Source organism: Helianthus annuus, chromosome 13, assembly GCF_002127325.2.
Source record: "Helianthus annuus cultivar XRQ/B chromosome 13, HanXRQr2.0-SUNRISE, whole genome shotgun sequence".
In the NCBI taxonomy this organism is placed as follows: domain Eukaryota; kingdom Viridiplantae; phylum Streptophyta; class Magnoliopsida; order Asterales; family Asteraceae; genus Helianthus; species Helianthus annuus.
This window is the reverse complement of record NC_035445.2, coordinates 53405565-53470716: the sequence shown is the minus strand read 5'-3', so window position 1 is coordinate 53470716 and position 65152 is coordinate 53405565. Positions and strand designations below refer to the sequence as shown.

The window sequence follows — 65152 nt, the reverse complement described above, 5'->3', positions numbered from 1 at the left end:
CTTAAAGCCCAGAATGCTTTGGCGAGTGCCTTATTTAGTAGAAATGTCCAGAGTTTAGGAGAGAAGTTTAGTCATCCCCTCGTCAGAAAGCCGTGTTTGATTGTCGCCGGGCTCCTCATGCTCAGGATTTTCTGACAGTCATCCCCATTGAAGGACTAGGCCAACACATGTCGACAGTGGAATACCGGGCAATTCTTAAGTACCGGCTAATGATCCCCTGTTTCCGGTTGATGAGCCCTGCCCAGTTTGCCGCAAGGTTTGTTTAGATACTTTTGACAAGCATGCGGTCCATTGTAATGAGTTACCTGGTTTTAAATACAGACATAATTTGATAAGGGATATTTTGTTTGATGTTCTAAAGCGGGCAAGGATTTCGGCAAAAAGGATTCTCCGGTGAACTTTCTGACGGATCCGCTCTATAGGAGGTCTACTCTTCGATTAGCTGACATTTTTGTGTTTGAGTGTGCCAGGGGAAAACACGCTTGTGTGGACCTTACAGGAGTGTCCCCTCTTGTTGGGCTCAGGGATAATGAGTTTGTTACTGGCCAGACCGCGTTGAAGGCGGAATCAGGCAAGGTCGCTAAACATGAGAAGGTTTGTTTAGAGAATCAACACGTGTTTTATCCCATTTGTTTTTGATACTTTGGTTCCCTAGCCCCACAGGCCGTGGAATTCCTAAATAGGGTCCAACGAGTTGCGGTGCAGCTTGTTGCCCGTTTACCTGACACTTGTTTGTAATTTATTATTTTGCCATTTTAATGAAATTAACTGTTTTTAAAACTAAAAAAAAATAACTAGATATATTTACTTAGAAAAGAAAAATAAAATGCGATTCTCTGCCTATTTCTCATTTTTTTTTTTAATATTCAGCATTTTAATTTATTGAGATGACACATTTCGACCCACCAAATCTTTTAGCAGCCTTATTTGATAAATAGAAAAATTTAGTAAAAGTTGATAATTATTCGTTCCGACGTTTTAACTTGTAACAAATGCAATTTTGAGTTCCTCTTTAATTATCTTTAAGGTTCATTGTATCTTGGCCCCTTTGTGGTTAGTGCCAAAAAAAGGGAAGATTTTCATGCCATAAAAACAAATCAATACTTCAATTTCAATTATAAAGCAAGAGGACAAGGGGGACGTTTCGAAAAATGTTTTTGAATGGTGTAAATGGATGCCCCTTAAATGTAATTTTAGTTAGTAGACGGGTGACAATTTGGGTAATTTTTTGGTTAAGTCGGTCAAGAATATGAAGGAAGAGGACTGGGGGACATTTCGACAAATGTTTTTGAATGGTGTAAGGGGATGCCCAATAAATGTAATATCATGGTTTGGAGGGCAAACCTTGATAGACTAGCTACTATGGTATACTCGAGGAGGAGAAACATGAACATAACAATGGTTTTGTGTGGTTTTGTGAAGAACATGAGGAAACACCAGAACATCTTTTCACGGCTTGCATATTCTCGAACCAAGCGTTTGGTGTGATATACCATCGCTATTCAGCTTCTCAGTTAGAGATCTTCTGGAAGTGTATAGATTTTTAAACAAAGGGAAGAAAGCTAAGAAGATCATTCATGGTCTAACTATAATAATGTGTTGGTATATTTGAAAAGGAAGAAATAATATGATTGTTCAAGATATTAAAAACAGGCCGCAGGATGTCTTGGAAGAAGTTAAATTTATTTTTGTTTGGTTAAGAAATAAGTCTTCTTACATGGACATTCGATGGGAATTGTAATTTTTGGCATTTTTGAGTTGAAGGCATGCTTTGTATGTATTTGTCTCTTGCCTTTGAAGATGTGTCTAATGAAGTTTAATTTAAAAAAAAAAGAAGAAAAATTATAAATTTAAGTTTTTCATGTTGCAATACATTATTAGTATATATTACTAAACGAATTGAAATGAATAGTGATTTTAATATTATAATAATATATAGTTTTTTTAATAATTTTATTATTTTAATACTATAATAATAGTTATTTTCTTTACTTTTTAACTTTAATCGTTTTTTTATATCAGAGGTTGGGATAAGCTTGGTGTCAACCGGTATCGAACTAGTACCGGTATCGACCGGTACGGTCCTGTTCGGTATCAGTACATGAAGGTAAAAACCATCACTAATACAGAAAACACCAAAAGTTGGTGCCGAATTGATATTGGAAATCTTTTGGTTCGGGAAATTCAGTGCTGCGACCCGGTATCGTTTGCTCATCCCTGATCAAGGTTATCGTACGAACAACGGTATCGTACAACATTTTTTTGTTGATTTTCTTCAACTTTTAATTTTTTTCTTTTTTTTAGTTTCAGGCGTAGGGATGAGCTCGGTGCCAACCGATACAGAATCCGTACTGATACAGAAAATACCGGTTACGATACAGGTATATGAATGTAAAAAACAGTAGTGAACCGGTACCAGTAACGCCAAAAGTCGGTACCGAATTGGCACTTAAGATCTTTCGGTTCGGCAAATTTGGTACCGGTACCCAGAACAATTTGCTCATCTCTGACCACGGGTTTCATACGAACAACATCGTTACCATACAACTTTTTTGTCTGATTTTCTTTCGGTTATCTTTTAGTGTTTTTTTTCTACATTTTCTTTTTATTCTTGTCAGCAGTTCCGTTTGCAACACGCTCGTAGTGATTTTAAAACACATTGTAAACACAGACTAAATAACAAAAAAAATTCGTCGCAACGCAACGAACTTCTTTAAACCTAGTTTTCTTAAATTACATATTTTCAAGGGCTATGAATAGTGTTGTATTTTAATTATTACATTTGGATAACTAACATATTTTAGCTTTTTAGCTTTGCTTTTTTAAATATTTCTTTTTTGTAGTGCATTGTTAAAATGGAGTAAATCAAACCTTTTTTGTTTTTTATAATTATTTTTTAATATAATTACTATAATTTTTTGTTGTTATAATTTCTTTTGAATAGATTTCGTTTCTCGCTTACGACTTAAAAATACGATGTTTTATAAAATTCTGAATTGTATCCAATGATATAAAGTGATGTCGTTTACCTTTTATCTATACCTTTTGACATAAATTTTATTTGAAATTGAGTTGTACACAACAATATAAATTGTTGTCATTTACCCTTTTCCTTATTTAAGCAATATAATATGACATTTTATAAGTCATTTACCCTTTTCGTTATTTGAGTAATATAGTATCACATTTACTAAACTTTTGAGTATAAATTTGCAACGTGTTTATATTTATCTACGATTCGATGAGATTTTTTATTCTAGCGAACATCGACACCAGTGTTGTATTTGGATTTATGGTTTTCTTGATATGGTAATACAATATTCGTTGAGTTTTTTTATATGTTACGTCACCGTTTACCTTTTTATTATTTGGTTAACATAATATAAAGCTTTCAATAAACCATTGCAACATTCTTATTTTAATCTACAATTCGATAAAATTTTTAATCCAATGAGTAAATGTAGTTGATTTTTTTTTGTTCTTTACCATGAAGAACCGAATCATTATGGTTCAAACTATATGGGTACTTGTACTGTATTTGTTTCTTTTATGATTTTCTCAACGTAACGACGTAAAATTGATTAAAAATCTCGACGTAACGACATAAAATTGATTTAAATAAACTTGTATTGTCAATATAGTATTTTAAGTACCGTATGCTATAGCTAGTGCTAGTAACCGAACCGATGCCTCACCTGAACAAAATTGGTACCGGTATCAGTATATTGTTTCTATAGTTTTTGATCGATATAAAACATGTCTCCATATCTTTTTGGGCTTACCTCTTATAACGAGCCGATCGCATCTCTTTTAACGAGCCGATAACGTTCGTAAGCCTGCCGCGGAACGCGAGAATCTCACTAGTTATCAACAAAAGGATAGCATAATGTATGAAGCATGTTAAAATTTTTCGAAGCATTGAAAAATCTTGTTAAGAGCTCAATGATGCGTCCAAATATATGACACATAAGGGGGGACAATGTGATATCAGGGAGTGGATGGGGGAGTGGGGTTACCGTAGGGGGGAATGACACCGGGTGTTTGAATGGGGAGAGGAGAGAGGGTCTTTTTCGGTGAGTATACACCGAAGGTGAAGAAGAACAAAGGGAGGGGAGAGAGAGGAGAGAGGAGAGAGAGAGCCAATGAAATTTTTTATTTTTTTAATTGAGTGGGTGTTTGAATCACTCCTAGTGTTTGAGTAGAAAATGGGGAGTGAAAAGAGGGAGGGGGGTTGACATGACTTTATATCATTGGGTAGAGAAAACTCAAACACCCTAAAGTGTTTGAATCATACCCTCCACCCTAAAGGTTAACAAAAAAATAATTTATAAAAATATAGGTATTAACGTTACGATATAAATTTTATTGAAAATGCTATATCGAGCATCGATATCATACTGAATCAAACTAATACCGATCAAATAACATCGATATCGATATTTTTTATGGTTTTTGATTGATGTAAAAGACATGTTAATATAATTTTGGGCATGTCACGGTTTGTGTAATTATACATAATACCATTGTAAATAAGTTCTTTTATTTTAGGAATATTGGAATTAAATAACCCTAACTTTTACTATTTGGCTAATAGCGCTCCCAACTTATGAATTATACCACGTCACTCCCAACTTTCAACTTATTTTTCTTTGCTACTCCCGAACTAACTGAACACTAACTCAGTTAGCTGACTTCAGATGCCACGTCAGATGTCATGTCACTAAATAAGTGCTACATCACTACATAAGTTAAAAGTTGAGAGTGATGTGGTACAATATTAATAAGACATAAATATTATCATCTAAATGATGAAAATTGAGGTTATTTAAATCTAATATTCTTTTCTTGTATAATACATATATTGCATAGGGAATTTTCACTAGTTTGGATTCAAATATATAAGAACTCTTTTTAGAACTAACCTCATAAGACCAACTTGTTTAAGGTATTTACAAAATATGATGTGTTGATTCTTATATGAATGGTTATGTTTTGGGGTGGTTAGTGTAAATGGTAAAAATTTAGATTATTTAAATCCAATCCTTTTTTTATTTTATAATACATACATTAGTTACATGAAGGAACTTTCACTAGTTTGGATTCAAATACATAAGACCTCATTTTAGAACTAACCTCCTAAGACCGACTTGTTTAGTAAATATGATGTGTCGATTCTTAATATAATAGTTATGTTTGGGATAGCTAGTCTAACGTGTTTGACAAATATGTTATGTGTTGAGTTGATATGTTAAACTTGTATTTGTATTTGGTTATGAGTTTAACCCGACAACTTGATTACAACATGCCAGCCTTTTTGTCAACTCATTTGACTTGTTTAGATAAATGGATTATATAGGTCGCGTTCTCGTTGCATGGCTTTAGTGTGTTATGGCTGAAGCGATATCTTTGACACTAACAAATATATATTGTGTTTGCGTTCATCATCTCAACTCAACCACTAAAACCCCTCAACCATATTCCACATCTTTTTTAAACAGCCATAACCCAAATATATCTATTTAGCATTTATATTTATATGTACGCATACATAAAAATAATGTATTGCTGAATGAAAAATGGACCGGTTGATATTTAATACTGTTGCTTGATTTTGGTGCAGTTAAATCAGATTTATGAAAATGTAAAAAATAAAACACTACATATTAAAGAAAAGTAGGCAACTTTAGCGATCTACCACTCATAAGTTATTCAAAATCACAAAAATATTTTACATTATCACGTGTTTATAATATTATTATTGTAATAATACTTTTTTTTAAATAGAGGCAAATTGTCTACATAAAATATACTTTGATTTAAGTAGATTGTATTTTGAAAATAATATTAGAAGTGTCACACCACATACTTTAGGGTTTAAGAAGCATAAAAACTTGTTTATGCTTACATGGATTTAGAATATGATTTGAAAAGAGAATTATTAGTTGACTAATTAAACATGGATTTAAACTAAATGATGTTGCTACGGCATCATGTAACGCATCTATCTAAGCATAAACTTATCCTTTTTGGATGATGCGTATTTTAGCGTTATACTTATAATACCTTTCATAGAACGTGACGTGACTTTCGATTTTCGCTTTAGAAAACAACAAAATATATAGATTAAAATGTCAATTAATCCAAGACATGTTGTTCAACAAGCTTAGAGATGATTTGTGAAGGGTGTCGGTACAAATTTCTTGAAAATAAAAGGTTGCAAGGGTAATTCATGAAACCTAAATTCCCCACTTGGTTAATTCAGTAGGAATTATATTAGGTGTAAACTTTAATTATGGCTCTTTGAAAACATTTAAATAATTAAAAATCATAAGATATTAAATAATTAAAATAAATCATAAGATATTAAATAATTAAAAATATTAAAAGACAAGTAAAAGGGAATCTTTGACTCTCGCTCAAGTAAGATCCCAAGTTAATCAAACTTGGTATCTCTCGTCTAAAGACTAACGGCATCAAATATTAAAATTGAGTACCTAGTGAACTTTTTAAGTGTTATATTATAGAGTTAAATGCCATTTCAGTCCTTATGATTTGGGATATTTTATTATTTTAGTTCAAAGGTTTTATTTTTTGTTTGTGAGTCTAAAAAGGTTTTACTGTTACCACTTTAGACCACTGGGTTAACTTCATCCTTTTTTTGTTAATAATAAGGGCAATTCGGTCATTTTATATGTAATTCTGTTAACTAGAAGGGCAATTCAGCCATATAAAATGACCGAATTGCCCTTCTTGTTAACATAAATAATGGATGAAGTTAACCCAGTAGACTAAAATGGCAACCATGAAACCTTTTTGGATCCACAGACGAAAAATAAAACCTTTGGACTAAACTGGCAAAATGATCCAAACCATAGGGACTAAAATGACATTTAGCTCTCTCTCTCTCTCTCTCTCTATATATATATATATATATATATATATATATGGTGGGGTTCTAAAGTGAACACTAGTGTATTTGCGAACTGAGTGAACAAATCATGGCCATTGATCTACACACGTGTCTGGCCAGGATCTCATCATCAAATCGTAAAATACACTAGTGTATTTCAACATCAAATCCTGGCCATTGATCTACACACGTGTATGGCCAGGATTAGTTCACTCAGTTCGCAAGCTACACTATATATATATATATATATATATATATATATATATATATATATATATATATATATATATATATATATGAAAGTTATTACAATTTAACTAATATTTACTCTCCACATACCAAAATCCTGAATAAATATAGGAATTAAAGTTTTTGACCATAGAAGGCACTACAATGACATTTTTTTGTAGTTAAAAAGTAATTTAACCATAAAGTAAGGCAAAAATGAGGTAATAAAAAAGTAGGGAAAATAATTACCAAAAATGTTGATATATATATATATATATATTTTGCAAAAAAGTAAAATAGCACAAGAATAAAGTGAAGTAATAAAATAGTAGGGAAAATAATTACCAAAAATGTTGAATTTTTTTTTTTTTTTTTTTTTTTTTTTGCAAATAATAAACATGGCGAAGAATATAACCTAAAAGTAGCACAAAACACTTTGGTGTCTATTATCTTCAACCAAAAGCCACAACTTAAAAGGCTCAAGTCAAAGGAATTCCAAAGCTATAGGCTATAGCCTAGGAGCATGATGTTTTAATTAAGATAATATATTGTTTACTCACTCAATTGTGCTTCTAAACCTTTTCAAATGCATGCATTAAGATGCTTCATACCCATACTTAATATTAAGTTCTAGAGGGCACAATCATTTAATTATACCTCTTATATATTGTTACAGTTAAAAACAAAAAAGCTCCAACCAATGGCATCACCTTGCTATGAAGCATATATTCAGCCATCTTCTATGATAGTAGATTCAAATGATAAACAGCAATATTTTATAACTATTTTAGGAAAACGATAACCACTTTTTGACCAATACATATAACATATGCTTGATGATTTCTTAAGCGGTGATATATCCATAATTAACTGTATTCACTGGTAAATACAAGTAAAAATCAGTGTTTATGTAACATCACAATTATTCAGAAGTTGTCAAATAACCCTTTAGAAAAAATTAACTTTTTATTTGATCATACCCATATATATATGTATATATATATATATATATATATATAAACTAAAAATAAAAAGGTTGAAAAAATATCAAAAGCTAACAGGGAAGATTAGAACACACGACTTGCATTGTATGAGGTACAACATCGGGTTTTAGCTTTGAAGTTTTTTACTTATGTGTTGTAATCTTTCTACCAAACATGATAAGAATATCTGGTTGCAGCCCGTGAACATAGTATTCACATCGAATCCGAACCACGTAAAATTATCATGTTCTTCTTGCCTTTATTTTCTTTTATACATGTTAATTCATTTATGCTTAGTGTGTCAGTTCCACTGCGTCGTTTGATACGTAACAAGTGGTATCGAAGCTTCAGACTCAAAAGTTTTGTTCGATCTTCCCACTATTTTCCGAGTTTCACAGATTGTGGATTAGGGTTTCTTTGGAGGATCTTGGATAAGTACTAGCAACACATGAAGACGACTAGGTTTTGGTCGAAACGCTTGGAGCCGTCGGTTGTAGGTCCTGTTTCAGATTTGAGGGTCAGTGATTTATGCATTGGTTGTTGATTTTTTTTTTTTTTTTTTTTTTTTTGTGGCTAAAGTCGATTGGAGCCTGAATTCTTTGAAGATTGATAGGAAATTTCAAATCCGCCACCAAGTTATTTTTTTACTCTTGATCATTGTTTTCTTTTCTAGATGGTGTTGTGCGAATATGGTTTGGGTCAGAATAATCAACTGTAATTATGTGGGACAGAGTTTAGTGTTGTGGGAGATTGTTTGGTTTGAAGTTGTTTTACTTATTATTGGGCTTAGTGGATGCTTAGAAGACTTTGGGCCTATTTTGATCCATAATTGTTTTCTTGGGGCCAAAGTTACAAACCATATTTGTATCTCTATTATATAATATTTGTACCAAGCATAATAAGAATATCTAGTTGTAGCGGTGGATGTAGGATTCACGTCGAATCCAAACCATATAAAATTGTTGTGTTCTTCTTGTCTTTATTTTCTTTTGAGTAAACTGCCATTTTGGTCCCTGAGGTTTGGTTACTTTTGTCACTTTAGTCCAAAACTCAAACCTTTTGCATCTGGGTCCCTGTGGTTTCAGTTTTATTGCCATTTTGGTCCAAAAATGAAATCAGGTCATACTTGTCTTATAAAATCCTGCAATTTTGTCATTTTCCTCAGGGGCAAATCAGGTCATATTTGTCTTATAAAATATGGTATTTATTTATAAAAGAGAAATGATCATTTTGCCCCTGCAGAAAATGACAAAATAACAGGATTTTATAAGACAAATATGACCTGATTTCATTTTTGTACCAAAATGGCAATGAAACTGAAACCACAGGGACCCAGATGCAAAAAGTTTGAGTTTTGGACTAAAGTGGCAAAATTGACCAAACCACAAGGACCAAGATGGCAGTTTACTCTTTTCTTTTTTTATTTGTTAATTCGTTTGTGCTTAATGTGTCAGTTTCAGTGCACCACTTGAAACCCAAAACATACGACCAACAATCTTTTTTATGTGCTAATTCATTTGTGCTTAATGTGTCAATTTCACTGCACCACTTGAGTTGTTTGATTTTTGTCATTATTTTGAAATATATATATATATATATATATATATATATATATAGAAGGAAGGTTCAATTGAAAACCACTAGTTAACGCGAAAACTCGAAAACTAACTAAAAAAGCCAAAAAACATACCATTTTTTTTGCATACCAATTTTCGCTACTTTTAGTATATAAAAAAATTAAAAAAAAAATTTATAGTGCACATGTGTAATACTACACATGTGTAGTACACATACACATGTGTAATACAATTTTTTTTTAATTTTTTTATATAAAAAACCTGCGATTTTTTATAAAAAATTGAAAAAAAACAATTTTTGATGTTTTTTAGGCTTTTTTTAGTTAGTTTTCGAGTTTTCGCGATAAAAGTGATTTTCATTTGAACCATCCCCTATAAATATATATAGGGTGGGGTTCATACGAGAACCACCTTTATTGCGAGAACCGTGAGAACCAATGTAAACAAGGGGCATTACTGTAAATACATAATAAAATTCAAATCAGCTGCCACTCCTCCTCTTTATGGACTTCAAACAACAATTAAATCCTTTTTTTATTCAGTTCATGTCCAGATCCATCAATTTCTACACAATTCATCATCTCAGTTCACGTCACACTCCAAATCCCCCAAAATTCGTCATATCGATCTTATAATTCACACTCCAAATCCCCCAAAATTCGTCATATCGATCGTATAATTCATCATGTATCCATCATATATTCAAATTAGGGCTATAAGAAAAGAATCATCCATCATATACTCATCATATCCGAAATTAGGGCGATAATAACAAAATCATTGAAGATTTCGGCACAAATAAGGAGAAACTGAAGAACAAACGTCAAATGGATTCATCGTAACATGATGCTACACAGTTCTGTGAATGTGTAAGTTTATACAATTTGTTTTTGCACTTTCATATGTTAACATGATGATTAATTGTCGATTCAGATCCTTTATATGTTAATATGACGATTAAATGGTAGTTTCATATCTGCATTAGCGAAAATGGTTTGATGTATATGATGTTTGAGGGATTCGGGGTAATTGTTGTGATACACCGACTTGTAATGTGGTAGGTATGTTTTTTTTGTATTTAGATTTTGTTACTGAATAATTTTAAATATATTTGGTTGTAATATAGAAGTTGAGTTGGCAATGGTTAGGTTATTCTATTGAAGCAAACATTACCTGTTGATAATGTCGGTCATGTTAATGCACATGTGCACATAGGTATGCACATGTGCATAGTTAATATGGTGATGATAAAGTTGATGCATAGATTGTTAACAAGGTCGTTTATGTTGATGCACATGTGCATAGTTAATGTAGTGATGATAAAGTTGATGCATATGTTGTTAACAAGGTCGTTTATGTTTATGCACTTGTGCATAGTGTATATGGTGATGATAAAGTTAACGTTAATGCACATATATATTGATAACTAGGCTATCACCCGGGAACATCCCGGGCTAGGAAAATTTAGTTTTCAATAATAAAAAGTACATAAACAACATTTTCAAAGTCATTAGTATCTTCTTTCCCTCCCCACAATAATTTATTTGTTCCGTTTCATCAGTATCCTAACTTTGTCTCCATGTGTATTCATAGTTTTCGTGTAAAGCTAATAACCTTTTAAGTGTGTCTTTGAATCAAATAAAAAGACATGTTTTCAAACGTCATATTTTTTATTAGCTTAGTTATTTATGTTATAAGGGTATGTTTGGCTAAGCTTTTTGAAACAACTTATTGACTTATTGGATTTTTGGAAAAATTTAACAATAGAATTTGCTTGTTGCGGACCATGCCTTTGACCTTTGTCAGCGGGAAATTCTCCAATCACAAGATCTCATAGCCAAGGCTAGACGAAGAGCGTAAAGAAACACGTCAAAAGCTAAGAAAGTGCTCAATTGGTCTCCCAACGTTTTACTCTTTTATTTTCATATAAAAAAGGTATTACCAAACTGGCATGCCCCATACATCTAATCATTGATCACCAATTCACCATCATATCAAGTATCCATCACAAGTTGAATAAAATTTGAGGTAATAACAAACCTGCGAATCCTTATTAGAATATTGCCAAATCGGTTTACCCCCTCCCAACTCATTCTATAATCTCACTCACCTGTTGTCTTTCCAATATGAGTGATGGTCCAACTCAGGAATGAATAAGGTAGGATTTAGAATCCGTTGCACGACTACAGCATCAGTAATATTTCAATATAAAAAATATCTTAATATTTCAATATAAACGTTCATGCTAGAGGTAGCAGGATGGTTATGATGGGTAACAGATTAAGACATGCTAGGGTCGAAACGGGCATGTCGGGTTGACCCATTTGAAAACTTATTTCATCTGATAAGCCATACCTTTGAAATCATTTTAAATTATATAAATCTAAAGTGTATAAATAAAAAATGCAAAGTTATATTAATGAATGAAATGGGTTGTGCTTTATAACAAACGGGCACAATTTAACGTTAGATGAGTTGAAAGCGGCCCTCCATTCTTGTAGCATACTTCATCACTACAACATCAACCGGGAACCGATGCAAACTACAAAAAATAAATAAATAAATAAATAAATAATAATAATAATAAAAATAATAACCCATAATCTAGATAACAAATGCGTAATTGTAAGTGAACCCGAGATTCATAGAATTCTCTGCATTGTAAATTTACTTACGGATAAATTAAGAAATTCAATAAATTAAGGAATAACTTTAATTTCAAAATACACACAAGTGTATAATTAAAATAAACTTAAATAATGTGATGTATTAGATAAGTTAATGACAAAGTGCATACTTTGTTTTGGAGCATTCTATAAGCATAGAAGTGTCTCGGACTCGTGTCGTGATAATTAAAAACACATGATACTTGCCCCCAATTTACTTAACGATGCATATTGCAAGTTCAATGACATGAGCAAATGATGTTGGTCCTGTAACAACATGATGAGCAACTTTCACATTTTCATCATAAACCACACGGTCTAGATACCTTTGCGGTTTTCGCATTCGCCAGCATACGCGAGTGCCACCTAGGATGCTGATTATCATGAGTGAGACATGTTCTACGCTGATTATCCCATGAGCAGATTCGACATTTCCATATTCCTTCGGTCATAAAACACGAAAAAAATTGCAATTTCTCAATTACCTATACTTCAAGTCCAGATATAGCAATTCATTCCAAGTATCCTAAGATTTATGTTAGATAAATTGTAAAAATAGTAGACATTTATAATTGTTTTGATATTAGTTTCCACCCTTTGACTTTAAAAGTCAAACTTGTATTTACCATATCTTAAATTACTGTCTATTTGATTACATTTTCTTCACCAAATATAGAACTTCTTAATGAACTCACCTATATATCATCAGATATTAAAAACCCACACATCAATATTAAAATCAAAAGTAACTTCTTTGATACATAAGGTCAACTGTATAAATCCTAATAAAGAGGGTAATAAATATAACAAATAAGTTGGATCAAATGCCCTAATATTTAGGGTTTTTAGCAACCCCACATATTAGATGACACTAAATATGTACAACTTCATCAACAATTCCAATTAATTAACAAAAAAGATTGAAACTTTATATTCCTTAACATGATCTAGGACCCTATCTATATTGCAGAAAGAGGGAAAACATAGTTAACAGTTAGCTTGTTACATGTAGCATGAAACATTGGTTAACAGATAAGGTTTGCTCACCCTTACACATGGCCCATAAACCAAGTAATTCAACTTCCCTCCTTTTCACTTTATAAATTGGCCATGAACCAGTATCAACAATGTCATATTTTGCTTTTTTAATTGTTTAAGTCCGAGTGTAATGTTCCATCAATGTCATATTTAATTTTGGTTTAGTAGATTAATCTAATAATCAATATAATCACAATCATTATTTAGTTAAAATAGAAAAACAAAGAAAGCATGAAAAGAAAACTAACCGAAATGGGATTCAAACTATGAGAATCGATGTTGTGTAAAATGCCATTGTTGGTTAAAATGTTCTCCTTTAGCCATTGCCACTGATATCAAGGGCCATGTTGTTCAAAATCACCATCTTCCCCTTGTGTCTGCGGATGCTATTCATATCTTTCTTTTTCTAGACGTGAAGAACTGCAGGAATTGGTTCAATGCACCAGCAGACAACTGTGTGCACTCAAATCAATTAAAACAAATTACAAATTACTTCAAGAATAGAAAAAAATGTGTGATACAAATAAATTACTATATATAATCAATATGATATATCGATTCCTCTGCAGATTGGCACAAACAGCATCCATTCGGACCCCAGCAAATTCTTCTTTTAATGAGTTCATCCGTCGTAGGAAGCCTGCGCAAACTTAGTCTCCAGCCGAACAGACTTAACTTGATGGGCGCCGAACAATTCCAATCCAACGTCTTTATCGGATTGACATTACGGGCCTTATAAATAGCACGCTTGACCAAAGCCACCGAAACTCACCTGCAGCATCCTCCACCCACACCCATGTATCAGTTGACCCGCTGAACTGCGCATTACTGATCGAAATCATTAAGCTCAGCAAGTTATCCGCATCCATATAATGCCCATCTTCATGCCCCTATAATACCCATAAGGGATGGTGTAGGGGTGTTATCAAAACCTTTCACGCACTTATAAAGCCCCATTACGTATTACCTTATCTAATACTTGAAAAAACTGAAGTGATTGTTGAATTATAAAAGGAATATATTTATCAACATCGTGGATCACTGACTTTCTTTATGGAAAATAACAATGGTCAACATTGAATTAAATATAATTCCAAATGAGTAATTAAGAAAAGGAATGATATTTTAAAATTAAAAAAAAACTTACATCATCAGACCAAAGATTTAATCAAATTAGAAAAAAGTAAGGGTGCAATCATTAATGCCTGTGCTGTATTTTTTTATGGCAAATAATATTAAACACACCAAAAATATGTATAATGATAATCTAGCCAGCACCTAGATGACATACCGTAGCAGCCCCATAGTTACACTTCCCTATCCCATCTACACGTCAGAGTGTTTATACATCTTAGAAATTGAATTTCACCAAAAATGTTGTCCACTATCACTCTCTTCCCAGATAACACCAATTGAATTCTACTCTTGCATATTGCCCAACAACCCATAACACTCACCTGAAATGTAGACAAAGGTTAAAACAACTTGAACAATGGTAGAAACTTCAAGTAATGTTGCCAAAATAGACATCACTTTTGGACTTTTGAAAACTACGTAAACCAAACTAATGATCTCCAAACACATTTTTATTAAATAACATTTTAAATTAAACACGTTTGGAGACACATACCACATCATGATCATCCACAGGCTCAGAGTCTAGAGAAGAAGGATACCATCATGGCTGCATGGAAGGTTGCAGGTAATGAACTGCCACCCTTCAACCCTACCATATTTGAGTAATTCAACGTCACATTATTTAAGTTTATTTTAATTATACACTTGTAAGTGGTTATTTGGGCTACGTGGTATAATCAAAATGGCATAAAATAACGTTATTGAAATTGAAAACTAATGAATCGAAAAAAATCGGTCGAATGGAAAAAAAAAGAAGAAACCTGAGAGTCGAACTGCTTTAAAATTTTCTTATTTCAATTCCTTGTATACCCATAACAAAAATCGAGTTTCTTTGACCTTCAATGAAAGACAACAAATTCACACATATCATTAAATATCAAACCCTAATAATAACATATCAAAATAAACAATATACCTGGGACAGAAGCCGATTCTTTAGAAATTCCTTCACAACTTGATGAGGAAGAACAACATGGCTATGAATCACAAATCAAAAGCAATTATCACAAATTATTCAGAATCTTAATAACTAAACTAACCGATTATAGACAAAACAACCATAATATTAAGCAAAATAAAAAGTGAAAAACCATCACCTGTGCTCAAACGTATCATCAAAATACTTCTTGGTGAACTGGGTCTGGCCAATAGTTGATTTAGATTCCCAAAGTTGAAGATTCCAAGATTTGAAGCAAAATCTTTTCAGATAAATGAAACAAATAGTAAAACAAATAGAATAGAATCTGAAGATTATAGAAGAACACTGGATTGAATGTAAACCCTAGCCTTGTGTTATGAAAAACTTACATTATATTAAAGATCCAAAAACAACTTACCAGGTTTCTTTCTCAATCGTAGAGTAAACATATCTAGGGTTCTTTCAAGTAGAAAGAGATAAAACGACGGAAGATGCAGAGATGAAACAGTGGATTTGAATGGTTAGGGTTTGGGAGACACAATCGATTGAGGGAAAATGCTTGAAGCAGAAGGCGATGCTAGGGTTTACACAAGAAAAGAAACATTTATATCTCGGGTTATAACATCATCAAATGGAGCAACACGTGGTATCCAACCTTTAATCGATTAAGAGGTTTATGAATCAAGAAGGCATGATCTACACAGGAAATCTTGGTTTTGGGGATGGCGGTGTGAAAAATGAGTGATTAGAAGATTTAGGGTTTTCTCATTCATTATATACTCTGGTCAAATACGGGTATGGATACCCAGTGCGGGATCCAAATGGCAAAATAAGTGTTTTCCCTCATTTTCCCGCCAAAACATCAAAATGGTTGCACCAGGAGAGGACACGTGTCCCACATCTAATTTATTTATTATATATATAGATTTATGTTTATTGACCTTATTTTTTATTATTTTATTATTATTTTTTTGTATATTATTGTATATCAACAATAGGAAAAAAATCGAAGAAAGTAACTTTTGTTTTGAAGTCAATGGGTGAAGGGTCAAAAAAATGTCGGATGCAATGGAAGATGATTATGCGACATGCAATGGAAGATGGTTACGTGACAGTTAAACAAAGAGGTAAAAATCGAAGAAAGTAACTTTTGTTTTGTCTATTATTTTTTATCGAAGCAAACCTGTTGATAAGCCCAGTCATGTTAATGCACGTGCATAGTTATGCACACATGCATATTTTGCCAAATTATTTCAATTTGGTCAGTCATATGGATGCAAATGTGCAGTTAGGCACATGTGCATAATTTTCCAGAATATGTTAATAAGGTCATTCATGTTGTTGTACATGTGCATAGTTATGCACATGTGCATAGTTTGCCAGAATTTTGCTAGAATATGCTAACAATGTAATTTATGTTGATGCACATGTGCATAGTGTATATAGTAATGATAAAGTTAATGTTAATGCACATATTCATTGAGATTGTATGTTTGTTAATCATATGTTTTTTTTTGTTTTGTTTATTATCGTAGATCGATAACGGAAAAAAAAAATCAAAGAAGGTAACTTACGTTTTGAAATCAAGGGATGAAGGGTCAAAAAAATGCCGGATGCAATGGAAGATGATTATGCAACGGTTAAACAAAGAGGTAAAAAAAGGTTGACTAATATTCGATCATGCAGTTGAGAGTTTATGCACATGTGCGTCCCTTTATTACTTTCACTTTAATTGATATCATTTATGTAAACACATTAAATATATCACATGTAGGTGCACAAGAAGAAAAAAATGCATAAAGAGAAGGACAAGTGAGTGAAATCACTATGAAAAAATTAAACAAGTAAACGAAATCTCTTTATTAATCCACAGATTGCGGGGTGTTCGCTATGCGACATATGGAGATGTATAAAGGGAGTGGTGAGAAGTTTGACTGCATATTCAACAAAGATAAAGAAATTCAAGACTTGCAACTTAAGAATATGAGGGTGAAGATCGCAACAAAAATTGTCGTTATCAGAGGCGAATGATCATGTTCGTGAATATATGATGTATTATGTTGTTTGGTAGAGGAAATGTTGGTACTGCACATGTGCATAGTTTGAAATAACATATATATTGGTATTTTATAATGTATTACAGATGGTTATATTTATTAATTTAGGATGTAATATGTTGTTTGGTATAGTATATGTTGGTGGTGCATATGTGCTATAATGATTGTTGATCGGATTATGTGATTCTCATGATGATGGTGTTATATTTACTTGTTGTAACTGTGTTAATGTTGGTAATGCACATGTGCATTAATAAAAAACAATAAACATGTCGGTAATGCATGTGTATATTTTGAAATATTGTATTTTTGTTTATATCATATTACGTATGTGGTACCCTATTACGTATGGGGTACCACATTACATATGTTGATGTATATGTAAGGAAAACAGATTATATGTAATTAAAAAAATATACATGTATGTTGTCACACCCCAACCGATGGCGGAAACATCGGAGTGAGACGAAATAGACCGCAAGAGACTTCATAACGCTATTTGTGACAAGTATTTAAATAATAAATTTTTCATTTCATTTCTAAAGAGTCAATTACAAGGATTTGAAACAATTACAACATGAATAATGAAATACAATACAATAAGAATACAAATTTAAAGTGTGTCTAAGCATCCTACTAGATTCCATGCATCACCAACATCATCGTTAAACCTGCAACATGTTTTAAAAGTGTAGTTCAATACTAAAGTATTGGCAAGCATACCAGTTTGGTGCGTAGTATATAAGTATAAAAATGATAAGGAACAATCCACATGGCAAACCTAGTTATCAAGATTAACGTATAAACTGGCATGCGATTTACAAGTCAACCCTCTGTTTACGCAAGTATGAATGAATAAACCTAACATGAACTCTCGTTCAAGGGTGGTGCGTTACTCCAATAGCGCTATACATGTTAAGTGGAGGCTTGTACGAAGCTAATGACAAGTTCATCACATAAGAATCACCCAGAAAACATGAATCAAGCATAACAAATAGTAAGCATGTATTGGATTGTTTGTTATGTATTTGCATAGGAATATGTATAATAAGTGTGTTTTGTATATAAAATATGTTACACCCAAAAGTGTGAAAACGGTAAAATGGGTCAACTATACTCACAATATTGCTAATTCTTCCGATTATCCAAGTGTTGACGAGTGTATGAAATTGGGAGGACAAATGTATAAGGGTTAAAGTTCAAGGTATGTTTAGAGTCAAGATTCGGAATTTAAAAGGAATATGGAAAGTACATATGCAAAAGTAATCATCTTTAACACATAATGTTTTAGATGATGTAATCAAACACCTTGACAAATGAACACAAATTCGTTATCAAAGGTTCGTTTATTTGGTATATACATATAAGTAGTATGTAGTGTATATTATATCATATAGGTCAAGTAGTAGGTAGGAGGATAAATCCACCATTTAGGAACCTCTTTGTATCATTGAAGTCATGTAGGAGGTAGGAAGAACAAGTCTTCCATTTAGGTACCTCTAGATGTTCACCACTACACTTTATGTTATGAACATTGAAGGAGGGTCATGAACTTACAAGTAATAATGGAATAAGAACAACTAACCTAAGAGAAAACATTAAGCAATGTGTGGATTTTCAAGTAGGATAGCCCAATCTAATCCTAAATCACACATTCATTAAGCTTAAGGCTTGAACATCACTTGTGGGTTAAACCCTTGAACAAAACAAAAAGTTTGTGAGGTTTACACCTCTGATTTTGAATGTCTCAACCTTGTTTTTAAGCCTAACTAACCATAGATGTGGTTATAAGCATAAGGACATAGGTTTGAGATGAGTTTCCTCAAGTTTAAACAAGTTTATCAAAGATTGAAACATGAACAGAAAAAATCAGTCAACTTTGGAGCCCTTTTGGCAACGTTCTAGGCTCTAATTTTCCAGGGAAAACCCATGGAAACATAGCTAAGGTCAATACAAAGAAGTAGGAAAAAGAATCAAGTGAAACGGATAAGAAATGAGTGAGTTATGCTCACTTTTGTGTGAAGGTATCAATCTGCTCGAACTTATGGAATCAACTGCGATTTGGAGAGAGTTTGAGAGTGTTTTAGTGTTGCAAAAGTGGTAGGGAGGCTGGTTATAAGTGGTATTTATAGCGGGAAGGATTAGGGTTAAGTTGGATTGGCATTTAATATAAGTAGGTGAGAGTTTAAGCAATAAAAAAGATAGATAATTCAGCAATATATGGCTGAATTGCAAGGGCTGATTGGCAGCTTTTATATATATATATATTTTTTTGTTGTTTAAATGATGTAAAATGTATAAATAAGATGTATTTTATATATGGTTAACATGTCCTACAATATCTAGTGTGTATTGAACATGTATCAAGGCCTAAAGGTATATTAAACATGAATTAAAGTAAGAGTAAAAAAAATTATGTTATCCATAAGTATATGTAACAAACCAATATAACAAGTATGTATGACATGTGACTTGAGGTATCAAATAAGCGTAAGGAACATGAATTTGCGTCTTGCAAAATGTGACCAAATGTTTGTTTAAGAATCACGAACACATGGTAGTTGTTTGCGAGTTAATCTTCGTAAGTATGCGTTAAGTATAAACAACATGAATTTCATATAAAAGATCAATTTTTTTACTACAACTGAAGTCTCGGATTTACAATGGCTTGAAATCAATTACGATTACAAAGGAGACGGATTTCCAAAAGTAGAATTACGACAAGTTTTCTAATTAGGGAAAGTGCGGAAAAGCAGGGCGTTACAGTCTCCCCTCCTTTAGGAAATTTCGTCCCGAAATTTATTCAAGAGGAAGACTTTGAAAAAAAAACATTTTGGTTAAAAAGAATGATTGACTAAAATTGAGATTTTGAAGTTTGAGACGTGTTGGGAAGGATGTATAAAATCGTTGAGGAACAAAGGGATAGGGTTGTGAAAAGAGTTTGTTCAAAATAAGTTTTGAGATATTAATCATAAGTAAAACGTGTATGTGTGTATAGGCAAAGTGGGCTTAAACAAGTTTAAATAATCCAAATGGAGAGGTATTTTAAAATATGCTATCTAAGAAAGAAAACTTTCGTATAAAATGGTATGCATTTGGATGAAAAGTATGGTCGCTTCGTAGGTTGTAAGAAAGCTTTAAATGCAAAAGGATTTTAGGTTTCGAGCGTTTAAACCAATTTCTTGTAAACGAGGTTTATATAAAAACCAAAGAATAACTGGGAACAAAAGAGGTATGAGAGTGAACGAACGATCTAGTAGGTGAATGCGAGTACAAGAATGGTATGAAGGTTGGATACAATGTGATCATGAGTGTTGAGAATAAGGTCTCGTCATGGATAATTGGATATAATGCGTTTGTGAGTTGTTAAAGTTTGTATTAGGTCTAAAAGGTCTGCAAAACACCGATTTTCACATGGGACGTTTTACGAAAGTTTGGTAACATGATGAAAACACTTATCTACAGGAAGTACCAGCAGCGTATCCACCATGTTTTGACCACGTTACGTACGTTTCGTTATTCGCGTCATGTTATGTTCCGTGTCTTACCATACACAGTAGTACACTCTATGGTCCTCATACGCCTATCACTATAATCTCGTGTGCACTTGTGATTATATTGATCGTCGCATGATCCGCATAGCTTGTACTAGTTGTGTATGAATCAGGGTATACATAATTTGAAAATAAAAAAATGAGAACGTATAAGAATGTATATTTACATTTTAGTATGTATGAGACCAAGTAAGCGAATCCCTTGGGTTTCGCTCGCGCACAGGTATGAATGTATGAATTATGAGTATGAATAAAAGTATGAGCATAACTATAGGTTTAGGTATGAATACGCATGTGAGTAAAAGTATGAACATAAAACGTATGGGTATGAATATGAGTACAAATATGAGCATAAAACGTATTGTTATGAGTATGAGTGCAAGTACGAATAATAATGATTGCATGTATAGTATTATTTGAAACATAACGAATTTAAGCATATAAAAAAAATCAAAAGGATGAGTATGTAAAAACAAACGGTTTAAGTGAAATTATCATGAGATATTGACTAAAATATGTACAATGATATGCACGTAAAGTTGTTTGAGCAAAACGTTGAGTTTATTAAATCAAAATAGATTGAGTTTGACTTGTAATGTAGAATCTAGTTTGTGGATGTCAAAAGTTTGTAAAGCATCTATTGATTATGTGAGATGTACTATGTAAAAAAACGGAAATGCTACTCTTGTTTTAAAAGAATTTACGTACGTTGAAAATTGTCGGTTCCTACGAAGTTTTCTTGCCCACGTATTTTGAATTTAATTGACATATTGAGCGGTGTATAGAAAGTTCTTTGTAAATAATAAGTTTGCATCATTTCAAAGAATCTTGCATTAGAATAAGAAATTTAAAATTTGGAAGTTCTCGTGAAAACGTTGATTCTTAAAAGAAATTTAGCATAATGAACTTAGTGATCATTGAAAAGTGTTTTAGTAAAATGATTTATGAACACTGAAAGTAGTTTTAGTAAAACGATCTTATAATAACTCTAAGATCTCATAGGAATGTGAGAAAAGTTGGTTTGATTTTCGATTGAGGATGAAAGTCCTTAGTATAATGATACAATGTGAGTGTGTTCTAGTGATTACGTCAAGTATGAAATTTGTGGGCAAGAGGTTCATTAGACCGATTAAGTTGATGGGTAGCATTTCGTTGTATTTTGAAAATCGGGAAGCAAAACGTTGGTGGTATAACTAAGTATTTCGCGTATGTGATTTACGTGAAATAGATTATGGGATAAGGAATACATTTGATAAAACAATGTATTTTGAAATTGATATAAGGAGGTATTTTAAATAATGATAAATGATTTAGGTATAAAACATGATCGGGGTTGCATAATAAAATATTTTTGAAGGAAAGTTTTGGTAACGATCACCTAGGGAAGGGAATCACCCCTAACTCGTTGGTGAGGTCGTTTTAAGAAAAGAGGGAGTGGAGTTAATCGTCAAGGTAAGGAAATCACTCCTATCTCGATGATACGTCTCCATTTTGTGGTTATAAGAAATGTAAATCTAATCGGTGACGTTTTCAAAATCATCCATGTGGAATACGTTTAAGTATATGAAAAGATTTAGTATGATATGTGTGTAAGGAAATAATCTCAGAATAAGTTCGAATTTGAAAAGAGAGAATTGCATCGCATAAGATTAATAATAGTAAAACATAGGTTTGATTAAAACTTGGATGGTTCCGAAATGGAACTTTGACTAACTAAAGTGGTCGAAAAGTCTTTCGAATTTGAGGAGCATGCTTTGGCCTAATAGGTGGAATACTCTCGCCGACAAGTCGGTTAACGGTATTTACCCTTCCGGTTACTACATGTCCCATATCAATCGAAATTTTGAGACTTGGCGGGATTTATAAAAATCAAAGAGTGGAACTAGTCGACAAGGTGCGGGTTTCACCCCTAACTTGACGATTTCGTATCCTAAGTGTGGTTGGTACTCGTCGGGTCGAAATTTAATTTCAACACTTTGACGAGAGTCCACTAGAATTTGAAATTTGAATTTCTCCATCAAGGTGATGATTTCACTCCTAACTTGATGGTTAATTTCATGTAAAAAGAAAAAAAAAGTAGATGGATTGAGAGTTGTTCACCAAATTGTGGGTTTCACGCCTATTTTGGTGAAGTCGTCTCGTTTGTGTATTACGAGTGGTTTCGATAAACGTGTAAAAAGACTTTGGTTCGAAATAAATAATATCAAGGATAAGCACATAAAACATTTCAAGAAAACAACACGTAAGAGACATTTCAAGAATAGTACATAAAGATGAAATATTAAAACAAATATTAACACATAAAAAAAACATGTATTAACACATAAGAATAGCATGTCAAGTAAAATACATAAGGATAAAACGACATATATGTTTAAAGGGCTCAAAGAGAATAAATAAGAAACACATAAAGTGGCATGCATGTAGTTTCAAGCAAAACATAAGAATAAGGCTCTAAAACTATAGACTAGGTAAAACCATTCCTACTTTTCCTAATTCCCTATAGTTATGGCTCTGATACCAATCTGTCACACCCCAACCGATGGCGGAAACATTGGAGTGAGACAAAATAGATTGCAAGAGACTTCATAACGCTATTTGTGACAAGTATTTAAATAATAAGTTTTTCATTTCATTTCTAAAGAGTCAATTACAAGGATTTGAAACAATTACAACATGAATAATGAAATACAATACAATAAGAATACAAATTTAAAGTGTGTATCTAAGCATCCTACTAGATTCCATGTATAACAACCCTCCAAAATATTTCCGACACTTATAAAATATTTAAAATGTCCCTATATGTCTTAAAATGTCCCCTGAATACGAAATTTGGCCCTAAATACCTTTATCTAATTTAAAATAAAATAAAAACAATTTTTATTAGTCCTTAGTGGGCAGCGAAGACCACCCCTTGGTCTTACGCGGGCCGCGACAGATAGGCCACCAGAAGAAACCTGGTGCTGCCACGTGTTGGGTTGTGTGTCGAACCTATAGTGCTAACCAGTCATAGCTAGGCCCTACTCACCCTAGGTCGCGGGCTGCGATGGCATGACCTTATTCTTCCGCGGGCCGCGAGGAACCATAGATCAGCTCCTATAAATTGGGAGCATCGGCCTTCAGTTGTCGAAGTTCAAAAACGAAAATTCTCTCTCAATTCTATACTGTAGCAACTATAATCGGGCAATATACCCCCTAATTAGTGAAGCCCTGCCTCGTTGTAAGTATCATAACCCTCGGTTACGTATTAGATACGCTGCCCGATTGATCCAGGGTTCCGTAACGGCTGTCGAGGTTCTGCCTGACGTAGTCGTTGGAATACCGTCTCGGAGAGAGTATTACTAACGTAAATATTGGGTTATTATACTAACGCGTGTGCATTTGTGTAATTAATAGATAATCACCAGGAAATCCTTAAAGAAAACTCTAAGACTACAATGTGAGTAATCTCCTTTTTGTAAACTGTTTTTACAAAACCTTTATCTATTTTAAATTACAATTAGCAGTGATTGAGTCTTTGAAATTCTTCAAGTACTGCCGGTATGTTGGGGTTTTGTATACAAAATGTGGAACACGTTACCATTGGACAAAGAGTTAGCCAATGTGTAATATGACCCACCAGTCAGGATTGACAGTACTGAATGAGTAATTGTGTAGATATAAACATTGTAATCGCTCTTAATACTGTAAATTGATAAAACTCTTCTTGATTAAACTAGGATTCACTCACTAGTATTTCCCACTGACAAAATGTTTTTAAACGCGTTTCAGGTAACAAAATGTGAAAGCCAAATATAAGCCAGCTGGACAGCACTGAAGGCTTGGAAAATGGCTATAAAAGTTACCTAAATAAAGAAGATGTTTTATTTCAATAAAATAGGGTTTATCCATACAAATCCGTTTGTAATAAAAACTTGGGTTTATCCCAATATACTTATTTATATAAAATGTGGTGTTTTACTCTGATAAAATATTTCCTAACTACGGTCCTCATGTAATTTCCGCTGCCAAATTGATAAACACCGATACCACCGAAACTGATCTCGCGGCCGCCCGTTCCCAGGACAGATAGAGGACGGGGGTTGCGACAGAAGGTGGTATCAGAGCTAAGCCACTGATTCAGCCACAGAAGTGTTCTGCTGACACCAAAAATATGTTAGGAAATTAATTACGGAACTACGTGCATATCTGTATATTATTATTGTGTGTTATTTGACTATTTGTTAGTTTACAGTATGAGCGACCAAGGACCTTCCGACGCCTACTGTCAGTTGTCCAGGTCACCTAGGAGTGAAGGCACCTCCTCACAGCCTACCCTCTCAGGGTATTCAGCTGACAATGAAGATGGGATATTCGTGTTTAAGGCTCAGTCTGAAGAGCCATTCCCTCCTAAAAAGAGAGGAGGTTCAGTAGGGGAGCGCATGAACGTAGGAAGAGGATGAAAAAGTTACAACAACAAAGAGCTTTAGCAGCCATTAAGAGAGAAACAGATGCTCACACCCAGGATATGCTCAATAGGAGTTTAGCAAATTTCCATATCCTAGCAACCACAGTTGTCGACCCAAACCTGGAGCAACTCATAGCACCCCAGCCCTTACCATTGTTTCCCACACAACCAATGGAAGATGAAGTCAACTCAGAAAATCAAATCCCAATGCCTGACCTTGACCCAGCAGAGATACCTAGAATACCAGCACCCAATCCCTTAGACCCAGACTACGACTCGTGGTTAGACGACCATAGGATTACCAACAACGCTACCCAATACTAGAAGACGAACCCATGCCGAACCTAGCAGCCTACCCAAATTTGGACCCTCTAGATCCCTACTATGATAATGACCAATACATTAGGGAAATTTTAGAGAATCCATATCCTTACCAGGAACCCATGCCCCAGTTCCCAAACCCAGTACCAGCTCCTGCACCCCCAATGAGTGCAGAGAATGTACAAGAGCCCCGAACCTTTAGTGAGGAGATTTTAGAAGGTAGCGAGAGGATGAGGCAGATCGGAGAACGACTCGTCTGGAAGTATGACGAGCGTAATATGGAGTTCTGGATGAACCCATATCAGTGATTGTTATAGTAGTAATAATAATAATAAAATAATAATAATATATAATATGTGTGTATGTTTGAAAAAAAAAAACTAGACAATAGCTACGGATGCCTAATAGTAGTGTAATTTCAATTTCAGTTGTACTGTAAAATATATGGATGCATAGTATAAAATAGAGTAAGTCGCAATGTTCGACGATTTTGATCAATATGTGTGTTGTGTGACTGTTTGCAGTAAATATTATTTTGTAATATTAATAATTGGCAAATGTTTAAAATTTAGATGGACAACGAAGTGAATTAGGAAAACCAGATAACAATAACCCGAATAACGATAACCCGAACAACAATAACAATGGAAACCAAGTCGATAACAGTGCCATCCAACACATAGTGGCACAAGGAATTATAGATGCGATGCCGTATATTATTAAAACGGTTAAGGAAGCGGATAATAAAAGTAACCGTGATAGTAAACGAACCACTGAACCAGAACACAGCGTAAACAATGGACCCATACTTCAAGTACCCATTCCCAAAAGAAGAAGAACCATGTCTTATGGTTGTTCATATAAAGAATTCTGGTCCTGTAAACCAATGGAATTCTCGGGCAATGAAGGGGCCGTTGCAGCCTTACGCTGGATAGAAAAGACTGAGGCAGTCTTAAAAATAAGCAAGTGTGCGGAAGAGGATAAGATAATGTTTGCCTCCAATCTGTTTAAGAACTCAGCCTTAGAATGGTGGAACACTATCCTCCAATCCAAGGGAAGTGACAGGATATATAATATGGAATGGGAGGAATTTAAGAATATGGTGGAAAGGAAATTCTGCCCTCCCAATGAAAAAGAACAGATAGCAAATAAGTTCTTAAACCTTAGAATGACTGGGGTGGATAGTAAGGGTTACACTACGTTATTCTTTGAGTACGCCAGAATAGGGCCAACCCTTGCATCACCTGAACCATTATTAATCTCCCGTTACATTTGGGGATTAATCAGTGAGATTAGGCATGTAGTCAAGGCGGCTGACCTCAAACTATAGAAGAAGCTGTAGAACTAACAAATACCTTGACTGATGAGTTAGCGCGTACACAAGAAGAAAATTAGAGGAGGAACTTAGCTCAAAAACTTACCCAAGAATTTCGTTACGGAAATTCCAGTCGTGGGAAAAATGTAGGTTCTATTTCTGCACCCTACTGCAAGTATTGCAAAAGGAAGCATTCTGGAAGATGCTCAATATATTGCAATTTTTGCAAAATATCTGGACACAAGGAAGAAGACTGCATGAAGAAACCTAACAACAGGATATGCTACAACTGTGGAGAACAAGGCCATATCAAGCCAAACTGTCCGAAACTAGCTCCAGCCATGAACAACAAGAATACTAAAAATGCTAGAGCATTTGTTCTAGCCGCAGAAGAAGCTAAGATGATTCCAGATGTGACAGCCGGTACGTTTTTAGTTAATGATGTTTTTGCTAAATTTTTATTTGACTCTGGTGCAAACCAAAGTTTTATTAATACTTCGTTTTGCAAACTTCTCAATCGACCATTAACTAAACTCCCACAAGAATGTCAAGTAGAGACAGCAAATGGGAAAAACATTAAGATTTCTGAAATCATGTAGGGAGCAAGAATCGAATTTTTAAATCAAAAGTTTATTGCAAACCTTTATCCAATGAATCTGGCAGGATTTGATGTTGTACTAGGAATGGATTGGTTAATAGCCAATAAAGCCAGTATTTTATGTGATCAAAAGTCGATTCAAGTAAATTCACCAAAGGGTGAAAAGATCACAATTAAAGGAGATAAGCCCTCTAGATCCACAAAATTCATCTTTGTGATGAAAATAGCAAGTTATATAAGAAAAGGATCATTAGTGTATTTGATTTCTATAATCACTAACACTAAAGGAAAAGAACTAAAAGATATCCCAGTAGTGTCTCAGTTTCCAGATGTGTTTCCAGAAGAACTACCAGGACTACCGCCAGACAGAGAAGTTGAATTCAGAATTCACCTACTACCAGGAACAGCACCAATCGCCAAAGCCCCTTATCGTTTGCCACCCGCAGAAATGCAAGAACTGAAGAAATAGTTAGACGAACTACTGGAGAAGGGATTCATACAGCCAAGTTCATCGCCATGGGGAGCACCAATCTTATTCGTCAAGAAGAAAGACGGATCAATGCGTATGTGCATTGACTACCGTGAATTGAACAAGGTCACGATTAAAAATCGGTACCCATTGCCGAGAATTGATGATTTGTTTGATCAGTTGCAAGGAGCTCGATTTTTCTCAAAGATCGATTTACGGTCAGGATATCATCAATTAAAGGTTCAGAAAGAGGACATTCCTAAGACCGCATTTAGAACAAGGTATGGCCATTATGAATTTACTGTCATGCCATTTGGTTTAACCAATGCCCCAGCCGCATTTATGGACATAATGAACCAAATATGTAAGCCATATTTGGATAAATTCATAATTGTATTTATAGATGATATTCTCATTTACTCTAAGAATAAAGAAGAACACGCAATGCATCTGCATGCACTTCTAAGTTTATTGAGAAAAGAAAAGCTTTATGCAAAATTTTCGAAGTGCGAGTTTTGGTTAGAACAGGTACAGTTTCTTGGGCATTTAGTCAATCATGAAGGAATTCATTTGGATCCCACCAAGATCGAGGCGATTACTAAATGGAAAACCCCTGAGTCACCAACTGAGGTTAGAAGTTTCTTTGGATTGGCCGGTTAGTATAGAAGGTTTATTCGAGATTTTTCTAGAATAGCCATTCCTTTAAATGAGCCAACCTGTAAATCTATTAAGTTTAAATGGGGACCAAAACAGGAAGAAGCCTTTAGAATTCTTAAGCAAAGATTAACTAATACACCCATACTAGCGTTACCAGAAGGAACTGAAGACTTTGTAGTCTATTGTGACGCTTCTAAGTTAGGTTATGGAAGTGTGTTGATGCAACGCCAAAAGGTTATAGCTTACGCCTCTAGACAACTTAAGAATCATGAAGAAAATTATTCAACCCATTATTTGGAATTAGGAGCCATAATTTTTGCCCTTAAGATTTGGAGACATTACCTATACGGTAGTAAGTTTACCATTTTTACTGACCATAAGAGTTTAAGGTATGTTTTCGGGCAAAAAGAGCTAAATATGAGACAAAGACGCTGGATGGAGATACTTAGTGATTATGATTGTAATATCCAGTATCATGCGGGAAAGGCAAATGTAGTAGCCGATGCTTTAAGTCGAAAGTATCACGAAAAGCCAAAAAGAATACGTTCTCTTAAATTAAATCTACAAGTAGATTTAAATGAACAGATTAGAAAAGCACAAGAATCAGTAATCAAGGATGATACTGAGAAATTGAAAAGGAATGATTAAGGAACTAGAACAAGGTACAGATGGAATTTGGAGATTCCATAAGAAAAGAATATGGATACCCAAATTTGGAAACCTACGCCACCGTATATTTCTGGTGGATAGGAATGAAAAAAGATATAGCAGCTTATGTTTCTAAGTGTCTAACTTGTTCACAAGTTAAAGCTGAACATCAGAAACCCTCAGGTTTACTGCAACAGTTAGAGATGCCAGTGTGGAAATGGGAATTAATAACAATGGATTTTATTACCAAATTACCCAGAACAAGGAAAGGTAATGATACAATCTGGGTGATTGTAGACAGACTAACTAAGTCTGCTCATTTCCTACCAATGAAGGAAACTTTCAGTATGGAACAATTAGCTAAATTGTATGTAAATGAAATAGTTTCCTTACATGGAATTCCTTTATCAATTGTGTCTGATAGAGATAGCTGTTTTACCTCTCATTTTTGGACAAGTTTCCAAAAAGCAATGGGAACCAAGCTAAATCTAAGCACAGCTTATCATCCTCAAACAGACGGACAAAGTGAAAGGACAATTCAGACCATGGAGGACATTCTTAGAGCTTGTGTAATTGATTTCGGAGGTAATTGGGACGATCACTTACCATTAATAGAATTTTCTTACAATAACATCTATCATACCAGTATCAATGCTGCACCATTCGAAGCACTTTATGGACGAAAGTGCCGAACCCCAGTTTGTTGGGCAGAAATTGGAGAAAAGCAGCTATCCGGACTTGAAATAGTGCAAGAAACAACGGACAAAATCATTCAAGTTAAGGAATGACTGAAAGCAGCACGTGATCGACAAAAGAGTTATGCTGATAACAGACGAAAGTCGTTGGAATTTCAGGTAGGAGACAAGGTGTTATTGAAAGTCTCTCCTTGGAAAGGAGTGGTAAGATTCATCAAAAGGGGAAAGCTAAGCCCCAGGTATGTTGGACCTTTTGAGGTTATCAAAAGAATAAGACCTGTAGCCTATCAGCTACAACTGCCAGAGGAAATGGCAGGAATACATGATGTATTTCATGTATCTAATCTCAAGAAATGCTTAGCTAATGAATCACTCGTTGTGCCTCTTAAGGATATAAAGGTAAATGAACAGTTGAAATTTGTAGAAAGACCTCTACAGATCGAAGACAGAAAAGTCAAGAACCTTAAACACAAGAGACTAGTTCTAGTCAAAGTGAAATGGGATTCCAAAAGAGGACCATAGTACACATAGGAGCTTGAATCAGAAATGCAAAGGAAATATCCACACATATTCCAGTAGACCTCGAGGACGAGTTCTAAAACAAGGTGGGGAGGATATAACAACCCTCCAAAATATTTCTGACACTTATAAAATATTTAAAATGTCCCTATATGTCTTAAAATGTCCCCCCGAATACGAAATTTGGCCCTAAATACCTTTATATAATTTAAAATAAAATAAAAACAATTTTTATTAGTCCTTGGCGGGCCGCGAAGACCACCCCTTGGTCTTACGCGGGTCGCGACAGATAGGCCACCAGGAGAAACCTCTTGTTGCCACGTGTTGGGCTGTGTGTCGAACCTATAGTGCTGACCAGTCATAGCTAGGCCCTACTCACCCTAGGTCGCGGGCCACGAAGGCTTGGCCTTCTTCTTACGTGGCCCGCGAGGAACCATAGATCAGCTCCTTTAAATTGGGAGCATCGGCCTTCAGTTGTCGATGTTCAAAAACGGAAATTCTCTCTCAATTCTATACTATAGCAACTATAAAATCGGGTATTATACCCCGTAATTAGCAAAGCCCTGCCTCGTTGTAAGTATCATAACCCCCGGTTACGTATTAGATACGCTGCCCGATTGATCCAGGGTTCCGTAACGGCTGTCGAGGTTCTGCCCGACGTAGTCGTTGGAACACCGTCTCGGGGAGGGTATTACTAATGTAAATATTGGGTTATTATACTAATGCGTGTGCATTTGTGTAATTAATAGATAATCACCAGGAAATCCTTAAAAAAACCCTAAGACAGCAATGTGAGTAATCTGCTTTTTGTAAACTGTTTTTATAAAACCTTTATCTATTTTAAATTACAATTAGCAGTGATTGAGCCTTTGAAATTCTTCAATTACTACCGGTATGTTGGGGTTTTGTATACAAAATGTGGAACACGTTACCATTGGACAAAGAGTTAGCCAATGTGTAATATGACCCACCAGTCAGGATTGACAGTACTGAATGAGTAATTGTGTAGATATAAACACTGTAATCGCTCTCAATACTATAAATTGATAAAACTCTTCTTGATTAAACTGGGATTCACTCACCAGTATTTCCCACTGACAAAATGTTTTTAAACGCGTTTCAGTTAACAAAAATGTGAAAGCCAAATAGAAGCCAGCTGGGCAACACTGAAGGCTTGGAAAAGTGGCTATAAAAGTTACCTAAATAAAGAAGATGTTTTATTTCAATAAAATAAGGTTTACCCCTACAAATCCGTTTGTAATAAAAACTTGGGTTTATCCCAATATACTTATTTATATAAAATGTGGTGTTTTACTCTGATAAAATATTTCCTAACTACGATCCTGATGTAATTTTCGCTACCAAATTGATAAACCCTGATACCACCGAAACTGATCTCGCGGCCGCCCGTGCCCGGGACAGATAGGGGACGGGGGTTGCGACACCATGCATCACTAACATCATCGTTAAACCTACCACATGTTTTAAAAGTGTAGTTTAATACTAAAGTTCATCACATAAGAATCACCCAGAAAACATGAATCAAGCATAATAAATAGTAAGCATGTATTGGATTGTTTGTTTATGTATTTGCATAGGAATATGTATAATAAGTGTGTTTTGTATATAAAACATGTTACACCCAAAAGTGTGAAAACAGTAAAATGGGTCAAGTATACTCACAATATTGCTAATTCTTCCGATTATCCAAGTGTTGACGAGTGTATGAGATTGGGAGGACAAATGTATAAGGGTTAAAGTTCAAGGTATGTTTAGAGTCGAGATTTGGAATTTAAAAGGAATATGGAATGTACATATGCAAAAGTAATCCTCTTTAACACATAATGTTTTAGATGATGTAATCAAACACCTTGACAAATGAACACAAATTCGTCATCAAAGGTTCGATTATTTGGAATATACATATAAGTAGTATGTAGTGTATATTATATCATATAGGTCAAGTAGGAGGTAAGAGGATAAATCCATCATTTAGGAACCTCTTTGTATTATGGAAGTCATGTAGGAGGTAGGAATAACAAGTCTTCCATTTAGGTACCTCTAGATGTTCACCACTAAACTTTATGTTATGAACATTCAAGGAGGGTCATGAACTTACAAGTAATAATGGAATAATGACGGGTGGTCCGTAGGACAACCCTTAAGTGCCTTAAAAATATTAAAATCCCATGCTTTACACGTTTAATTGTTTGAACTTGGTAACTACTAGTTGTTTGGACCTGCAGGTGCAAATGGAACTTAAAATGGAAGGAACACGGAGAATAAATGAAAAAATAAATTTTTAGAATTGAAGGATTAAGAGGATAGCATGATAGAGGACGAAATTACGAGAACGTAGGCGAAAACGGTGAAGAAAACGGAGTTGAAACGAAAAAGTTATGCTGAAAACAAGTTTTCAGGCTGAAGCCTTCCGTAAGCTACGGCCATTGGCGTAGCTTACGACGCTCACTGGCACTTTTTGTCACCGTATGACAGTTTAAAGCCACCGTAAGCCATTCCAAGCCACCGTAAGCTACGGTGGCCACCGTAGCTTACGGCGCTGACCTACGTAAATGTGTAACTTCCACCTTTTAATGCGGATTTATGATGCCCTTTCAAGTCCAATCATTCCCATTCGGTTACATACACTTTGGAGATGAATTTTGGGTGTTCTTGAGAGCTTGAAACAATTTCTAAACATCTTGTTAGTGTTTTTAATTCCTATGAACATTGATATGTATGTGATGATGATTGTCCAAGTCATGAGTGTCTAAACTTATGGTGATCATCTTTGGTTGAAGGTTATGTAAGACTTTGTACTTGAATTCCTTATTTCTAGAATAACAAACTTTGTCTTTATGATTTATTTGTTATGGTGTGTGCTTGATTGTTTGTAAATTGTTGATTCTTATGTTAATCTAGTTTGAAACCATATGTTCTTGGTGCCGTTGGCAATCGAGATATCATGGGTAGAATTAGGATTGGGTAAGGGTTAATTGGTCATCGGGTAACAACCTCACGTTCTAGGAATCTGAGTACTTAGTTCCCTTTCATCACTGCAATTAAACACACATGAACTATGTCTATGTAGTTCTTTCTAGTGAAATGATAGCATAAATGTCGAAGCAAACCGGAAACTAAAGATGGTCATTTGTCTCTAATTTGTTTACAAGCAACACTTTCATTTTGCAATTAGAATAGTAATCTTAGTTTTAAAACTCAAATCAATCAAACCAACTCTTGAACTTTATTTTCATTGCAATTAGTGTAATTTTAGTTAACTTAGATAAACCTTCAAATAACACATATTCCACAAACTCCCTGTGTTCGATACCCACTTGCCACTATCTATTTAGTAGTAATTGGATTAAATTTGATTGTGACCACGACATCACGTCAAATTTTGGCGTCGTTGCCGGGGAGTAGTGCGCAACGTGTGTTATTTTTTTTCTTTTTAAGTTTGTTATTTTTCTGGTTTACGCTGGGTATGTTAGTGTGTAGGTATTGACAGGTGCATGCGTACTAGGAGCTCTCACAAGCTATCACCATTGGCGTTTGATCCGGAAATTGAGCGAACATTAAGGGGATTAAAAAAAAATGAGTTACCAAGAGAAGTACGATTACGGTGATTATTATGAATATTCCCAACTTTCATATGAAGGCCCTCAGATGTACGATCAAGACTATTATCATGCTCATTATACATTTGATCAGTATGGTTATGAATGGGTAACCCAACAACCTACTTTGCACTATCAGTCACATAAATCTGAAAGTCTTGACGAGGTGATGAGAAAGAGACACATGGTTCATGTTGAAAAAGAATTAATAAAACCTCATTTGTCAATGGAAGAACGAGTAGAACTTTTGGAATGGAAATATGATTTGTTACCAAAAGAGGTGAAAGAGATGAGGCCAGGGACATCGATATTGGAAAAACGTCAAGCAAAACAACACTGGATATATGTGCAGATTGAACAAATGACACCTATGGGTGATGTAGAAGAAAAGGTTGTGAGTCCTCCCGAACTTGAAACTGAATTATTAGGGCCAAATGAGGAATATACAATTGAAATTATTGTGGAGGAACCACCTATGGAGAGCAAAGTTGAGGGCCTTTTACTTGATGAACCAATCAAAGTTGATTACAACTCTCCGGCTGTGGTGGTTATGGAAACCAAGAGTGTTAAGGATGCATGTTTAGAAACTAGGAAGGTGGCACTTCATGATGTGGGAGATTTCATTCATAAGTTATGTTTATGGGAGAGTTTGGATTTGTTGGGCACAGAAAACGAAGTAGTGAAGTGTAGAGTAAACTACCGAGCATTTGTTGGAAATTCGGTAGGAAAATGTGGATTTAAAGAATTTTGCAAAGAAAGATGGGACGTGACAAAGCACACACACAATAGAAGAATCAAACACCGTGCTTACATCAGCAACAAAAAAGGTAAATGTGCATTGAGACCACCTTGAGACATATCAGGTACGGTCGGGCTGAAGACCTAAACTTTAGCGCTGCTTGGGAGGCAACCCAAGGTGTTTTTAGATAAGTGTAGGGAAGATGTGCGGAGAGTTGTGTGAAGGTGATGATAGGAAGTCGGATTATCTACAACATCTGTTGTGTCAAACTTTACCAGGTCAATGTACTCTTTCCTTAGTCTTGTTATGTTCTTTAGTATTAAAATATTGGTATTAGTTAATAAAATAAAAAATAAAAAAAAAAGAAATTTGGGGTTCGAGATGTAAAGCAAATGTTGGTGTTTTTGTTGAAAGCGATCTTTCCCTCAAAACCATACATTGGGACAATGTATCCCAAGTGTGGGGATGGGGGGAAATTTTTGAGAAGTTAATATTTTTTGTGAAACCAAGTAAAAGTGTCAAAAATTTGAAAACTTGATATTGTTCCATTTGACACACCGACACCCCTTTCTAGTCATTTCTTGGTGAGTGTTTGAGCCACATATGATTATTAGAGAATATTTCTTTGTTTTGAGTGGCGGTGTTTGTATTGTGTTAATAGAACTTGTGTACGAATTCTTGTTGAAGCCTAGGATTAGCATGCTTGTGAAAATGATAGGGATTTTTAGGTAGCTTCGTCCGAATGTGTGAGAGTGGGGGAATTGGGGGTTGGACCTCATACGTTACATATATGAGCTTGGTATTGTGAGGGGTGGGGGTTTGGTCTTTAGAAAGCCATGTTTGAGCCTTATACTATTCGGTTGTGACCCAAACCTACTTCTTACAAAAAAAAAAAAAAAAAACTTTACCTATTGAAACGACTCAGTTTAGGAATTTAGTTTGTGATTGTTGATGTTCTTGTATATATTGTTGAGTTTTATGTGTTATGAAGAAAATGAAAAAAAAGAAGAAAGAAAAGAAAAAAAAAGAAAGAGAAAAATATGAGAAAAATACAAAAAAAAAGAAGTATTTAGTTGCAATAGTAGTTGAGAATGTTGAGAAGTTGTGTATATAGTTGATGTTTGCTCTGTTTAGTAGTAGAAATAAAACCGGGTCAAATCAATTAGCTCTTGCATATATATCCCACCATTTTCCTACCTTTACACATAGCCCCGTTATAACCTGTAAGTCCTTTTGATTCATAAGCATGCTAGGTATTTGATAGGAGGAAACTTGATTTGTATACAAGCTTATTGTCGCATAATCACACACTTGCATTGAGCGTGTTAGCATAATGTTGCTAATATTACTTGTCACCGAGAGTTGTTGTGAGGGGTGTGTCTTGTGGTATGATAAAAAGTTAGTAAAAGGACGGTACATTTTAGCTTGGTTTGCATGTTGATCGCTTGTGCTTTTGAAATGGTTAGTGAATGAGTTGCTTGGGACAAGCAACGGGTAAGTGTGGGGATGTGACGGGTGGTCCGTAGGACAACCCTTAAGTGCCTTAAAAATATTAAAATCCCATGCTTTACACGTTTAATTGTTTGAACTTGGTAACTACTAGTTGTTTGGACGTGCAGGTGCAAATGGAACTTAAAATGGAAGGAACACGGAGAATAAATGAAAAAATAAATTTTGGAATTGAAGAATTAAGAGGATAGCATGATAGAGGACGAAATTACGAGAACGTAGGCGAAAACGGTGAAGAAAACGGAGTTGAAACGAAAAAGTTATGCTGAAAACAAGTTTTCAGGCTGAAGCCTGCCGTAAGCTACGGCCATTGGCGTAGCTTACGGTGCTCACTGGCACTTTTTGTCACCGTAAGCCATTCCAAGCCACCGTAAGCTACGGTGGCCACCGTAGCTTACGGCGCTGACCTACGTAAATGTGTAACTTCCACCTTTTAATGCGGATTTATGATGCCCTTTCAAGTCCAATCATTCCCATTCGGTTACATACACTTTGGAGATGAATTTTGGGTGTTCTTGAGAGCTTGAAACAATTTCTAAACATCTTGTTAGTGTTTTTAATTCCTATGAACATTGATATGTATGTGATGATGATTGTCCAAGTCATGAGTGTCTAAACTTATGGTGATCATCTTTGGTTGAAGGTTATGTAAGACTTTGTGCTTGAATTCCTTATTTCTAGAATAACAAACTTTGTCTTTATGATTTATTTGTTATGGTGTGTGCTTGATTGTTTGTAAATTGTTGATTCTTATGTTAATCTAGTTTGAAACCATACGTTCTTGGTGCCGTTGGCAATCGAGATATCATGGGTAGAATTAGGATTGGGTAAGGGTTAATTGGTTATCGGGTAACAACCTCACGTTCTAGGAATCTGAGTACTTAGTTCCCTTTCATCACTGCAATTAAATACACATGAACTATGTCTATGTAGTTCTTTCTAGTGAAATGATAGCATAAATGTCGAAGCAAACCGGAAACTAAAGATGGTCATTTGTCTCTAATTTGTTTACAAGCAACACTTTCATTTTGCAATTAGAATAGTAATCTTAGTTTTAAAACTCAAATCAATCAAACCAACTCTTGAACTTTATTTTCATTGCAATTAGTGTAATTTTAGTTAACTTAGATAAACCTTCAAATAACACATATTCTACAAACTCCCTGTGTTCGATACCCACTTGCCACTATCTATTTAGTAGTAATTGGATTAAATTTGATTGTGACCACGACATCACGTCAAATAAGAACAACTAATCTAAGAGAAAACATCAAGCAATGTGTGGATTTTCAAGTAGGATAGCCCAAGCTAATCCTAAATCACACATTCATCAAGCTTAAGGCTTGAACATCACTTGTGGGTTAAACCCTTGAACAAAACAGAAAGTTTGTGTGGTATACACCTCTGATTTTGAATGTCTCAACCTTGTTTTTAAGACTAACTAACCATAGATGTGGTTATAAACATAAGGGCATAGGTTTGAGATGAGTTTCCTCAAGTTTAAACAAGTTTATCAAAGATTGAAACATGAACTGAAAAAACCAGGCAACTTTGGAGCCCTTTTGGTGATGTTCCAGGCTCTAATTTTCTAGGGAAAACCCATGGAAACGTAGCTAAGGTCAATACAAAGAAGTAGGAAAAAGAATCAAGTGAAACGGATATGAGTGAGTTATGCTCACTTTTGTGTGAAGCTATCAATCTGCTCGAACTTATAGAATCAGCTGCGATTTGGAGAGAGTTTGAGAGTGTTTTAGTGTTGCAAAAGTGGTAGGGAGGCTGGTTATAAGTGATATTTATAGGGGGAAGTATTAGGGTTAAGTTGGGTAACGGGTGGTCCATAGGACAACCCTTAATCATGTTAAAAGACGAATTAATCCTTCACTTAATCGCGTAATTATCTTGAATTAGATGACTACGGTTGCTTATGTTTCAGGTGTGGTTCGGGAGCTAAAAAGGGATAAAACGCAGCTTTGGATGGTTTGGAGATGAATGGGTCGTGCATGGAAGGAAAGAAGAAACAAAACCCAACATTCAGGGCTCCACCGTAAATTACGGTGGCCACCGTAATTTACGGTGGCCCTGAAACATGCCAATTCTCCACCGTAACTCAGTAGCGATTGACCGTAACAAGTTGGAGTCCACCGTAAATTACGGTGGAGACCGTAATTTACGGTGGAGGCTGCGAGGAAAAGCGTAACTGGCCATTAAAACAGTTTTTAGTGGTGTCTTTTGGTATTATCTCATCATTGGACGTTTCTCTGGGGTTCTAGGACGATTTTTGGCTTTGGCAAGTGTTGGTGAACAATTTCTAACATTCTGTTTTATCTTTTGATTCGTATAAACTTGGATATTGAAGTTATGATGATTCACCAAGCCATGTCCGGCTAAACTTTCGGTGATCATCTTAGGTGAAGGTTTCTTTAAACTCTTGTGTGTTTGTTTCTTAATTTCTAGAATGATAACATTATGTTTGCTTTGATTATCATGGTGTATGAGTAATTGATTGTAGCTTGTTAATTGGTATTGCAATTCTAGTCTAATTCGTACATTCTTGGTGCCGTTGGCATTCGAGATATCACGGGAAGGGTTAGGGTTGGATATTGATTGATTGATCATCGGGAAACAACCTCGCATTCATATAATCCGAGTACTTTGTTCCCTTTTATCACAACAATTGTTTATACATGAGTTATGTCTATGTAAGTCTTTCTAGTTGGAATTTTGCACAAGTGTTCAAAGAAACTGAATCCTAAGATGGTCATTTTCCCTTAATCTGTTAAACAACCAATTTTGATTTGCCAATAGTTAGTAATTTAGTTCTTAAAAACAAACAAACCAAACTCTTGTTTTTTATTTCTGCAAATTAGGTTAATTTTAGTTAAAGTGCAAAGCTATAACATCAACACATTTTCCACATACTCCCTGAGTTCGATACCCAATTGCCGCTATCTACTAGTTGTAATTTGGATTAAATTTGCGTGTACCACGACAATCACGTCAAATTTTGGCACCGTTGCCGGGGAGTAGTGCGCAACGTGTGTTAATTTAGTAGTTTTGTTTTTGTTATTTTCGGGTTAATGCTGGTTGTGTTTAGTGTGCAGGTACTTTCAAGTGTATGCATACTAGAGGCTCTCACAAGTCATCACCACTATCGTTTGATCCGGAAATTGAAATAACATTGAGGCAAAACAGAGTTTTATTACGAGAAAACAGAATTGTTGGTTCACCCACGTCACCTATTACACCAAGAAAGATAATGCAAGAATCTCAAGTAACACCCACAACGGGTCAAACGACCTCATCTTTCATACCTACTTCCACACAACCATCACCAAACACCACCATACCTAATACCACTACCCAAGTTACACCAACCAATGCTACGCAACCGATCACTACCCAAGTTGAACCCACTATTACCTTTAACCCTTCTACCACAATCCCACCACTTTCCCATTTCTTCCCCCCAACTACGGGTCAATCATCCTCTAACTTCACAATCGCACCAAATTCAACTATTGTGCATGCTACTTCATCCTATAGACCACAAAACCAATCGGGTTTTCAATATTTAACTCTTCCCTTTGGGCAATCTTCGGGAATTCAAGGGGATGGATACGACGATGGGTATGAAGAGGATTTTAGGGGATATGAAGAGGAAAATTTTTATTATGGGGGTGATGGAGGATATTTGGGACTACAAGGCGAAGCGGGTCAACAAAGTCAACCAATTCAACAATTTCAAAATATGGGTAGACTACCCGCCGCAAGGGCCACAATTGCAACGCCCTGCACCGCTACATCAAGTGCGGCCTCAAAACATGCAACCTCAATTTCAAGGGCCGATGCAACAACAACAACCAATGCATCAACATCAATATCAACCACCGTTTGCTCCTCAAGGGCCTATGCAAGGGCAAATGGGTCAACCAAGAGCACCATTAGGTGCCCCTCAAAGACATCAACGGGAAGTAGTACGGGGAATTGAAGCTCACTTCCAGCCCATTATCACTAACAATCCTTCGCCGGTAGTGATTCCTCATCGTGCGGATGGAAGAACCTTTGAAGTTAGAATAACCGCTCTCCAAAGTTTACCAAAGTTCAAGGGGTTAGCAACGGAAGAACCCTACTTTCATTTGGAGACATACGACTCCATTTGCAACACTATTGGAGGTCAAGGGTTTTCTGCGGATGATGTCAAGTTGGTTCTTTTCCAGTTTTCCCTAGAAGATAAAGCAAAGAGATGGTTTCACACTTTGCCCTCCGCGTCCATTTTTACATGGGTCGACATGCAGCAAATATTCTTAGATGAATATTACACTTCTCAAAAGACCAATGATGCTAGAAGAGGTTTGAGAAGTTTTCAACAACAATTAGGGGAAATGTTTCACGAAGCCTTTAAAAGGTTCAACATGATGTTACGGAATTGCCCTCATCACGGGATCCAACTTTGGGAATTGTTGAATGCATTTCATGAAGGGTTGAGTTTGGAGGATGCACGGGATCTAATGTCAATCACTAATGGTACATTCGGTACAAATTATGAACATGTTGATTAGGCATTTTTAGAACAAATGGTGGTGAATTCGAAGAGGAAAGCTCAATCTTCAAGGCGGGCAAGGCATGTGACACAAAGACCACAAGTGCATGGAGTAGAGAGTGGCAATGTTCAAACCACAAACCAAGTGTACAACGTGTGCACCAATTGCAATGAAATAGGCCATACGATGGAAGTTTGTGTAGTGGGAGTGGTTGATGAGCAAGTAGAAGAGGGAGGGGGTGGTCGAAATTTCAACATGAACTCCAACACATACCACTGCAGGTTACGAAATCATCCTAATTTCCGTTATGGGAACGTGGCGAACCAAGCTAACCCAAATTTTCAAGGAGCCCAAGGTAACTTTGCACCTCGTCAACAATACAATCAAGGTAATTATCGGGGTGGAAACAATTATGGGTATCAAGGGCAATTCCAACAAACGGGTCAAGGTGGTTCGGGTCAAAGTTCATCAAGCGAGAATGAGGTCATGGATATGCTTCGGGCTATGCAACAAGATATGCAAAAGAGGAATCAACTCGATGAAGTTCGGATTCAAAAGGATGAGGTTCGTGACAAGAGCATCCAGTCACTAACAACTTAAGTGGGTCAATTGGCGACCGACGTGGCAGAGTTGAAGAAGAACAAGGGTCAACTTCCTAGCGACACTAAGGTAAATCCTTCACATGGTTCGTCACGAGGTAACAATGTTAATATTAATCATGTTAGTGTTTTGAGAAGTGGCAAAGAATTTAAGGCTAATTTGTCACCGGGTTTGGTCGAGGGGGTAGTTGAGGATGTCACGCGTAATGAAAGTGACGATGATGTTTCACCGGTTACACATAAAGAATCAAATGTTAACAAACCGGGGTCGGGTGAAAATGAGAAAAGTGAAAAAGTTGAGGGTGAACCGAGCCAAGTCCCATTTCCATCGGCCTTACTTGACCCGGGTAGGAAAAATTTTATTGCATCAAGGGGTCCCCAAAAAGAGGAATTGTGGGACATGTTTAAACAAGTAAAAATTAATCTTCCACTACTTGATGCAATAAAACAAGTACCCGCTTATGCTAAATTTCTAAAGGAATTAGGTACACAAAAAGGCAACAAAAGAAAAAGGTGCCTAAGCGGGTAGACTTGACCGGGCAAGTAAGTGCGGTTTTGAACGGGGAGCTTCCCCCTAAGATTAAAGATCCGGGTACGCCATTGATAAATATACAAGTTGGTAATTTTCAAATGGCAAAGGCGTTACTTGATCTTGGAGCCGGGGTAAGCATTTTACCGGGGGGCTTATATGATCAATACGACTTTGGTCCGTTAGCAAGAGTGGAGACAACGGTTGTTTTAGCCGATTTGTCTCATAAGTTACCCCGAGGGATGGTTCAAAACGTGATTGTGAAAATTGATGAGTTCTATTACCCGGTTGACTTTTTAGTCTTGGACTACTCATCCGCGGACCCAAAACAACAACAAAATGTTATTTTGGGTCGGCCATTTTTGAGCACCGCGCATGCTGTGATCGATTGTAGATTTGGTACAGTCGATATGACTTTTGGGAATCGAAAAATGCGCTTGAATGATTTTACTAAGAATTCTAATGATGTTGGTGTTGATGAGTGTTTCATGGCAGATTTAGTCGATGGATGCAACCCACACGAGTACGAGGAGGATGGCACAGATATTTGTTTGTGTGATTTTTCTGAACAGGTACATGCGTGTGCACTAGGGGTTGAAGAAGAAAAGCAAGATGCTATGGCCTTGAAGGAAGGTCGACCACCATGGACTCATCAATTTGAAAGCTTGCCGGTGGAAATAGACTCGGGTACTAAACCATCGTTGGAAGAACCACCAAGGTTGGAGCTCAAAGACTTGCCAAGCCACTTGAAGTATGCATTTTTAGGGGATAATGACACATTACCGGTCATTATTGCCTCTAATTTAGAGATGGCGCAAGAACGAGCTTTGTTGGAAGTTTTGAAGGAGAACAAAGGAGCTATTGGATGGACGATTGTCGATCTCAAAGGAATTAGTCCATCTATCGTCATGCACAAGATTATTACCACCGATGATGCACAGCCGACATGAGAAGCTCAAAGGCGATTGAATCCGAACCTACGGGAGGTAGTAAAAAAGGAGGTAATCAAATGGTTAGACGCGGGAATCATCTATCCGATTTTGGATAGTGCTTGGGTGAGCCCCACCCAAGTTGTGCCTAAGAAGGCCGGCATTCAAGTGGTCAAAGATGAAAACGGTGAACAAATTGCCCCACGACCGGTCACCGGGTGGCGTGTATGCATTGACTACCGGAAATTGAATGCCGCCACTTTTAAGGATCACTTCCCGTTACCTTTTATTGACCAAATCATTGAAAAACTGTTGGGTCAAAAGTATTATTGTTTTTTGGACGGGTATTCGGGTTATAATCAAATAGCAATACACCCGGATGACCAACACAAGACCACCTTCACTTATCCATATGGCACTTTCGCTTTTCGGCGAATGCCATTTGGCTTGTGCAATGCACCGACAACGTTCCAACGATGTATGATGAGTATCTTCTCGGACATGGTTGGAGAGTCGCTTGAAGTGTTTATGGATGACTTTTCCATTTTTGGCACTAGTTTTGAATCTTGTCTCAACGAATTACAAAAAGTTTTAAAAAGATGCGTTGAGAAGAATTTAGTGCTTAGTTGGGAAAAAAGTCATTTTATGATGCAAGAGGGAATTGTGCTAGGTCATGTGATTTCGGAAAGGGGAATGGAGGTGGATAAGGCAAAAATATGGGTAATAGCATCGTTGCCACCTCCGAAAAATGTTAAGGGTGTAAGATCATTTTTGGGACACGCGGGGTTCTATAGACGTTTCATAAAAGGTTTTAGTGTTATCACCAAACCTTTATGCAACTTGTTATTAAAAGATGTCCCATTTGATTTTACTAATGAGTGTATGTAAGCTTTTACTGTTTTGAAGGAACACTTGGTCAAAGCTCCTATTTGCAACCACCGGATTGGTCAAAGCCGTTCGAGATTATGTGTGATGCAAGCGACACTACTATTGGTGCAGTTTTGGGTCAACGGGTTGACAAGAAACCGGTGGTCATTTATTATCAAGCAAAACTTTATCCAAAGCGCAACTGAATTACACCACAACCGAGAAGGAATTATTAGCGGTGGTGTATGCTTTGGATAAGTTTCACGCGTATATTTGGGGGAGCAAAGTTGTGGTATATTCGGATCATAGTGCGGTTCGATACTTGATGGAGAAAAAAGACGCCAAGCCTCGTTTAATCCGATGGGTATTGTTGTTACAAGAGTTCGATTTGGAGATCCGAGACAAAAAAAGGGACGTGAGAACGTAGTGGCGGATCACTTGTCTCGGATCCCGGTGGAAGGAATAGATGATGTGAGTGAAATAAATGAAAGGTTTCCCGACGAGCAACTCTTAGCCGTTTCCACCTTTGTTGCACCGTGGTACGCTCACTATGTAAATTACTTAGCCACGGGTGCCATCCCAAATCATTGGACCAAGAAACGACGACAACAATTTATGGTTAAAGTGAAGCATTACATTTGGGATGAACCGGATCTCTTCAAGCCGGATCAAGTCATTCGGAGGTGTGTGCCCGAAACGGAGGTTTTGGAAATCTTAACTCATGCCCATTCATCCGCTTGTGGAGGTCACTTTAGTGGGCACAAAACGGGTTACCGGGTTCTTTCATCTGGGTTTTATTGGCCCACTATTTTCAAGGATGCTTGTGAGTTCGCAAGAAATTGAGTAAATTGCCAAAGGATGGGAAGCATTTCGAAGAGGGATGAGATGCCATTACAACCAATTTTGGTTGTAGAAATATTTGGTGTTTGGGGCATTGACTTTATGGGCCCCTTCCCGAATTCGAACGGTTTTCTATATATTTTGGTGGCGGTGGATTACGTCTCTAAGTGGATTGAAGCCATTGCAACAAGAATAAAAGACCACTCGGTTGTTTGTAAGTTTGTTCAATCCAACATCTTCGCCCGTTTTGGCATTCCGAGGGTTATTATCAGTGACGGAGGGTCACATTTCAAGAACTTTAACTTCGGAAAATGATTGAAGAGGTATAGCGTGAATCACCGGATTGCCACACCTTACCATTCGCAAACGAGTGGACAAGTCTAAGTGTCCAACCGTCAAATAAAAGAAATCCTCATGAAGACGGTGAGAACGAATAGGAAAGATTGGTCTAGCAAGTTAGACGAATCATTGTGGGCATACTGAACGGCCTACAAGACTCCAATTGGCACAACACCTTACCGGATGGTTTATGGGAAGGGTTGTCACTTGCCAATGGAGTTAGCGCATCGGGCATATTGGGCAATCACAACGGTCAATGCGGATTACAATGAAGCGGGAAAGATGAGAAAATTGCAATTGTGCGAAATCGAAGAGCTGAGAGACGAAGCATATGAGTGTGCATCGGCCTACAAAGATAAGCTCAAGAAAGTACATGATGCAAAATTGAGGAAGAAAACCTTTGAAGTGGGTCCAAAGGTTTGGTTGTACAATTCAAGACACAAGATGTTCATGGGCAAGCTCAAAAGTAAATGGATGGGCCCATATGTCGTTCGGCGAGTTGGGAGGTTTGGTGATGTAGACATCCAAGATGAGCAAACGAACAAACAACAAACGGTGAACGGTCATCGGTTGAAGCCGTACTTGGAGGGGAACGACATAAACAACTTGGAACTTGACAAAGTGAGCTACATTCTACGCCCGGTCGATGAGGAACAACCATGAGAGGCCCAGGTTTGGTAGTGTAAATAGTTAGTATTTTGTTTAGTTTGTTTAGTATAGTTTGCACGATTGTCGTACTCGCTTGAAGCTTGTGTTTGAAACAAGTGTGGGGACATTCGAGTCACGAATGGCTCTAGCATTGTGTTGAGGAAAACAGGGGACTTTCGAGGGGGTAGGGTTATTTTTATGTGTTTTTGAAAAAATTTAAAAACACAAAAAAATCGAAAAAAATGAAAAAATATAAAAAAGGTACACTTAAAATCACATTTTTGGTGAAGAATGGATGCCCAGGTACCACCGTAATTTACGGTGGAAAGAAAAATTGATTGGGCTTTACGGTGAAATGCTACTGAGTTACGGTAGACATTTTTTGCCAGCATCCACCGTAAGTTACGGTGTCCACCGTAAGTTACGGTGGACCTGGCGACTGAAAGGGTCGTTCCGGATTCTGCAGTACATAAAAAAAACAATAATAAAACAATCATCCACGTGAATTAAACCCCAGACATTCCTTTTTCCCTTCATTCTTCTCCTCCAACCTCTTATCCATCACTTTCACAAGACCCACAAATCCCCAACCTTCTTCAACCTTAAATCTTCTATATCTCACTCAATTCTTGTCCAAATCAAGTGAAATCCAGGTCTATCTTGACTAATTTTTCACGTAGTTGCTGATTTTTCCAAGAGATTTGTAAGAAAACGAGGTTAACTGGTCCGAATCACTAACCCTAGGTCCAAAACTTTTGGGGGTTTTTGAAGTTCTTGCTTCATTTGTGTTTCTAGCATCTTCAAACAAAGGTATGGAAGTTTACTTACTATGTTTTGTTGATGTATTGTGAGAAAGAAGGTTATTTTTGTTACTTGTTCATACCCACTTGCATGTTCTTAGATGTTGTTATGAAAATGGTTACTTGAATATTGTTATGGTTTGGAGATATAGGCTTGATGATTAAAGTGGTGAAATTTTGGGAATCTCTACATTGTAGAGACACCATGCCCAAATTTCTTTGAAAATGATTTATAAAATTTTGGTTCACTAGCATCTACAACCATAGTAACAAGCAAGTGTGGGGATGTTTTTGGGGAGAAAGGACTAATCTTTTATGTTTGGTTGTGTTGTTTGCTTTCTTATGTGTGTAGGAAAATGGTCAAAACGAAGGAGAGAGCGGGAGCTAGTTCATCTTCTTCGTCAAAAGGAAAGGGCAAACAGCCGGAAGTACAACCAAAGAAAAGGCAATACTTGGGTAGAGTTAGCGAGAGTGAAAGCGAGGAGGAAGAAATGATGGAATTGGATCCATCTGAAAAGCCAAAATGGGAGTCGGGTCCGTTGGATGAGCAACCGGAAGAATGGCAGCCAACTTTATACCATGATAGTATGAACTGATTGAAAAACAAGGCAGCCGCATTCATTTGTGAAAGGGAGGTGAGCGAGGTTGGATTTGGGCCATTCAACGTGTTTGCCCAATTCCGTGCCCTAGGATGGGATAAGGAGCAGGTTAACAACAACTTCTTCACCAAAATCACATTTTTGGTGAAGAATGGATGCCCAGATACCACCGTAATTTACGGTGGTACCGTAATTTACAGTGGAAAGAAAAATTGATGGGGCTTTACGGTGAAATGCTACTGAGTTACGGTAGACAATTTTTTGCCAGCATCCACCGTAAGTTACGGTGTCCACCGTAATTTATGGTGGACCTGGCGACTGAAAGGGTCGTTCCGGATTCTGCAGTACATAAAAAAAACAATAACAAAACAATCATCCACGTGAATTAAACCCCAGCCATTCCTTTTTCCCTTCATTCTTCTCCTCCAACCTCTTATCCATCACTTTCACAAGACCCACAAATCCCCAACCTTCTTCAACCTTAAATCTTCTATATCTCACTCAATTCTTGTCCAAATCAAGTGAAATCTAGGTCTATCTTGACTAATTTTTCACGTAGTTGCTGATTTTGCCAAGAGATTTGTAAGAAAACGAGGTTTTCTGGTCCGAATCACAAACCCTAGGTCCGAAAATTTTGGGGGTTCTTGAAGTTCTTGCTTCATTTGTGTTTCTAGCATCTTCAAACAAAGGTATGGAAGTTTACTTACTATGTTTTGTTGATGCATTATGAGAAAGAAGGTTATTTTTGCTACTTTTTCATACCCACTTGCATGTTCTTAGATGTTGTTATGAAAATGGTTACTTGAATATTGTTATGGTTTGGAGATGTAGGCTTGATGATTAAAGTGGTGGACTTTTGGGAATTGTAGAGACACCATGCCCAAATTTCTTTGAAAATGATTTATAAAATTTTGGTTCACTAGCATCTACAACCATAGTAACAAGCAAGTGTGGGGATGTTTTTGGGGAGAAAGGACTAATCTTTTATGTTTGGTTGTGTTGTTTGCTTTCTTATGTGTGTAGGAAAATCGTCAAAACGAAGGAGAGAGCGGGAGCTATTTCATCTTCTTCGTCGAAAGGAAAGGGCAAACAGCCGGAAGTACAAACAAAGAAAAGGCAATACTTGGGTAGAGTTAGCGAGAGTGAAAGCGAGGAAGAAGAAATGATGGAATTGGATCCATCTGAAAAGCCAAAATGGGAGTCGGGTCCGTTGGATTAGCAACCGGAAGAATGGCAGCCAACTTTATACCATGATAGTATGAACCGATTGAAAAACAAGGTAGCCGCATTCATTTGTGAAAGGGAGGTGAGCGAGGTTGAATTTGGGCCATTCAACGTGTTTGCCCAATTTCGTGCCCTCGGATGGGAGTCGGCTCTAAGTTGCTATGACAAGGATCGCAAAAATTTATTCATGGATGAAATCCAAGAATGGATGGCAACTCTCAAGTGCAACAGATATGAGAAGCCGTCACAAATGAAGTTAACGGGTGAAGTGCAATGGGATTCTGGTAGAGATATCTTTCGATACACTAAAGAAATTGGGGAAATATGACAGTTTTCCGGCTCGTGACTACATGATTCCTGACCTTGATAACCTTTTGATTAAGCCGGAGAAGCACCCGCGTTGGAATGACATGTTGGCTTTTTTTAGTGTATCTTGTACCGGAAGAATCTGAAAATTGAAGCGAAGTTGTTGTTAGGCATTTGCATTCTACATGTTGGCGGCGTTATTCTTGCCCGGTACATATAGTGGAATCTTGTACTGGAAGAATCTGAAAATTGAAGCGAAGTTGTTGTTAGCCATTTGCATTCTAAATGTCATACCGCGAGGGGGGGCAAGGAGCAGGTGAGGTACCCGGAAGTACCCGTCCTCTATTCGCTACTCAATGGGTCTCCGCGTTTTCCAATCCGCTATTTGATCATGAACCACCTCTCAATTTGTCGGAATAAGTTGGGGAGAGATATTGTCCCGTATTTCCGAATCATCATGGGATTGATGAAGCAGCAAAAGGCAATTACGTCGGAGGATAGGGGCCACCCAAAAAGGCATCAGCCTTTTACTTTACAGAAGTTGGGTATCGGTTGGACCTACACCCAACCGGAGAGGTATCATAAACTCAAGTCGGAGGGTCAACGATGGCGAGCACTAAAGGTTGATGCGAGAGCTCTTTTACCAGGAGAGGCGGACGAACCGGAAAGTGATACGGAACAGCCACGTGGTGATGAAGATTATTAGGATGAACCTCATGGTGGTGCAAATGTGAATGTGGACCAAGGGGGCCCAGGTGGAGGTTATGGTGGTGCTTTTTACGATTACACGGAGCGTTCCTATGAGCCGAATTGGGCTTATGAGGGCACTATGCAAGAGGTTATCGAGAACCAACGTCCTCCGACACCTATCTTTGAATCATGGTCGGGGTCGGAGCGCACGTTATTTGATCAACAAACAATGATGAGTGCAAGCATGGAGCGGTCTTTGAAGCACAACTTTGATCGTCAAGAGGCGTGGAATCGTACACACGCTTACTCCCACGAGCTCGAGATGAACAACTGATACCATGATGACCAAGCAAGAAGAATGCATGCAGATTGGCACGCCGGGCGGCCGGTGGTTGTGGATCCACAACATGTGGATTATGCATCTCTACCACCTTATGATGGTAGTGTATCACATCCGACCCCGCCGCTCCATCATTCACAATGGATCGACCTGCGCCAACAAGAAGGAGCTCCACAACAAGGTGGGAGTTGTAGCGGCGCATTCGCTTTTGGAAAATGGAATGACATGATGTCTTCCATTTTTGGGCCTCCGCAGCCACGCTATTACTAGTCAGGTCGTGTTCCTTCCTTGTATATTTTGTGAATATTTGTTTGGTTTATTATGTTTATGGTCGGGTGGTTGGGTGGTGTTGAATTGTGATGTTTTGTATTGGGTTGGTGCTAGTTGGTGGTGTTATGTCGTTAAAAGAAGAAAAACATAAAAAAAATATAAAATGAAAAATACCAAAAAGAAGTTTGGGGTTTGAGTGTTGAGCTTTCTTGTGATGTTGAAAAGGTTAAGCGATCAAAGCCTCGCAAAACCATACATTGGGGTCAATGTATCCCAAGTGTGGGGATGAGGGGAATTTTTTGAGATTTTTGAAAAAAAAAAATTAAATCAAGCGAAAAATGTGAGAATTTGAACACCTTGAATTAGCCCCAAATGATGCACCGGCAACCCTTAATGCCCCTTTATTCTTGGTGAGAGTTGAAGCCACACATGTAAATAAATAATACTTATCTTTGATGAGAGTGGCAACGGGTGGGGGTGCATTAGATCTTGTGCCTTGATACGGTTTGAATCCTTAGTTGAATATGAATGTGAAAAGGATAAGGGCATCTAGGTACCCTCGTCATTGGTGTGAGCGAGTGTGGGATTTGCGGGGTTGGACCTCATAAGTTATATATATGAGCATGGTAGTGAGAGGGGCGGGGGTTTGGACATTTAGTTGCCCAATTTTGTGCCTAAAAGCCTATCGTTTGTTTTCCCCCTAGCTAGTTACCTAAAAGTTTACCCAATTTAACCCGGTTTTATAGTGTTAGTGGTTGTTTTGTAGTATGTAATTTTATTTAATGTTATGTAGTTTGTTGATTGCTTTGTTAAAATAAAAATCAGTAAAAGAAAAGAAAAGAAAAAAGGGGAAAAAGCAATGCAAAATGAAAAAAAAGAAGTGATATTTAGTTATCTTGTACATAGTAGTTAAGCTTGTTTATTTGTTTATTTTATCGTGTAATAAAAGACCGGGTTAAATTTTCGCTACTTCATATATATTCCATTTCCTACCCGTACTGTAGGTCCCCTTGATGTGTATGGATCTTCACAGAATTGTCAATCCGATCAAGAGTGCGGAATCCTCTTGATCAGAATAAAGCAGAAATCGTGTAGAACAGCAAATCACTTTCAAACCGGATCTTTATTGATTATCTATCAAACTGATTACAATCAATCAAGATCCCTAACCAACCCTAATTTCGTCCAAGCTACTATGCTCTCAAGAAAATTCTCACACACACTGTTTTGGCTGATCAACCTCAACCCTAAAGCCTAACCTTGTTTATATAACACAAGGTTGCAACTGGGCTCTGTCAAACACTCTTGGGCTGCGAATTGGACAGGCCCAATTCGCCCCCCATCACCCAATGTGGGTTTAGTTTAGCCCAAACTCAATTATCTCACTAATACAAAGCTAAACCCGCTAACCGTTTATCGTTTAACTAATTACAAGATATCCAAAGACCAAATCTAAGCTATTGTCACAAATATGCACCAACAAACTCCCCCTTGACAATAGCTTCACAAAAACTTTGTCTTCAGTCTTCTTGCAATCATCATGTAGTCTTGCACTATCTTTGGTCTTTGGATAGCTTCAGCTTCAACAGCTTCCGTCAGCAACAGAATGACTCCCCCTAAGCTGATGCATCCAATCACCAAATCTTCAACATGTTAGCACTTGAGTAAACTCCAGTTTAGCATTTGCACAGCAATCGTCAAACTCTTCAATCTTGTCTACAATATTGAAAGGAGGTTCTACCATGCATCCAATCAAACTCTCATCTTCACACTTCACAGCAACTTCTCAGCAACAAACTGCTTCAATCTGTATACTATAAAACAAACATCTCGAGAAACCATAAGAATTTTTCAACAAAGTTAAATAAATTATTATTTTTCAAGAGATAGTTAAACTGTATTACAGATTAAGCATTTTCAAATTCATCACCAACACGCAAAACTTTTTGTTCAACACACAAGAACCTGCCTGATTGAAAATTTTGAACTCACTTTCTAACACCGTCTCCCCCTATCAGTAGCAATTCCTCCAAGAATAACAGTTTTCCGTACGTTAAGAATTTTAAACAGAAAAAGACACTATTTTTTTATTTTTATATTTTCTGAAAGCAAGTAAATACAAAAGCAATAAACACTCTATTTTTGTGAGAATCACTGGTAAGAAGATCATATCAGCACAAACTGTTTCACACTATTAGATAATTCTTTATTTAATTTTTCGTGAAAAGCAGTTCAAGACGATTACAAGTATGTTTGTCCACTTAAACAAATTGCATGAACATTTCAAGTACCATTACCGTATGATACGTTAAGGTAATTTTATTACTGGTATACTAGTGTGTCCCACTTCAGGATATACCCCCGCGATCAAGGTATGCACAAAGATTCATCGTAGTAGGTGAGTATACTGAATTCATCCTTTAAGATATCCTGACTGTGTTTGGGTCTGCATATAATCTGTTTTATCATGTTTTGATTTCTTAACAATGAACACCCAAATAAATACTAATCAAATCCTGGAAATATAAACAACACACTCTATCATGCAAGTATCTTCCCTACCACATATTTCACAAGTCCAATCCAGATTTCTGAAATCTTAACTGGGAATAGGTTGAGAAGAGAACAGAATAGATCTTTAGCAGAGATGGTATAATATACAGATCAAATGAGTTTTTTTCTCAGTTTGATATAGGTTTATTGGGTTTCTTTTGGGCACTTGAGGGCCTCTTTCGAGTGTATTAGATCTATAGCGCGACAACATACAGCTAGGTCAGCATGTATCTGGATGCAGCAGAAGCTGTCGTTGCCTAGCACCTCCAGGTCAGCATATATCTGGAAGCAGCAGAGGAGGTACACGATTTTTTTCAGAGAAGATTTCAGAATCAGATTAAAATTGTGTGTATCGGGACAACATATAGACATTCAAAAAGAAATGAGCTAATTCCAAGTGACTTTCTTTCCTGGGGTCATGTACAAATTTTAGTTCTAAACAGAAAGATAGCCAAGATATCCCCAGATGAAATAACAGTATAAAGGCCCAAAACTTCAGATTTTTGCAATCTATCAACGCAAGAATTAAGGTCATTAAACCATACACCACTGATGTGTTCCCCACTCATATTCAGCTCATTTATGTTGATATCACATTGGTAAGTTGATTATTTCATGCTTTTTGCCTACTGGTACATCATATGATGAAGCTGCTATCACACTTAAGCAATTTATGGTTCAATTTCAGTGTGACAGTCTAACTTGCTGATGTACTATCATTTCTTCTTTTTCACACAGTGATAACTCATTTTTGATTTTTCTATATATTTTATTTTTTATTTTTTTTTATGTTTTTGATTTTTCAATTTTTTTTTTATTTTTGATTTTTAAGAAAAGCAGTAAACTATTTACAAAATTCTTATGAAAAACCAGTTATTCAAGATTCCTCATCCCGTTGAGTTCGACTAAGTGTTCAAAGTGAGCCCTGTCAAAAGCTTTAGTATAAAGATCTGCCAGGTTATCTTCTGTATCGACTCAGCACTTTGAACTTCAATTTTAAATCATTTAATATATATATAACAACAATCTCACATCCCCCTTCATGTGCCTAGAGCAGCCACTATCAACATAAGTTGATAATCCTCCTTAGCAGCTCCTGCACACACTAACTTAAGAAATTAGTTAGATTGGGGGACCCAAGCCTTAATGGTCTTGGGTCGTCCAAATTCACCAACTACTGGAACATCCATCCAATATCCATTACTCCTAATTGGAGTCTTGGATCTTAGACCTGTTAGAATTTGATTTTGATTTCCACTAGGTCTTTGGTCTGAGGGTTCCTATATACATTTGGACTATTTGACCTTTGGAAATTTTGATTTTGAAACCTTAAATTTTGATTCCAAGAAGCTTGATTGTTATAATTTCTAAAGCCGTTGTTATAAAAGGTTCGACCACCATTATTCTGGTATCGATTTTGATATTGACCTTGACTTCTGAAATTATTTGAATTATAATTGTTCATTCTAGGTGAACTGCTTCTAGGTCTCTGATATCTGCCTGGTGGAGATCGAGGCTGAAATCTTGGTTGATTTCTTTGAAAACGTGGAACTTGTGGAGTTCCTGTTCCAGCCTTATCTACACCAACAGCAACATTCTGTGGTTGCTTAGGAGCAGATTTCTTTGGAGAATTTGAACCTTTCTCCTCACTATCACCTTTCTTCTCTGGTGACTTCTCTTTCTTTCTCTCACTCATTTGTGCTTCACTCTTTTTGTTAGGACAGCAGCTAGCTACATGTCCCTTTATGTGACACCTGAAGCACGATCTCCTTTTCAAAGACTTCTTAGCTGGAGTCTCTGAGGTAGATCCCTTATCTGATGGTGATGATGCCTTGGAAGAATTTTGTTCAGTTTGCTTAAGTTCAGATTTTTCTTTGTTTTTATTTTTAGCAAACTCTACATTTGATTCTTTTTCAATAACAGCGGTTTCATTTTTCATATCACTACCTTGAACAAAATTAATCTTTTTAACAAAAGTTTGATTTTTGCCCTTTGGAGGTGAATTGTGCTTTTTCAAATGTTCCCTGTTATTGTTCTTCTTAGCATCATCGCTCTCAGACCCCTCACCTTGACTTGATGTAGATGTGAAACTACTTGGTGCGGTTGACATATAGTCTGCTAGCTCATCTTCATCAGGCAGAAAAGAATAGTCATGACTAAGAGGAGGTGGGACTTCATTAAAGCCCTGGAAGCCCACAGTGGTCTTGTCATTACTTTTCTTTAACCCACCCATCATGTGTTTCATAACAAAAGACGAATCTCTGAATTGACTTAACTTCTGTTCAAGTTCAATAATTTTGAGTTGTGCATCTGACAACTCTTTGCATTTTTCAGAATTCTCTTTTGTTTTCTCAGCCATCATTTCGTGAGCTAAGTCTATTACTTGAAGTTTTTCGTTTAATTTGCATGTTAAAGCTTCGATTTCACTTTCATAACCTTTTATCTTCTTCAAGTATTGAGATTCATTTCTTTTAGCAAAAAAGTTTGACTCTTTTATGCTAGACATCTCACTCACCAGACTTTGGTTTTGTGCTGACAACCTGTCAACTTCACCCTGTAATTCACGACATCTTAAACATACAGAATTAGATATTACCTCTTCCTCATGAACTTCTGTAGTTTCATTAGCAACAACCTTTTCAGCTTCACTCTCTTTCTCTTCTTCTGCATCCACTTTTACTTCAGCATTCTCCACTTGAGATTTAGCATCACTCACAGTAGTTTCAGCCTCATCAAGTTGCACTATCTCTGCCATGAATGCCTGAGTGGCATTCTTATTATCTTCCAGATGAACGCTACCATCATTTGAACCTTCTTGTGATGTAGAGCTCGCAGCTTTATTCCTTTTGACATCTTCATTGCCTTGATACCTCTTTCTAATGCATCCCACATATCCTTTGAATTTGTGTACTTCGTAACGGTATGCTTGATGCTATCAGGTAAGCATGTCTTTATTGCAGCTAAAGCTCTCTTTTCAGCCTCGTACGTCTTTTTATCATCAGCTTTCATGTTGACATAGGCTGTTACTCGTGGTCTGCCCTCAAAATCATGTACTGGGTTTATGTACCCATCTTTAATACATATCCACATGCGTGCATCCTGAGATTTAATGAAGGATTTGAAGCTGTCCTTCCAAGTAAGATAGTTCTCCACCTTCATTATCTTAGGTGCATTCAAGTTGGTCATTTTAAACGAAACAGACTGACAAAACCGTACAAAATATCTCCGAAAACAGTGGTTACCAAATTACACCTTTAGAATCGTCTCGAAAAGACGATCCAATGATATATAATGTCAAAAACCGAATTCGGGATTTTCCAGAGGGTTTCAACAGTGCAAACGGTTTCGTCAAACGAGCTACGGATCACTTTCTATTTGCAAAACACTGAAATTTTTCCGACGCTTGCCAAAAAATCTTCCACCCTTTTAATTTCTCTAGTAATTTCGCTGGGCAGTCAGATTAATTTCGCTGGTCAGTATATTGTTCAATTTCACTAGTTATTTCGCTGGTCCTGGTCAATTTCGCTGACAATTAAATTTTCTGACAAGTTCGCTGATCAATTTCGCGATTACGAAGACTTGTAAATTCGCCGAAAACTGTGGTAATTTCGCTCAGGATAATTACACGATTACCAAAGTCGCCTTTGGATTTCAAGTTCGCCAATAACTTTGCTGATCAGTTAAATTCGCAGGTCCTGTCAGCGAATTTATTAATTTCGCTAGGCAGATTATGGAAATTCAATCTTTTTCAAATTTCTGAGATTTTCCAAGATTTCGTAACAGTTTCCTGCAAAATCGAACACCAAAATCAGCAAAAAATTTTCGAAAATTTTGAAGAACACGAAGAACAATATTCGAATCTTCAAGACTTTCTAGCCAAAAATTCTTCAACCAGTCAATCAGAAACTATCCTGAAAACCTGCAAATCAGCAAACACACAAACCAGAAGATCAAAACAGCCAAAAAAATTCGAAAATTTTTATCAAATCAGCCAAAAATTTTGAAACCCTAATTTTTTAGGTTTGAAGATTTTGAAAATTTTTCTTGTTTATGCAGCAACAATTCTGAACCGAGCCTTCAAGAGCCTAATGCTCTGATACCAATTGTAGGTCCCCTTGATGTGTATGGATCTTCACAGAATTGTCAATCCGATCAAGAGTGCGAAATCCTCTTGATCAGAATAAAGCAGAAATCGTGTAGAACAGCAAATCACTTTCAAACCGGATCTTTATTGATTATCTATCAAACTGATTACAATCAATCAAGATCCCTAACCAACCCTAATTTCGTCCAAGCTACTATGCTCTCACGAAAATTCTCACACACACGGTTTTGGCTGATCAACCTCAACCCTAAAGCCTAACCTTGTTTATATAACACAAGGTTGCAACTGGGCTAGGTCAAACACTCTTGGGCTGCGAATTGGACAGGCCTAATTCGCCCCCCATCACCCAATGTGGGTTTAGTTTAGCCCAAACTCAATTATCTCACTAATACAAAGCTAAACCCGCTAACCGTTTATCATTTAACTAATTACAAGATATCCAAAGACCAAATCTAAGTTGTTGTCACAAATATGCACCAACACGTACACCTAGCCACGTTACAACCTTAAAAGCCCCTTTGATTTGCATTCATGTTTGGCACTTATTAGGAAAAGGATCGATTTAGGTACAAGCCTATAGTTGTGTAACCGCCTGTTAGCCTTTGTGTATCTAGCTCATAGTTGTTAGTGCTTACTTGTTGCCGAGAGGAGAGACATAGCGAGGGGTGCGTTATTTTGGGTGTTAAAAAGGGGTTAGTAAAAGGATTGCATGTTTGCGCTTGATTTATGTTGGTCGCTTGTTTTAAAAACATTTTGATGAGTTGCTTGGGACAAGCAACGGTTAAGTGTGGGGATGTGACGGGTGGTCCGTAGGACAACCCTTAATCATGTTAAAAGACGAATTAATCCTTCACTTAATCACGTAATTATCTTGAATTAGATGACTACGGTTGCTTATGTTTCAGGTGTGGTTCGGGAGCTAAAAAGGGATAAAACGCAGCTTTGGACGGTTTGGAGATGAACGGGTCGTGCCTGGAAGGAAAGAAGAAACAAAACCCAACATTCAGGGCTCCACCGTAAATTACGGTGGCCACCGTAATTTACGGTGGCCCTGAAACATGCCAATTCTCCACCGTAACTAAGTAGTGATTGACCGTAACAAGTTGGAGTCCACCGTAAATTACGGTGGAGACCGTAATTTATGGTGGAGGCTGCGAGGAAAAGCGTAACTGCCCATTAAAACAGTTTTTAGTGGTGTCTTTTGGTATTATCTCATCATTGGACGTTTCTCTGGGGTTCTAGGACGATTTTTGGCTTTGGCAAGTGTTGGTGAACAATTTCTAACATTCCATTTTATCTTTTGATTCGTATAAACTTGGATATTGAAGTTATGATGATTCACCAAGCCATGTCCGGCTAAACTTTTGGTGATCATCTTAGGTGAAGGTTTCTTTAAACTCTTGTGTGTTTGTTTCTTAATTTCTAGAATGATAACATTGTGTTTGCTTTGATTATCATGGTGTATGAGTAATTGATTGTAGCTTGTTAATTGGTATTGCAATTCTAGTCTAATTCGTACATTCTTGGTGCCGTTGGCATTCGAGATATCACGGGAAGGGTTAGGGTTGGATATTGATTGATTGATCATCGAGAAACAACCTCGCATTCATATAATCCGAGTACTTTGTTCCCTTTTATCACAACAATTGTTTATACATGAGTTATGTGTATGTAACTCTTTCTAGTTGGAATTTTGCACAAGTGTTCAAAGAAACTGAATCCTAAGATGGTCATTTTCCCTTAATCTGTTAAACAACCAATTTTGATTTGCCAATAGTTAGTAATTTAGTTCTTCAAAACAAACAAACCAAACTCTTGATTTTTATTTTTGCAAATTAGGTTAATTTTAGTTAAAGTGCAAAGCTATAACATCAACACATTTTCCACATACTCCCTGAGTTCGATACCCAATTTTCGCTATCAACTAGTTGTAATTTGGATTAAATTTGCGTGTACCACGACAATCACGTCATTGGGTTGGCATTTAATACAAATAGGTGAGAGTTTGAGCAATAAAAAGAGAGATAAGTCAGCAATATATGGCTGAATTGCAAGGGCTGTTTGGCAGCTTTTATATTTTTTTGTTGTTTAAATGATGTAAAATGTATAAATAAGATGTATTTTAAATATGGTTAACATGTCCTACATTGTCTAGTGTGTATTGAACATGTATCAAGGCCTAAAGGTATATTAAACATGAATTTAAGTAAGAATAAAAAAAATATGTTATGCATAAGTATGTGTAACAAACCAATATAACAAGTATATAGGACATGTGACTTGAGGTATCAAATAAGCGTAAAGAACATGAATTTGCATCTTGCAAAATGTGACCAAATGTTTGTTCACGAACACATGGTAGTTGTTTGCGAGTTAATCTTCGTAAGTATGCATTAAGTATAAACAACATGAATTTCATATAAAAGATCAATTTTTTTACTACAACCAAAGTCTCGGATTTACAATGGCTTGAAATGAATTACGATTACAAAGGAGACGGATTTCCGAAAGTAGAATATACGACAAGTTTTCTAATTAGAGAAAGTGCGGAAAAGCAGGGCGTTACATATGCACATGTGCCTTGTTCGAAACAATAACCATGTTTAATGAAATGGTAAACATGTATGCACATGTGCATTGGTCAAAACAGTAACGATGTGGAGTGAAACAGTAAACATGTATGCACATGTGCATTGTGCGAAACTGTAACCATGTAAATATAATGCACACAAGCATTATCATTTTATATATAAAGTCATTTTTTTAACAGAACAAGATGCCATATAATCAAATCAGAACTCTAGCCAGGAACTAGAGAAGTACGCTTACAATAAACATATAAACTCCTAATTTTCTATTACATTCACACCACTCGTGTACCACTCTTCAGTCACTAAATTCTCCATTTTGGATATGACTTTCATCCAAAACAGAGTACACTCCTTGAATTGTTCCAGGACTTTGGTCGGCGGAAGAGAGATCCGACCACCACTTTGGTCGGCGGTGCACCTAACACAACGACAGAAGCGGCGGAAGGTGGTGGTGGGGCCATGGTTGGTCGGTGGAGGAAGACGGTTATGCAAGGTGGTTGGTCGGAAGACGTTGGTGTGGGAGGTGGTTGGTGGGAGGAAGACGGCCGATGATGCAGGTGATTTTGATGTTTATGGACTTGAGGGGGGTTCTTGATCTGGGAGTCGTTAATGTCTCTTGATCTGGGAGTCGTTAATGTCTCTTGGTGTTCTGAAGGTATGGACATGATGAACTTGATAGATTAATGTTTTATAACAAATAAGGTTTGCTAATTTGATTCAACTTATAATTTTTTTGGATTTGGATTTTTTTTTTGCTGGTGCTTTTTAATGTTTGGATTTGGTTGTTTTTGCTGGTGCTTTTGCTGATGCTTTTGAATGTTGGGGGGTTTTTGCTGGTGTTTTTTTTGTGATGAAGGTGGGCGACGGTTGGTGGTGATGGTGGCGGTGGCGTTGGGGGGTTTTTGCTGATGCTTTTAAATGTTTTGAAACATTGAACTACATGTGGGTTTTGATCTCTTCGTTTGGGCCGCGATGATGCAAAAAAAACTGTTGGTGCATACGTTTGTCGACTTCGTCTTGTATCGAGTCTTGTATAGAACTAGTTAGATCAGGGCACGAAAAACAAGAAAGTGTGATTTAGAGGTGATTCCACTTGAAATGACGCCGGGTCATTTCAAGCGAAATCAAAAGATTCTAATTTCGCTTGAGTTAAACATGTTAATTTCGCTTGAAGAAATTGTATTAATTCCGCTTGAAATGAACATGGTCATGTTCAAGCGGAATCACAATGCCTATATAAAGGGCATTCCAAGCGAAATCAGCATAGATTTTCCAGTTTGTGCAACGAAGTGCTGCTGAAGTGTCGTCACTTTGTATAACGTCATTATATCAATCAAATTGACAGTTAAAGTGATTTGTGTGCTGAATTGAACTTGATACGACTGTTTCCGCCTTCCGTATTGAGATAAACTCTTCTGATCGACTCGTTCGAGTCCGAATACGATCCTACAAGTGGTATCAGAGCTCAGGAGGAAGAGTTCATACCAATTCAGCTGCGAATTCTGTTTTCTACACCTTCTTTTTCAAAATTCAAAATTTTTCACGGTTAAAATTGGCTAAATTTCTCACAGAATGTGCGCAATAGTGTTTTAAGAAAGCCTTGAAAGTTTCAGGCCTAAAATCGATCTAAAAACTGGTAATTTTCATAATTCCGCTTGAAAACAGCTTGAGAATGATGACATCAGCAGCATTTCAAACGGAATTCGATGCTTAATTCCGCTTGAAACCGGGGTTTCGCTTGAGAAATTGGATTGATTCCGCTTGAAACAGTATTCCGCTTGAAAAATTCTATTTTATTCCGCTTGAAACGTGCTATTCCGCTTCAGTTGGGTTATTTCGCTTGAGTGATTCCGTTTAAATCAGTTATTCCGCTTGAAAGGTGTTGTTGATTTCGCTTGAATCAGAGATTTCGCTTCAAAGAGTAATCTCGCTTGAACAGTGATTTCGTTTGAAGTTTGTTATTTCGTTTGAACTGATTGTCTAAGAATTTCTTGAAAACCGAAACATGGCAGAGGAATTTTATAACGCTTTTGCTACCCCGATCACAGTTGCTCAGCAGACAATGTTGGAAAACGAAACAGGCACTATGAAAAAACCGCCCAAACTCATGAACATCGAGAAGTATAAGAGTTGGGAAGAACGTTTTGACAACTGGGTGCAAGCTAATTACTTGGATGCTTGGGAATGCATTGAAACAAAATACGTTAGACCAACAAATGATGATGAAGATGTGATTCCTATCAAAGATCTTAGTGCCGAGGAGAAAAAGAAATACAAAAACGAAAAAATGATGATCAGTTTACTACAACAGGCAGTTAAAGAGGATATCTTGGTCTTATTACAACACACTGAGAGTGCATATTTGATTTGGAGAGCATTACGATCTAAGTTTGTTGGAAGCCAAGAGATGATCAAAAACAAGAAATCACTTCTGGAAAAAGAGTTTGATTTATTCCGTGGTTTGAAAAATGAAAGCACAAAGCAGTTAATTGAAAGATACTGCAATTTATTGGTGAACATGAAGAGGGCTAGCATTATCAAAGAGAATGAAGAGTTGATTGAGAAACTGGCTGATGCATTACCACATGAGACTTGGGGTACATATTTGATGATGCTAAGAAACAAAAAAGGTTTCAACAATCTAACACTGAGCAAGTTCATTGAGAAGCTTGAAACACAAGAAATGGAACAGATAAAGATTTCAAGAATGAAAGTGTTTGATGGTGAAAAAGACATCAGCTTGTACTACAAAGCAGGATTAAATGAAAAGACAAACATGTCACCAAAAGTTGAAATTGCATTTAATGCAAAAGGTTCATCTAGTGGTTCATCTAAAGGATCAAGCAGCAAAACGAGTTTCTCTTCATATCCATCATTTGATCCGAATTTGGCAACAACAAAGAATGGCAGAAAATTACAGTGCAACATTGTTTTGAATCTTGAGGATGATCAAGATTACACAGAAGAAATTGCAAAAAGCCACATGTCTTTGTTGGGGACTGTTTTAGAGTCGTATGGAAGTTTTGTTGTAGGTCGGATCGGGAATCCAGTGCTAACTAAGGAGGATTATGATCAGATCGATGCTGAAGAGATGGAGCTAATGGACATAAAATGGTGTTTGGCGAGTGTGTTGAGGAGAGCTGAGAAATTCAAGCAGATCACAGGAAGAGACGATCTCCGTGAGGCTAATGTTTCTACTTTAGGTTTTGACAAATCTAAAGTCACTTGTTTTCGTTGCAGGGAAAAAGGACACTTCAAGAGGGAGTGCACCAATCGTGAAGCAAGTGGAGCTCAAAATCCGTTTAACAACAATGATTACTACCGGAAGGCCATCTACCATCAAGTTGCTCAACAACCAACTCAACAACATGCACAAACGGCACATGGAAGGAATGTAATTGAAGATTCTTCAAAGAGAGCTTGTATGGTGAATCAAGATGAAAAGAAGCCATCAACAGGGTTCAACTTGGACAAATATATTCCATCTGATGCTAAAGCATGTGTGATTGATCAAGATGATGAAAAGTTACCTGAAGGGTTTAGCTGGGAGAATTTCAATTGGGATGATTATGATCCTAACAAAGCTCCAGTTCACACAGCTTTTGTTGCCCGAATTGAAGAAGATAGTGATGATGATACAGAGTATTATGCAAAAGAATGAGAGATCATTTGAAAATGATGGCAGAAAGCGACGGTGAAGATGAAAAAGCTAAGCAGAAAAAGAAAAAGATCAAAACACCGGTCAGCAGTGATGAAGAGGATGTTCTGGTGGTCAAAAGAAAAGTGAAAGAAGTTCCAAATTTTAAAGTTAATGAAGAAGCTGATGCACGAAAGATTCCAACAAATTGTGAAATCTGTGAAATTTTGAAGAAGAAAAACAGTGAACTGATTAACAACATGAACAGGTTGAAGGAATCTTATGATGTGCTAAACAAAGCCATGAATATGTACAATGATACAAGTGAAGAATAGGCAACAGCGATGAAGACACTTCAAGGAGCATTCATGATCAAACAGAAAGTTGTGAACAACTACATCGAAAAGTGTGCTGCTTTAGAGCAAAAACTTGAGGCTCAAAGAATTGAAACTGAAAGAGTTAATCGTTTGTTGAAAAGTTACTCATGTACTTCTTATGTCATTGACAGGATTTATCCAACTGTTGAAGGCATGAAGGCATTTGAAGAGGATGAAGTGACAAAAGAACAAACTGAAGAAAAAACTCCAGATAAGAAGAACGAAAAGAAGAATGACACAAAGAAAAAGACTGACAAGAAGAATTCTGGTAAGAAACAAGGTGTCAGTTATAACAAGTGTCCACCCCCGCTGGAAAATGGATATTTGCCCAGAAATCCAAATTCTGAAAGAGTCCAAAAGGCAACAAACTTACAGTGGGAGTCGGAGTCATCAGTAAATTTGCCAGAAAGTATTGATGTTACTTTCACATTGTCTGACACTGATCAAGAATCTCAATTGATGAAGAAAGTGGTGGATCGTGTGTTAGATAATGATGAAACAGAGGAGTCAAAGTCGAAGTCAATGTCGGAGTCAAAGTCCGAGTCTAGCATTCCGAGTCAAATTGATAAACAGGGAAAAAGAGTTTATAGTAAAGATTTCCTGTTATCAAAATCTAATTTGGATGACGAAACGTTTAAAGTTGCATACACTTTGAATGATTCTGACAAATTATATTCTGATGAGGAATTTCCAATAAGAGGTGTCAAAACTGAGATGATAAAAAAGGTTTTCAAACTAACAGAAATCAATATTTCTGAAATAAAAGATTTAAATCTTAGTGATAAACCTAAAAAATACACCTCAAGACTTCAACAAAGAGAAAACAAGAAAAAAGGTTACGGTTCTGGTTATGGTTATCGAAAGAAACCAAACCATAATGGTAATTTCAAAAAGATAGGTCTTGGTTTTACTCCAACGGAAAATCAGAAAAATGAAAAATATGTTCGAAATTTTAAATAAAAAATGACATTTGTTTCAGGTACATCTTCTGAAGAAGAAAAAGAAAAGTTGTTCAGAAAGCAGTCAAACAGAGATTTCCTTGCAATGAAGCAAGATGAGATGAAGACTGTTGATCAGAAGAAGAAAACTCGAACCTGTTTCAAGTGTGGAAAAAGTGGTCATATTGCCATGAACTGTTCACAGGCAATTCAAACTAAACAGGGAGTTTCTACACTGAAAAAAGAAAGTGGTTGAGTTTGAACCACCAATTGATAGAACAAAATTTTTCAAAAATTTGAAATTTGAAATTGGTGAATGTTCAAACATATTTTACAAGAAAAGAACTAAATCTGACAACCAGAAATGGGTTGTTAAGAAGTCTGTTGATAGTTCTAGTGATGATTCTGATAGGTCAAAATCAGAGGAGCTATCTTCTGGCGATGAATTTGATTCCACAAAATCAGAGGAGCCACAGGTTGAGGAAAATGGTGAAAAATCAGTTCTGACTATGGATGATGAGAATTTTCCACCACTTCAGGCTGAAAATTTTAAGAAGAAAATTGGTAAAATTGAGATTTCAAACCAATTTTATTCTAACAAAAAGGATTTTGATGTTGAAAAGGCCTTTAACCCCAAAGTAAAACACATCTTTGGAAAAATGATTGACAGAAAAGTCAAAGGGGTTAAAGAGTTCTATGAGAAGAAGATGGGAGGTAAGAAACCGAGTGTTTATAACAACCCTCGGTAAAACAGACATCCTCATAATATTTCCGACGCCCTAATATATCTCTAAATATATCAATATGTCTTTATATGCACC

General features: G+C 36.5%; 1 protein-coding gene and 1 long non-coding RNA gene across 7 annotated transcripts; one reads left to right on the top strand and one right to left on the bottom strand.

The window, feature by feature from the left end:
• Nucleotides 1-12033: 12033 nt before the first annotated feature.
• Nucleotides 12034-16205, bottom strand: LOC110897848. Of its 6 annotated transcripts, none has more exons than XR_002569031.2 (10): nucleotides 15877-16205; nucleotides 15637-15738; nucleotides 15456-15516; nucleotides 15301-15376; nucleotides 15033-15128; nucleotides 14694-14859; nucleotides 13651-14292; nucleotides 12691-12806; nucleotides 12496-12631; nucleotides 12034-12240 (listed from the first exon to the last, which is right to left on the bottom strand). It is a non-coding gene; the product is annotated as an uncharacterized LOC110897848 (long non-coding RNA). The 6 variants fall into 6 exon arrangements; XR_002569030.2 differs by having other exon boundaries at nucleotides 12496-12806; nucleotides 13651-13855; nucleotides 13935-14292; XR_002569029.2 differs by having other exon boundaries at nucleotides 12496-12806.
• Nucleotides 16206-45466: 29261 nt separating this feature from the next.
• LOC110900824 lies at nucleotides 45467-45916 on the top strand. The gene has a single exon (XM_022147687.1). The coding sequence runs from the start codon at nucleotides 45467-45469 to the stop codon at nucleotides 45914-45916; it is 450 nt and encodes a 149-aa protein (XP_022003379.1).
• Nucleotides 45917-65152: the final 19236 nt, after the last annotated feature.

Excerpts from the sequence above, each read along its gene's own strand:
- LOC110900824 (XM_022147687.1), top strand. The coding sequence starts at position 45,467 with ATGGAGTTAGCGCATCGGGCATATTGGGCAATCACAACGGTCAATGCG.